At 40.2% G+C, this 72,089-nt stretch overlaps 2 protein-coding genes across 8 annotated transcripts; both read left to right on the forward strand.

Annotated features, from left to right (window-relative positions):
- Window positions 1–3,211: 3,211 nt before the first annotated feature.
- On the forward strand, window positions 3,212–4,463 carry LOC135208466 (papilin-like). Its single transcript, XM_064240671.1, has one exon. The coding sequence runs from the start codon at window positions 3,377–3,379 to the stop codon at window positions 4,040–4,042; it is 666 nt and encodes a 221-aa protein (XP_064096741.1). The 5' UTR covers window positions 3,212–3,376; the 3' UTR covers window positions 4,043–4,463.
- A 7,687-nt stretch (window positions 4,464–12,150) lies between these two features.
- LOC135208467 (uncharacterized) lies at window positions 12,151–51,784 on the forward strand. Of its 7 annotated transcripts, none has more exons than XM_064240675.1 (5): window positions 12,151–12,309; window positions 16,375–16,478; window positions 17,102–17,254; window positions 45,447–45,513; window positions 49,256–51,784. In XM_064240675.1, exon 5 carries the CDS (start codon window positions 49,270–49,272, stop codon window positions 51,097–51,099), a length of 1,830 nt encoding a protein of 609 aa, XP_064096745.1. In that variant the 5' UTR covers window positions 12,151–12,309; window positions 16,375–16,478; window positions 17,102–17,254; window positions 45,447–45,513; window positions 49,256–49,269; the 3' UTR covers window positions 51,100–51,784. The 7 variants fall into 7 exon arrangements, with proteins under 7 accessions (XP_064096745.1, XP_064096743.1, XP_064096742.1 ...); XM_064240676.1 differs by lacking the exon at window positions 12,151–12,309 and adding an exon at window positions 12,467–12,652; XM_064240673.1 differs by lacking the exon at window positions 17,102–17,254.
- The last annotated feature ends 20,305 nt before the right edge of the window (window positions 51,785–72,089 follow it).

Consider the following 72,089-nt stretch of genomic DNA (forward strand, 5'->3'; position numbering starts at 1 on the left):
TCCAGTGAGAGCGCCTGGAAGCCCTATACTGAAAGTGGAGTTGACCACAAACAGTTTTTCTAACTAATCAAAGGTCATGTTTCTAAACCCCTCCCACTGTTGTCACTGCCGACATTTATTTAACGAGTTTTAAGGGGTTTGGTGTTTTAAACAGTTACTTCCTGTTTCCTCTTTCCCTTTCATTTCTTCCCAATTTCTGCATTTTTTTCTGGTCATCTCTCTCTCTCTATCTATCTATCTATCTATATATATATCATATATATTATATATGATATATAATTATAATAATATAATACTTAATTAGAGATATTATATAGATATCATATAGATTTATATATATATTACAAACACACACACACACATACACACACACACATATATATATATATATATATATATATATATATTATACGTAATATACTATATATATACACACACACACACACGCACACACACACATATATATATATATATATTTATATAGAAATGTATATATAATATACCATATATGTATGTATATATATATATAATATATATATATCAATATATATATATATATATTTATATATATATATATATATATATATATATATTTATATATAGATAGATAGTATATATTCCATTCACTGTTACTAATTATCATCATTATCATTCGATCGTATCTGTGGTGACATTTTTCACCATCAGCAAGTGATTTTCCTTAAAAAGAAAAAAAATCATTACTGTCGGAGCTTCAAAATCTTTTTTGATCATGAAACAAAAATCACCTTAAAATTGTCCGTTGCAGAGAAATTTACAAGTCTGCTGAAATTATAGTTAAAACAACCGTAATTATTGTTCAAAATATTAGTAGCATCATTCGATCAACGCGATGTTCACTGTTAATATTAGTGTTTGTAAAGCCCTTGGAATAATCCTAACTGATTCTGGTTAATTCTTCTTCGATGTACGCAAACTGTTCTTCACACATCTTGAGATGTTGCCCTTTAGGTTTGCACAAAAGAACAAGGCGTAGTTAAGCGTTTGCCTTGAAGGAGATGAAGAGACAGCAAAAAGACAGACACATGTCTACTCAGCGATGCGAGAAGTCTTTTGTTAGCATGTTTGAGCGATTGCGCACTCGTCTCTTGTTGTTTCAGGACGTATTTCTACCCAGTCAGTGAATGATTCACTCTAGAGATTATCCACATCCTGTTCCTTTTCAAAATATGAAACTGATATATTTTATCAGCCCATAATATTTCGAGTATTGTTCTTGTGAACGTCTTGAAAAACTATCTATGCTCCTACCAATCCTATTTCCAGATCACTTCTTTCGCTCTCACGTCGTATTCTGTCGATTACTGCATTCTGTTTCCTGTGAAAAGACAGGAGTTTATCTGAAGACGCATCTCATAAAATGAACACCATTACAATGATCATGTTTTCTCTCTTCTCTTATGAAAAATGTTAGCTTCAGGTTTGCTTCTTGAAGTCTCGATCTCTTCATGCAAAATAGAAATTACAAAATAAACCTTGATGGTTCACGACGGAAATGCCAGAATTGAGTGGCATCACAGTCATGCCAAGGATCAGAACAAAAGTGCATCAACTTTCACCCATCTTAGCTTCAGAATTCACTCCCTAAAATTTCTTCGTGAGGGGGGGGTGTTCCCCCTCTGTCGAGAATTTGTTCCGCCAAAAATAAACGGCTTTGAATATCATAAAGAATGTAGTCACTGCCACTTCATCGTACCGTCTGACCCAAAGATGAAACTCATAAGCTCAAAGTTACCTCAGCATCATAACTAGCGCAACAAAGCAAAGAGCTAACGAGCTGGGAAAGACAAAAATGACCAGCAAATCCAATAAAACGTGCGTGATACTCAAATTTTGGATAATATGCTGATGAGAAGGTCGTTGGAAATTATAAGTTGCAAGCAAAATACTCAGGCACACGAAGAACGCTTCTCATATGTACATACAGGTGTGTATGTTGGCATTTATTTTAACTGGTCCGGTGGTATGGTTCTTAGCGTCGTGGTATGCCGCTCAGTTGTTGCGGGTTCGCGTCTCACCACCCCACCCCCTCCCAGGGCGATGAAAGATCACAGGCTCTGTATCATGATCAGTTGCTGCTGCTGTGTGGGGTCAACGATGGGAGGTTGAAACCAACATTCTTTTGAAGCTTGAATTTTATGTCAAAGGCCCCTGTGGTGTGCTTGTTCCATGTGAACAGGTTTCATCTGCTGAAATAATATAAATAATAATATTATGTATATGTATACACACACACACACACACACACACATATATATATATATATATATATATATATATATATATATATATATATATATTCAGTGTCGTTTATGTGTAATATTATCTAAAGACGGAATTACAGGTCTAGCCGCGTTCCGGTAAATAATCCATTTCTGTGTATATACCCATCTATCTATCAATATATATATATATATATATATATATATATATATATATATATATATATATATATATATATATGCGTGTATACGAGTGCGTATTGCCTGAGAGAGAGAGAGAGAGAGAGAGAGAGAGAGAGAGAGAGAGAGAGAGAGAGGAGAGAGAGAGAGAGAATGAAAAACTTGAATTTCAATCAATGCATAAGGGTAATAGTTTTGTTTAAATTATATTCATTCTCTTTGTGTCTGGTGAAAAATTAGACTCCTTCAGTACATGGTTCTGACCCTAAAAATGTTGATGCTTATTGAACTCAGCTTTAATATTTACGTCTGCATAAAACTTTATTTAAAAACCATCTTAAAATTACATGAGAGAGAGAGAGAGAGAGAGAGAGAGAGAGAGAGAGAGAGAGAGAGAGAGAGATTTTTAACTTCCTGAATCAAAGGCAGATCATAGGGGGAATTCAAGGCTATTGTAGTGCTATTTACATTATTCAGCATCAACGAATATCCGGGGGAAAAACCTAGTATTTCACCGTCATGAACTGGAGCAAACGTTTGCATGACGTAAAATGAAGTCATCTTATTCAAAACTCTCTCTCTCTCTCTCTCTCTCTTCAAGGGAGAGATATTTACAGTGAATGGAATGGCATGTCACTAAGAGCCGGTAGAACTATATAAAAAAAAATCGTATTCCATTATAAAAAGCTCAATTTCTGGACACGTCTTTCGCAAAAAGGCTCGTAAATCCCCGATAGGTGGCACCCAGACTCGGTGTCCTTAGCATTTACCTGCTGCATCGTGCCCAGCGCTGACCAGCTAGTCTGAGATAGACTATCGCAGAGTCTACACCGTCGCCATACGCGCGGCTTTCAGTCATCTGACGAACTCGGAGGAGTAAGCATCTTTTATTCAGTACTACCCGGAGAAGAAGCAGAAACTAAGACTGAATCAAGATGACGATTAACAGTGTTGTTCTTCTATTAGTTGTTGCAAGTGTAAGTGTTAATGGACAAGGAGTCGTTCCAGGCATCGACAACAGATGCTTTGAGCCTGTTCTGACAGGTGTTTGCAGAGCTTATATTCCAGCGTTTTATTTTGACCCTCTGTCAGGATCTTGCGATTGTTTCGTTTATGGCGGATGCCAAGGGAATAACAACAGATTTGGAACACTTGAGGAGTGTCACAAGACTTGTTCCGTACGACCTGAGCTTCAGTTCAACACACCGGCTTGCCAAAGGATTTTGGGTTCGAAAAATCCACTGGCCTCCTTAACATTTTCTCCACATGTTACTGGAGCGACAGGCTTACGTGCACCTGACACAGCACAACCTCAACCATCTCAGCCTGAACCAGCCCAGCCTCAGCCAGCCCAGCCTGAACCAACTCAGCCTGAACCAGCGCAGCCTCAGCCAACCCAGACTGAGGCACCACAGCCCAAGCCAGCCCAAACTGAGGCACCATCACAACCTAAGCCATCCCAACCAGCACCTTCAAGCTCATCCTTGGCTAGTAAAGGTGTTACTGGAGTCATCATTGGACCAAATGGAATACGTCCAGGTACTATCAGCATCGGCCAGCCTATCAAGATCCCGTCCAGGACAGATGATGATAACAAATAGTGAATAAGCTGATCAAGACCAAAACCAATCCCGATGTATTCCCACGACTGACGTTTAAAGTGTCAGAAGACGAACATCGGTTTGTACAAACATGTGTGACCAGAGAAAACGTTTTGTGCTCGAAAATGCCTCTGCAAACATCCTTAGAAAGTATTAACTTATATCTTCTCTCATAAGTCTTTCCAAGAGTAATGGGACATTCAGTTTTTAATTACTTAATAAAAAGGTGAATACTTACTACAATGTTTCCGTTTACAATATATACTTTACAACTTGCTTCCCGAAGTATGCTGAATGTACTTTATAAATTGTTAAAATCTTCACTGCTTCCCAGAATAACGAATATGTACTATAGATAATTGTAATTCCCGCAATGTATATTTATATAATGATAAATATATTAATTACACCTTTCTGATTATTTAGTATTTTTTATATTAACCAAAAGTTGATGGTTCCGGGGTAAGAATGTTCGTGAAAGCATTATCGTGAGTTTGAGGATATTCGGTGATATCAACATTAATGGTGTTGACAACGGCTGGATATTGACCAAGGTGGTGTTGTTTCCCTCGAGTTAATGACCAGAATGAATGAGTTGATTCTGAACGGAGTCTTTCACATACTGCTTGACACATTTCTGTTTGCATAGCTCTTTAATCATTCCCGACCGAACCAACAAATGATTGGCATATTATTAAAGGAATAAAGTTAAAGAAGCGTCGACTTGATGTCAAGTTCAAACTTCTTCAAGTACTTAACACCTCTATAAAAATCCTTTCTGTTTGTTCCGTTAGGCCTACACCTGGTGACACTGGTCGCTCTTGTAACCAGAATTGAAAGCGAGTCACTAAACATTGCAAAGAAAATCGCGGACGTTTGCCCTTGATCGCGTCTTTTCCAACAACAAACGTTTGTGCACAAACAACCTGTAATGAAAAGGCATTACTTGTAGTATAAAAAAACTCAGAATCGGTCAAGGAAAACTATATATATATATATTTTCCTTCTTTACAAGTGCTCATAAGTAACATTACGGCCGCCACATGTTTTTTTTCTTTAGATATATCATTTCGGAGTTTCCCGGTCATCCATGGCCAAATCTCGGGCAGGAGTAAGTGTTGTGTAAATAATTGGGTAGCTTGGAACTCAGCTTCCTCGTCTGAGTGCCTTCAAGCACATTTGCTTACTATTATTGTATCTTTTATGCGTCTGTTGCTCATTTAAAGTTTTCTATTTATCCGGATATGAATTACTTTTATATTAATTACTACTTCTTTTATTTTTTCCACCTCCTCTGTTCCCTACACTTTTATGCACTAGGGTTTTCCATGCTAAAAAGCTTTCTAGACTCATTCTAAAAGAATGTATATACATTATGGATATGATGGTAACAAACAACCCGTGAACCATTTTAGAATTATACGAAAATGACAATGGGAAAACTACACCATTATATTACATAGGTGTTAAGTCTTGAAAAATGTACCAGAGTTTCGTTTCCAGTAGGAAATGTAACGATTATTATTATTAACTTCACCATGAACTACTCACAAGTATTAAACTAGGCAGCAGCCAGAAATCTCTTGAACTGAAACAAAATTAGTAGAAGCAATCCATTCAGGTTTCTTCTGCGGAACGGAAGTACTTTTTGTTTCTTTTTTACATAGGCATGACCTTGAACTTTCATTCTCATATCACGGTCTCATTGTGTTTACGAACTTAAAGTTCTGTTTCTAGATTCTTCGAAGCTCTTCAAGGTAAAAACCGGAACACCATCTCAGAATTACTATTTCCGGCCCTAAACTGATTCATATGGATTGAATTCTCGGACGGGCGGAAAAGCTTGGTCAATAAAAATGAAAGCGAGGCATGTAAAGGATCTCGCTAATCCTCAGAGTTTACTTACACTTCCTAACAAATTGCTTTAGTACTAAGCCCCTTTGTTAAAGAGAACACCTCTAGTACCACAAGTCTACTGTTCAACTGGAAGTAAAAGGACTGGTTGCCGTATACGTATTAAAACGTGTCTGGAAATGTGCTTAATCTTTTCCTACGTAGAGAATTAATCAGACACTGAAAGACCGAACATCTTCCGTCCCAAACAGGCTCATTATCAGGCAAATGCTGATACATACGTAGGTAAGTATTATGATATACGTGAAAATTATATCTCTATAAAACATACTGATAAATCACTATATCATATTTCTCTCCCTCAAAAAAGAAAGAAAGAAAAAAACTACGATGACTGTCATTCAGTCCATTGGAATTAGCAACAAAAATGCGTCTTCAGTTAAAGGAAACTCTTCGATTATCGACTCGACAACGATCGTAAAAATGCGAGGACCGCTTTTTATGGCAGCGAGGTTGAAGTGATAAAAGATCCACAAAAATGAAAAGATAAAGAAATTATATTTATCTGGTTCTTTTACGTTAAGGTTTGTTACCTTCTGGTGATGCAGAGTTGCCATTTAGAGATTAAATAAAGTAATTAGGAAAAGTGGTGTTTACTGAGAAATGTCAACACATTTAAAATATAAATAAAATACTGCTAAGGAAAAGTGAGATAGAATTAGCACCCATTTCTTTGAGGAATAATTACTAGAATATAAGTAATGTAATTTACGAATTGATTCAGTTTTAAGGCCATTTATAACTCTGTCTTAAGAATTCACCGTTGTTACTACTTGTGAATCCTAGATAATTCAGCGTGACGTACGACGAGTCGAGTCTTCCCAACAGAAGTTTTCATCTTCCTAATGAAGTTCGTATTTACTCTATGAAAATTTTTGATCGTTATGTTTTTTCTTAAGACATTGTGTGATGTTTCTCTTTCAAATGTTTTGTTTGAACGCAGAAGACTATCGGAGTTCGAAACTACGAAAATGGACAGCATCCAGTGCTACTTGAGCTGTTTATCTGTAAATTAAAAGTACAACTAGTATAAGAGAGAGAGAGAGAGAGAGAGAGAGAGAGAGAGAGAGAGAGAGAGAGAGAGAGAGGCGAACAAGGAACATGAAAATCTGAAGCTTTATTATGGAGGTGAAGCAGTTCATTGTGAAAAAAACTCTTATCCGAAAACGTTAAAGGCACCATGATTAGAGAAGGTGACTGTTTTGTTGGCATCAACGAGAACACAATTAACCTTGCTAAGAGGCTAAGAGGTAAGTGGAGGTGGCTGCATTTGACCTTAAAATGCAGATTGGCAAGGTCTGACTGACACCAATTGACAGTGGATTAATATTCTAGAATTTGTGGGAGGAATTGACCGAGTCTTTCCATAGGTAAGCTTAAATACAAATCCCAGTTGCTTTTCTGTTACATAAGAGAAAATGGTACTAGTCAGTGTTATGTGTTGCGTGTGTGGGTGTTGCTGCAAGACAGGCAACACACATTCTCAGTAATTAGTCTAAAAACTGCATTTCCTGAACGATAGAACAGTTTTAACATTATGTATTATTTGAAATATTTGCTTTGACCCCGGCGAAAAAAACTGAGTATTGTCTATTGTCTGCAAAATGTGTTCGTTTGATTTACGTCAAAGTTTTTCCTAAATTTGGCTCTATTTGATCGGATCTGCGTAAATGGACTACAAAGACTACGAATACAACGATGATGAGGAAAAGCAATTATTATAACTGTCTCTGAATTAAACACACCAGCAAATATCTGGCATCAGATCCAGTCGTGATTTATCTTTTATTCTAGAAGTCATAAAAACAGCTATTTCTTTATGGCGTCATCCATGAACAGATGAATTTGATTTCCGCTTCCTTTACAACTTATTATGGAACGATTTTTACGAAAGATGAAAGTATATTATCAAACACTGACTAGTACAATTTTCTCTTAATTAGAAGAAAAGATACTAGGCTTTGCATTTAAGCTTAGTGATAGAAAGACTCGGTCAATTCCTCTCACAAATGTTCAAATATTAATCCACTGTCAATTGGTGTCAGTCAGACCTTGCCAATCTGCATTTTAAGGTCAAATGCAGCCACCTCCACTTACCTCTTATCATCTTAGCAAGGTTAATTGTGTTCTCGTTGATGCCAGCAAAACAGTCACCTTCTCTAATCATGGTGCCTTTAACGTTCTCTGACAGATTTTTTTTTCTTACAACGAACTGCTTCACCGTCATGATAAGGCTTCAGATTTTCATGTTCCTTGATCACCTCTCTCTCTCTCTCTCTCTCTCTCTCTCTCTCTCTCTCTCTCTCTCTCTCTCTCTCATATTAGTTGTTCTTTTTATTTACAGATAAACAGCTCAAAGGGCACTGGATGCTGTCCATTTTTGTAGTTTCGAACCCCGGTAATTTTCTGCGTTCAAACAAAACATTTGAAAGAGATACATCTCAGTTCCAAATTACAATAACTATTTTCAGTTAAGACCATTCAGTCGCTCTGATACTCTTCATAATAATATGGCAACTACCGACAAAACAGTCACATGAAGTTACTTGAGTTTGTAATTAACCTCTACCGGACGAAGCGAATGCATGGTAACCACAAGCAATCTTTATTCGTAGTGTAAGACGGTCTGTTCTCATTTTTAAACCTTGTCCTCGCCCCTATTTAGTTCAGTTTAGTTGTGCACCGGGCAAGTCGGGGGTTGCCTTGACATTTCAGTGATTTTCTCTCTATTTTCTTTCTGACTCCCTCACGAGGGACGGGTACACTGCTATAAAACTGAAGGTTAGTCAAAATTACGCTTGATGCATTCATTTGCACATTGCCATCACCAAACATGCGATCTTTTCTGCTTCATAGAAAAAGAAAAATTCTGGCCAATAGTCGTCTTTGTTTAGTACAAACCGCTTTTTTTTTTTTTTTTTTTTTATGTAACCCAGCTATAACTTCCTGAAACTTTCACAATGAGTGGCAGAATGAGAGGGAAGCCATACCACTACAAAAGAAGAAGAAGAAAAAAATTAATTTTTAAGATTTTAACAACGAAGTAAAAGACTAATATGTTAAGGTTATTCTGAGACGTAAAAACCTATTAAAAGAACACCAGTCAGCACGGGGATGGATGAAAATTAAAATTTAACCAGAAATAAATTATTAATCGACAGTGTTCTGGGGGCTAGTGAAAAGGAGTTACAAACGGTGTTATTGGAGATACTATCAATAAATAATTAATTGTTAATATCATCAAGGTTCTTAAACAAAAGGAGTAATTGACATGATTATAAAAGAGTACTTAAAATAAAGCCTTTATTGGCCAGGTTGTCAAGGAATATTAAGTGACAGGTATAAAATGAAGTGTTACTGAAAACAAAACATTACAGAGCAGTCATGAAGAACTCTCTGAAACGAATGATTAACAGCTATTACTCAGAAAAATATATGGACGCTATATGAGTGAGACTCGAGGGCCAAAAAGGCAAATCGGAAGCTCTTCTAGATCGCTAGCTGATGCTGGTCTGAGAACCCATGGCGCCTGGACGTTGAAAGAGAGAGAGAGAGAGAGAGAGAGAGAGAGAGAGAGAGAGAGAGAGAGAGAGAGAGAGAGAGAGAGCAGTTTGCTTTGGGGTCTGACATGAAGCCGCCATGATAGCCAGTCTGCGATTAAGAGGTAACAAACAATGAAAGTAATCACGGAAAAATTCTCCCCGACTGTCTCAATTATCTTATCAACGCATCGTTATTGCACATGTTATCTGAAACTGGAGTTAATTAGAAACTATACGTATTATCCACCATCACTTGGATCTCCCCAGGCAAGACATAATAGTAAGGCTTCCAACTAACCCTCCCTCCGGACCCCAACCCTTAAATCGCGGATCAAAATGAATATCAAAATCGCAATTATTGGAGGCTGAAAGAAAACTAATTTTGGCTCGCTAACGTTTACTCAAAAAGGAGATAAAAACGTTTTCGAAGCAATAAAACTGTGAAAAAATAAATGAAAAAAATCTGATGTATATTTAAGATCATACGAGCAAGATGAAGGAGATAGAATAATTTTAATGTTTCTCTAAAAATGGATTTATATATAATTTTGAACTCCTGATTGTCTGTTTGTCTGTCTCTCTTCCTTTCCTCTCCGTCCAGCATAACTACAAACTAGGTCTTCATCTTTCTAAGGTACGTATAGGTTATCAGGAGGCAAAACGAATAGATGAATTACTGATAATAAAACTGAGCTAACGCATTGCACAAGAAATGTACCAAACATAAATTTCATTCCTTTCAAGGAAGCACTGGAAAATAATTTTTTTTACCTGCATTCATGTAAATTGGAAGATGACGGTAGATATTCAAGTCAAGCATTTATTACACCCAATTTACTCAGTCTCAATACTCGAATAATGCGGTCAAACATCACAATGAAAATTTTTTCTAAATCTTTTAATACAAAAAATCTAAGCAAGATTCAAGCTGCTTTTCATATCACCACTGCAGTTGTAGTGCAATATATAATAACTAGTACAATATCAGCTGCAACTTCTTTCCAAAACTTGGGTCAACTTCTTCATAAAACATGTGACATTTAAACACTCATGGTCCACTTTTTCTTTTATTCTTCGCCTCATGAGGATAAACTAACGTAGCTAACACTCGCTTGATAGAATTCCCTCCTTCTCTAACACTCGCAAACTTCTATGCAGCCATGCCTCCCTGTTTGTTTTAAAGAAAGCAACACGTCACTTTCACTTCTCTCATAGAGCTCCTGATCTCAAAATGACTTTCTAATAAGGGTCTAACATTTCCCTCTGTAGCTTCAGATCCTCTGTCAATGACAAATATTAATCTGGTACGCTAATCTAGAATAAAATTTGTAAAAACCCATATAAGATAGGAACAGGATCCCCTGTATTAACAGACAATATCATGTTCACCAATTTTGAAAGATACAGTAAAACTTGCTTTGAACAACTACCATAGTCAAAAGAAGCTCAAGAAATTTACATTTAATATTAAATCGTCTGCAGTAAAGTGGCTCAATGAAGGAATCAAGTGTTCCATGAAGAATGGAAGAACGCTTTGCAAACATTGAAACTTAGAGTGATATCACTGATAAAGCTTTAAAGGATCAAGAGGAACTGGAATACAGAATGCTAAGAGGGATGTTTGAACAGTGATTGTGCAGCAATTATGGATTAATTTTAGAATCTGGTATACAACCCATGTCCAACAGGTTAGAAAACAAGGAAATAATGTTCCATAAGTAACACAACCTGATGATGAAAGACTAGTAAGGAAAATGCTGGATCTGAGGATAGATTAGAGTAGGTATGTCAATAAATTACAGAAAAGGGAGACAAAGAAGAAAATAAACAGAGACAACCTATTAGAAGGAAAGATAAAGGAAACGAAGAAGTAAGGAATTATGTAAGGTAAGTAGATCAATTATTACAAAAAAACACTTGGGATAATGCAGGTGTTTGTGGTCGGTTGGATTAGATTTAACTGGCTCATAACAGCACGGGCTCTTGTCTAAATACAGCTAGTAAGTATAATAAAATATTAAATGGTAGCATGGTGTGGATCTCTGGAATCGGTCCAGCTCCAGAGACCAGCACGTACTTACTATGAATAATTTATAAATATGACCAGTACTATATAATGAAGAGGACAGTCATGAGCGTATATCTACTCGCAAGGAACTAAATGCAAGAAAGGGGCCAGACAATTGTCCCAGAAACCTTTAAACCCTCCAACAAAAACTTTTAAATTACATTAGACATGCTTGCCTGGGTAGGGGCGGGATGAAAACTTCAGGATGCTATTAATAGAGTAAAAGTTATCTTGAGACCAAACCTTTCCTGTTGACTAAATTAGAATAAGTTGGGTTAAAGGGATTGATAGTAGATTAACAACAAAGCAAAATATCACATGGTAATGTTAGTTACTAGAGGACGCATATAAGGACAAGAGGCTAGGACAAAACACGATATCTGCTAATAACTATAGAATTATTGATTAGCAAGTGACAAGACAAGCTTTTTCGGCTTGTAGAAAATCACTAATATTTGGAAGTAGGACTAAGAATTAAAAAAATAAAAAAACTCCGATTATTTGAGAGATCTTAAGCCTTTAACCTAAATTTTAGTAGTGTGTTTTAGCTGGGTGAATGCAAAGGATCGAGAGAGTCAGGAAGAAGAAGATGAATATCATATCGAGAAAACGACAACAAACACCTACTCTGTTTATCGCCTAGCTGTCAAATTCCCGTTGCCAAAGAGACCTGGCAGAATATCTGCCGCTTGTCAATACACCGCTACCTCTGAATGATTACCATAGCAAAGCAAACAAACTATGTGAGTATATGCTAGTCTTCATTTATATGTTAAAAGACAGGGCAGAGCAAGAAATACTAGTAGTATATGGTAGGTAATTCTTTGTGCTACTCGCCAATCCTATCGTGGTAGCTATACCAGTCAAGATTAGGGCACCCTGGTCAGGTAACCGGTTAAATCAGCCCATTGACGTGGAAACCAGCGACAGGCCTAATTTACTTTTTACCTTACGCTCATAATAACTTGATCAATCGCGTCATTGGAACCTTTATGGGCTAGCTGGGCAGGAAGCTTAGGCGTACTACCTATCATCATCACTTTCAGTTTAATTTTGGAGGCACCATATACTATTCGTCAGTGTTAGGTTAGTTTTCATACACAAATTCTCATGGGGGATAGTACCTTCTGGGTGCACTGTATGCATTACTTAAGGTCCTTGAAGCATATCTTTGGCCCCTATCTGCAACCCCTTTCATTCTTTTTCCAGTACTACCTCCATTCATATTCTCTTTCGTCTGTCTTACTACCTACTCCTAACAGTTGTTTCATAGAGCAACTGCAAGAGTTTCCTCCTGTTACACGGGTAAACCCTTATAACTCTCAATTTCCCTTTCAGTGCTGAATGACCCCATTGGTTGCAGTGCTTGGTTTTTGGCCTAAATTTCATATTCCATTCCATGCTGTTCATACATAACCTCTTCTTTTGTGTCACAGGCTAACAGTTTTAGTTTATATAGCCCAGCTTTCATTTGAAGCCTATTCTTAAATGTCTTATTGGGTAAGCCTCTATTTTTTTCTTACTTCATCGTCTATCTTAATAGCCTTGGTGCTTGTATTAAAGGGTCCTTTTTCCTGTCTTTGTTGCAATGTAGGTCCTTTAATCCATGTTTGCCCTTGCCTCTGTTTACTTGCAAGGAGTTAATACTTTTGAGATATAGTTTGGTACTACGTATAGTCTTTCCAACGTTCTAAGATCGCTAGGGTCGGGGCAGGAAAAGAATATAGTGCTGCCATATCTATTTCCCCTTTTTAATCTCACCTTCAAGGTTAATCCCTTGTTTTTGGCCTTACCTGAGAATGATCATTTACTGTGCATACTTTGTTTTCTAGAGAAACAGCGTTGTGTAAATTTTGGTTGTTCTTAATGAAATTTTCTTTATTGTGTGCTTTATGAAATAATAATCATAGTTCTTATAATGATACCATCGTTTGTTTAATGCATTAACACTTAAATTTTGTGAGGGTGCTTCGGCAGGAATAGCAATTCAAGCCATCTGATTATTGTCCACATTCTATTTTTGCAGTTATTTATTGGTTACATGATTAGATTTTTTCAGTACCTCTGCAGGTTAAATAAACTATTCATCATTTAGGAGAAAAATAATTAACCTTCAATTACACGGCCCCTTGTTTCCGAGAGTGAAGATGCTGGAGGTGGAGATATTTGTTCTACTTTGGCTATCCCTCTGGCTATCCATACTCCAGTGACACTGGTTGCTTGAGGTGACCACCGTTTTTGTTTTTGACTGAGCTAGCCTTTTAAATGGTTGCTGACCATGTGTTAGCAAAATTGAGGTTTGGCAGTGGTGGCCAGAAATTATGCCATATCTCTGTTTTATGAAAATAAATGAGGTATGTATGGAAAATATGTGAAGTCAAATATGTATTGTTTTTACTTTTAAATGTATAATATTTTTTTAATTTCGTATAATTTTTTTTTATTTCATTTCAGCAGGCTCTCTAATAAGACAAAATTTTTAATCATAACAATAAGACGTTTGAGAAGGTAGGAATTCCTTACTTGCCCCACCCTAGCTGTCTTGGAGTGATAGAAAGACTATACTTATTAGCATAATCAAATTTTTTTCCCAATGGTTACATATTTCACTTTTGTTTAAAAAAGTTACCTCTTTTTGGTTTAGATTTGCTTCATCTTTGTATCTCAAGTATGATCTGTGTCCTTTTATGTATGGACCATGGCAAACTGACGTTAGCATGTGCTTACAGTTCTTTAAGTTTTTATCTCTCCGATGTTATGGGCATATAGGTTGTCTGTTATATTGGCCCTGCTCTTGTCCAAATTTCTGGATTTTGAATGATTATATTAAATGATATGTCATAAACATTGCAATACTTATTGGTTACATGTGACTTATCATGTATTTTGATAAAAGAACATTCGGTACAAATGGCCTATGACCATATATATTCCTGTATTGTGTCCAATGTGTGGTGAGCATTTACTTCATCCTTTTTGTTTTAGGTTTACGTGTCTGTATTATAGCAACCATTTTTTGAAGTCATTTTAAACTTTTACCAGTTCTGCCATTTCCTCTTCTGATGTTTGGGGCCTTTACTTTTATGTGTTTAAATGTCTATTTGTTACTTGTCTTCATTATCTTGTGTTTGCAGCTAGTAACTTTGTTGTGCTGGAAAACTCTTGTATGTTCATCTTTTGCTTCCTTAGTACAGCTTATTGGAATTTACACTTATTTCCTTAGAAATAAGTGTAAATTGCTTTCCTTCTGTTCATTAGCTTTTATTCTCCAGTCAGTTACTCTGCAACCTCATCAGCTTTTTCACCGGTTGTTGACGTGCATACTGATTGCATCTGAAAATGATGTAATCCTTTTCATTGTTATCACTTGACGACCATTTATGCTGCTTTATTTGGTTGCATTTGGTACCACTGGTTACAGACTTTGCTGTCTGTCCAGGTTTCTTCTTCTGTGTTAGAAACACAACTACAGTATAGTGACATTATCAACATTATTAGCCACTCACCATTGCTGATACATTTTCAGTATTCTTTTTACTAATATATCTTTGTTCTTTTTCTTTTGACTTTTATTATTATTCCTTGTTCATTATTCTTTCTGACCATAAGGACAGTCATTTTTTCTGTCTGCGAGGAACTTGCTTTCAGCTTGTCTGCTCAAGGCAACACAGAACACTTACATAAATTTCTTGTGAAGAACATGAAGCATATATTTTTTGAAATTCATGGCCTAGCTTGTGGTTTTGTATTTCATTTTACTATTACTGCATGTGTGAACAATTTTTGTTCCTACTGGGATACAAACCTCCGCTTTTCATGTGGAGTTATCCTACTGTGCATGTGCAGGCATCTGTTAACTGACAAAGAAAACAAAAGAATAGCATAGGTAGGCATGGAAATGATGTCCACCCTTTCTCAGCTTGCCTAATCCATTGTTTTTTGGATGTGCTCACATACAGATGGGTGAAATTAAAATTTATAAGCAGATACTGTATAAATAAGACTTTCTTCTAAACCAAGACACTGATGAACACCCACCCCCCAAACCCTTGGCTTGCCCTCCTAGCCTTTGAAATAATAATAATAATAACAACAATAAAATTCACTCCAAGGTGAATCTTTAAAATGCTCCAAATTGTGCACAAATTTCTAAAAATTTCTACCCCCAGCTGATAGGGCTTCCTTCATGCACCACCCCATCCATACCATAAGTTCTAAACCTTTGCTCCCCACAATAAAAATCTGAAATGAAGCCACTGGTTGGATGCACAAATTATAAATCTTTGCTGGGAAATGGTGTTTTTATTATTTTGGAGTTCTTCTAGATGCATTAATTCCAGTTTCTTATCTTTTCAAAATTAGTATATGTATCATTAACACATTAACACTATGGATTTGTCAAATTTTCTCATTACTTAGCCAGTTATGTGGAGCCTTTTATGTTTTTCTTCCACAAGATGTTTGTTTTTAGAATGATTTTATCAGTCTTTTCTTTTCATTTTAGGTAACTAATGACATTTCTAAAATAGTCCTTTAAGAATAATTGCTTAACTGCAGTCTTTCACAAAGTATGCTGTGTATGCAGTTAAAAGTGTCATTTATACAGAAGACTGTATATTTAAGAAAAAATATTTGAGGTGTACATATTCTCAAAACAGCAGTTTCTAAGGAAATAAGTGTCTTTATATGTTATATATATATGTACAGTGCTAAAGTTTTTCCTAGTTTTCTGTTTGATTTAGGTGAATTTGACATTACTTTCCTACAGACATGTTTTGCTAACCCATTATATCCTCTGTGTTTGACAGCAATGGGGATCTCAAAGGGAAACCATAATCTTATTGTTAGGTTTTGGGGAGACCTGAAGCTACCTATTCCTATGGGAGTGGCTACAAAGAGGATGACGAATAAGGTATTTAAGTAAATGGTGTTTTGTGTGATTTATGGTGCCCGAGGTCTTACATAGGTATTTCATGATAATTTAGAGTATCCTAGGATAGGTTAAGAAGATGGTGCAGGCCCCACTAAGCAGGCCATATTGCTTGAAGTTAAGTGAGGGTGCATCCATGTATTTTACTAATTTATGGTTTCTTAACTAAAAAACACTTGCCATAAACATTTTTTATGAAAATTAATGAGGTTTATAATATTCATATAAAAAAACTCACAAAAAGTGTTAGTATATTTATCTTTGATCCCATGCTTTTCTTTAGAACACTTTTTCTATACTCAATTAATGTTAATTGTGATTTGGATTGCTGCTTTAAGATATTTTGTATGGTTACTTTCCTTAAGCTCGAATTCAACAAGACTCTTTCATTATTGCCTTTAGAGCATGCACCTTGTTGAGCATCAGGTTCCATATTCTGTAAAGGTACAATGTCAAAACTTTAGGTATATAGGTGTGTTGTAGTATTGAGGCTGCAGTGATCTCTGTTGAGTGGAAAATAAGTCATTATAATGCCTCAGTTGGAACGAAGTCAATATCTGTTTGTGACATCAACTGTGAATGAAATTATTAATTACAACCACCAGATCAGGCCTGTGAAGTTGCCCTGATTCACCATCCTGCCAGTAACTGACATAAGAAATGTTGAAGCAGTACTGACAACTTTGCCATGGAATCATGGCTGTGTAGATGCCCTCCCAAAAAAATTAGCCGGTCTTTTCTACCCAGTCAGCACTCAGGTCAGTGATCACAGTCATCTTGGTTATTCTGGTTATGAATGTGTTCACTTGGGCTTCTTTGTTTTTGCAAGGGTTGAACTGCATTGGTGGAAAGGAAAAGAAGTCACTCACAGAAACATCACCATGTGGCTAGCAAGAGTCAGTCTTGGCAGAGGACTAGTTAGGACGTGAACAGGTAGGCCAGGCACTTAATGAGGCATGTGAAGAGTGCCCAAGTAGGGGAAGAAAGTGGGAATCAGGCCTAGCTGAAGAAGAATGGGAAGACTGTGCAATGTGGAAAGCAGATGAAGAGCTAATAGGCTGGAAATAGGCAAAACAGACAGAGAACAAGAAGTCTGAACAGCAGGCAAGGTAGAAATGGGCAGGTGGCACAAGTAGCTAGTAGGGTGGGTGCTGATGTTTAACAGGCAAAGAGTGGCAGAATGGTGGCAGTCCAGGCTATGCAGCAGACAAAGCTAAAAGGGTCAAAGTGCACAGGGAGCTGATAGGTTGGGCAGCAGGTAGAATGGCCATAGTGGGAGGGAGGGTTGGTTGAAAAGGTTTAAATATCAACTGGGCAAAGCTATGCTTGAACAGGCTGTAGTGTGACAAATATATGGGTAAATCTGCTCTACCAGACTGGCATTAGTGGATGAAAAATAGGCTCATGTCTTGTGTTGGGGCTGGACTGTTGCTCCGAACAACAAGAAAACATGATACTGGAACCAGGAGTATGTTACTGTTCACTCAGGTGCCCTGGGACTAAAGATTGAATTTTGTCATAGTACTCACTCATAGAGGATCCATAGTTGAAGATTAAGAATGGCGTCTGGCCAGATCCATTCACCAGAAAATAATTGCTGAATGAAGATATTAAGGATGAAGAGACCAACTGCTCACTGACTTTGGGTATGTCACTAACAGGAACAGGACAGCCATTGAACTCTAGGAATAAAAATGTCACAGATTATTGCATCTTGAATAACTGCTTAACTAAGACTTATCTAACTGTAATGTTATAAAACACATCAATCACTCTTCCACAAGTGGTTTAAGCTATCTCTGAAATCATTTATACAATTATGTGAATTGAATCCACCAATGAATGACTTCACTAGTAAACAACATGGAAGAAGATGAGGGTAGGGAGTGAATAGTACAGTGGGCCCCCATATTCGCGTTCTCTGGATTCATGGACTCACATATTCGCTGATTTCTCTGTGGAACATATCCCCCCATTATTCGTGGGAAATTTGCCTATTCGTGATATTTTTCTATTAAAAATATCCACAAATTCCTGGGTTTTTTATCAGTTTCATCACAAAATGCACTTTTATTGTAGTGTCTTACCGAACAATTATAGAGCCGTGATTTCCACGAGCGGCAGGATACTAAATTCAAATTTAGCGCGTCGGCGTCGCCAACACTGGTGGTGATGACGTCATCTCCCTCCACTCGCGGGAGAACCAGTACAACTGCCCAGGTGAAGCCAATTCTTTTCCTGCCGGCGTCCGGTGAACATCGGTGGTCGGTGCGGTTGGATAACTTTGCTTCGCTTTTTTCTTGTGGATTTGATCTTCGGAATTGGTGAAGTACTCTTTTTTGGCGTTGTTGTTATTTTGCTTTTTATTTAGGCGTTGCCATGTCGTATTCTAGTCCGTCGGGAGTTAGGTTTTGCATCTCAGGATGTAAAACTAGATTATCCAAGCTAGAGTATGATTCTCACACTAAATGTGTTAAGTGTAGGGGACAGGTTTGTTCAGCAGATCGAACATGTAACGAGTGTAGTGATTGGACTGATTCTCAATGGAAGTTTTTAGTTCATACTCGGAGAAATTAGCTAAAGACAGAATTAGAAAAAGCAGCGCTTAGGGAAAGTAGACTTAGCTCTGCTTCGTCTTGCGATGCATCTGTTCCTTCTGTTTCTCCTCAAATTGTTATGTCTCCTTTAACTACACCTCCTATTCCTCCTACTAATCCCACTTCTCCGGCTTCCCGTGTAGTTTCTTCCGACACCATTGCCAGTCTGGAATCGAGGTTAGATCAGAAATTTTCGGTTACTAGCGAATACGGTTTTGCAACTTGGTAATTCAGTTAAGACGTTTTTGGAGAAAGCGGCCTCAGGTAAGAGTGTAGTTGAGGGTGCGTCTGTCTGTCCTGACACGTCTCCTAGACAAAGGTCACTGTCCAGCTCCCCCGCACCGGGGAGAAGACATACCGGAAGTCCAAGGGAGTCGATCGGGATTTGCCCACAGACAGGCGCCTCTCTTGTTGAGCCTGTTGCGCCTCAACAGGGCTCGGTTAAGCGTTGGAAAGGTGTTGCGGTCAGACGCCTTTCAAATGATTCAAGCGATTCGTCTCCGGTCGCACGGCGCTCTTGGCGAGATTCGCCCGTTTCGCGTCCCTTAAAGAGGCGTTCAGGCGCCGATTCTTCGCCTCCTCCAGTCAAGCGGTATAAGGAGCCTGAGAGTAGGGTTGCGCCTCGACCGTTAGCGGCTCGTTCGTCGCCTCAATCTGTGCCTTTTTCGGCTCCATCTACTAGTAGAGATTGTGGTTTTAGCGCTGTAGCTAGCAGTTCTAAGGGTGTTTCTTTAGGCGCTTTTTCGTCTGTTACGCCTGATGCGCCTGTTTCGCCTCGAATTTCGGCGGCTCCGAGCGAGGCGCAAGTAGTTTTTCCGCCTCTGCTGAACATTTAGGCTCTTCCAAGCCTACGTTAACTGTTTTTGATTCGTCTCTGGCGCCTTTGCGCAAGCAGTTAGAGATGTTAACCAACTGGATGAATGAGTCCAAGGGTGGTTCGAAACCTTCAGATCCGGTTGTAGTTCCGTCTACTTCTTCGGCAGGTATCGGAGAATGAAGAAGAAGTAGAGGAGGAGGATTCACATCACCTCTCGTGTTATTCACGTCTCCTTAGATTTCTTCTGGTATCTTATCCAGATTATTTTGAGAAAGCGGCTCCGCGCTCCCCAACTTCGACTTTTTTGATGAGGAGGAAAACTTCAGACCCTCTCCTCCCAAAACTTGTTCTATCTAAAGCGGTTAGACATTCGTTGAAAGAGACGGAGAAATGGATGTCTATGAAAAGAGACTTAGGGAAGGCGGTCTTTTTGCTTACCCTCCCTCTAAGTTGCTTCGTAAGAGGTATAGGTTTTATGTAACTGGGGAAGCTCCTTCTCTGGGAGTTTCTGCCTCCTCCCAGGGAGACTTCTCCAGTTTAATCGACTCCTCTAGAAGATCTGCTTTCGCCGCAGCGAAAGTTTTCTTTACAGCGCCTGAGTTGGACCACGTTGTAAAGAATCAATTTAAACTTTTGGAAGTCTTTAGCTTCCTTGATTGGACTATTGGCGCTTTAGCGGCCAAGATCGAAGACTGTCCTTCTCTTTCCCAGGAGTTAGCGGAGGATTGGATTGGTGTTCTGTCCTGTGCGGACAAATCCATTAGGGATGGATGTGATGAGTTAGCTTCGCTCATCGCCTTTGGTACCCTTAAGAAAAGGCAACTTTGGTGCTCCTTTGCTTCTAAAAGGGTTACGTCCCAACAGAAGTCTGCTCTCTTGTTTGCTCCTTTTGTGAAAGATAACCTTTTTCCAGACGATGTAGTGTTGTCAATTTCGTCTGCGCTAGATAAGAAATCTACTTCACAGGATTTTACTGGCACAGTCTACCTAAGAGACCTAAAGCTCCTGTGGAGACTGTTCCTTCGGTTTCTCCTCTGGCCCAAGCGCCTTTTCGAGGGAGAAAACCCAAGCGCTTCTTTCGGCCGAAATCGAATTTGCGACCTCAGTCTAAGGCCTCGGCCAAGGTTAACAAACCTTCCAAATGAAAGCTCGGTTCTTCATGCACCAGTGGGAGCCAGGCTGGCTCTGTTTTGGGAGGAATGGGAAAACAGAGGAGCAGAAGCCTGGGTAGTGCAAGTACTCAAGTTCGGCTATCGTATTCCTCTCGTTTCACCTCCCTCGCTCTCACCTGTGCCAATTCCATTCCAGGCATACTCTCCGGGCTCAGACAAATTTCTGGCGCTAGCCGCAGAAGTGGAAGCGCTTGTTCTCAAAGAAGCGATAGAACAGATAGAAAGGGGATTTTCCTCCAGGCTTTTACAATCGCCTTTTTGTAGTTCCCAAGTCATCAGGGGGCTGGAGGCCGGTTTTGGATGTGAGCGCCCTGAACTTGCATGTCCAGAAAACAAAATTTCATATGGAGACCACTCGGTCGGTTCTGGAGTCCATCAGACAGGGGGATTGGATGGTCTCTCTGGACATGCAAGACGCTTATTTTCACATTCCGATACATCGCGAATCTCGGAAGTACCTGAGGTTCATGTTCGAAGGCAAAGGTGTTTCAGTTTCGGGCGCTTTGCTTCGGACTAGCGACCGCTCCTCAAGTTTTCACCAGGGTTCTATCCCCGATAGGAAGCTGGCTACACATATTAGGAGTAAGAATCTCCCTCTATCTGGACGATTGGCTTCTCCGGTCGGAATCAGAGAGTCGGTGCATGAAGGACCTTGGAACAACTCTGGATCTTGCCAGAAAGTTAGGAATTCTGGTCAACAAACAGAAGTCCCAGTTGGTTCCATCTCAGAGCATCCTTTATTTGGGGATGATTCTGAATGCTCAAGTTTTTCGGGCTTTTCTGTCCCCGAAGAGGGTTCAAGGCTGTCTGGAGACAGTTCAGGAGTTCTTGGAAAAAAAAGGTAAGTTCTGCCAATCAGTGGATGAGGCTCCTGGGCAAATTGACGTCAGTGGAGAAATTTGTGACGTTGGGAAGACTGCACATGAGACCTCTGCAGTTTTTCCTGAGAGCCTCTTGGTGCAGGAAGACACAACCAGACTCGATTACCTTTCCTGTCACAGATCAAATAAAAGAGGACCTAAGGTGGTGGCTCTCTCGAGCAAGGTTGGAAGAAGGGTTAGATTTACGACCCATCCTCCCGAACCTACAGTTCTTTTCCGACGCATCGGACACAGGTTGGGGAGCCCTACTGGGAAATCAACGGACTTCAGGAGCTTGGTCGGAGAAGGAGAAGAAGTTCCACATAAATGTAAAGGAAACTGTTAGCAATTTTTCTTAGGGCTCAGACAGTTTCGGAGCTTAGTAGAAGGCCGAGTAGTGGCAGTGCATTCCGACAACTCCACGGCTCTCTCGTACGTGCGGAAACAGGGGGGGGACTCAGTCTTTCTCTCTGTACGAAGTAGCCAAGGATCTCCTCCTGTGGTCAAACGAAGCGAAGGTTCAGCTAGTCCCGAGATTTGTTCCGGGAAAGATGAATGTCCTGGCGGACGAGTTAAGTCGTCAACAGCAAGTGTTACCTCTGGAGTGGACTTTGGACAACAAGATTTGTCAGAAACTTTGGCGCCTTTGGGGACGACCGTCAATAGACCTGTTCGCGACATCGAGGAACAAAAAACCGTCTTCCTCTCTTTGTTCTCCAGTCCAGATCCTCTAGCTTGGTCGGTGGACGCAATGCTGTTGGATTGGTCGGGTCTGGAAGCTTATGCATTCCCTCCGTTCGGTCTAATAAGAGAGGTGCTGAACAAGTTCATGTCGCACAGCAATGTAACGCTAACGTTAATCGCTCCCTTTTGGCCCAGGAAAGAGTGGTTCCCGGACCTTCTCCAGTTGTTAGTAGACTTCCCCAGACTTCTTCCTCCAGAGAAGTGGCTTCTCAAACAACCTCACTTCAAGAGGTTCCACCAAAACTTGTCCGCTCTAGCTCTGACAGGGTTCAGACTGTCCGGAATCTTGTCAGAGCGAAAGGATTTTCAAGAAGAGCTGCAGAAGCTATCGCTCGTTGTAGGAGAGAGTCTTCTAACAAACTCTATCAAGGGAAGTGGAGAATCTTCAGAGAGTGGTGTAGAAGTGCTAAAGTCTCTACTTCTGCGACCTCTTTACAGAAATAGCAGATTTTCTTCTATTTCTTAGGAACTCTAAGAAACTGGCTCCTTCGACGATCAGAGGATATAGAGCCATGCTCTCTTCGGTTTTTCGACATCGAGGTTTGGATATTTCCTCCAATTCAGAATCTGTCGGACCTCATTAGGTCTTTCGAAACCACTAAGCTCCCGCAAGATACAGTGGCTTGGAACTTAGATGTGGTGCTTAAGTTCCTCATGGGGCCACCGTTTGAGCCTTTGAAGTCGGCTTCACTCAGGAACTTGACTAAGAAGGCACTCTTTCTTATTGCACTAGCTTCTGCTAAGCGTGTCAGCGAATTGCACGCTATAGACAAAAGAGTCGGTTTCTCTCAAGGCAATGCTGTATTTTCGGTATCTTTGACCTTTCTAGCCAAAAAATGAGAATCCTTCTAATCCTTGGCCGAGGAGTTTTGTGGTAAGGAACTTATCTGATTTGGTTGGACATGAGGAGGAAGAAAGGCTCTTATGTCCAGTCAGGCTATTAAGCAGTATCTGTTTGCCACTAAGGGTATCAGAGGACAATCTTCTAAGCTCTGGACCTCGGTTCAAAATCCCTCTCGTCCTCTTTCTAAGAATGCTATATCGTTCTTTATTAGAGAGCTTATCAGGGAAGCTCACTCGCAGTCCGAGAACGACAATCTTCCGTTTCTGGAGAGTTAAAGCTCACGAGGTTAGAGCAGTGGCAACTTCTTTAGCATTCAGAAAGAATTTATCGTTAGCTTCGATTCTTCAGAGCACGTTCTGGCGAGATCGAATTCGGTTTTTGCGAGTCAGTCATTATCTCAAAGAGATAGAAACGGTTTTCGAGAATTGTAAAACGTTAGGTCCGGTGGCGGTTTCTGGCATGGTGTTGGGAGAAACGGCACAGGGGTCGTCACCTCTATGCTAACTTTTCACCTTGAATAGGTTGTCGAGTTCAAGGGAAGCTGGGGGTACTGAGTACCTGGGATACTCACCAGTCTGTTAGGTCAGATTTTACAATGGTTGGGTATATATGTTTTTAAATCTGGTGTTGTGACAAATGTTTTGTATGATTGAATTTCTGGTCTTAGCCCAGGGCAAGGGCAATCTTTGTTGTTACTATCCTCCGTCAGTCAGCCTTGACTCGCTTGAACTACGGAAGGATTCCACTCCTGTAGAGGCTAACTTTGGTCAAATTCCAATTCCTCTACAATAGTAAGAAGAGCACCGACCAGAGGCAGTAACAGTCTGCTGTAGCTCTCTTACAAGGTAAGGTACAACAGACACCTTGAGTGTTTACTGGTATTGCAATAAATGTAACCATTTAAAAACTTTAAAAATACTAGTGGTCCACTGAATCCCACCTCCCCCCATAAATGTGTAATCAGCTCTATAATTGTTCGGTAAGACACTACAATAAAATGAAATTTTCATTATTAAAATGAAGTTTATTGTATACTTACCGAACAATTATGATTATACCCACCCTCCTCCCCTTAGGTGGACGGACGGGCAGAAAGAATTGGATTCACCTGGGCAGTTGTACCTGGTTCTCCCGCGAGTGGAGGGAGATGACGTCATCACCACCAGTGTTGGCGACGCCGACGCGCTAAATTTGAATTAGTATCCTGCCGCTCGTGGAAATCACGGCTCTATAATTGTTCGGTAAGTATACATAAAACTTCATTTTAATAATGAAAATTTCATTTTTGTGATAAAACTATTAAAAAAAAAAAACAGGTATACTGATTTTTAGTTGGTTTTCCTTTAGTTTTAACCAACAAAATAGGCCATTTCATGTATGACACTTACCTGGCAGGTATGATATATAGCTATATTCTCTGTTCGCACTGGCAGAATTTTCAAAACTCGCGGCAACCGCTAGATCACTGGTAGTTCAGGTGATCGCCACCCGCTCCCGTGGCGCTGGTGCTCGGAATCATTCCCATTTTCGTCAGATTTTTTTCTGCCACTGAACCGGCAACATCGTTGTTGGTTCCCTGCTAGAATTCGAAACTCGTTAGCTGACTTTCGCTGTACTTGGATGGTTTATTGGGTATCGTATTGGAAAGTTGGATTGGCAATCGCGATTGGAAGTTATTAGAATGTCTGATTCTGGTATAGTATTTTTTCGAGTGTGTATGAAAGAAGGGTGTAAGGTGAGACTACCGAAAGCTTCGGTAGACCCTCACACACTATGTAAGAAGTGTAGAGAGGTTTTGTGTACTTGGGACAATAGATGTAATGAGTGTGAAAGTTTAAATGAGAAAGAATGGAAGACTTTCACCAAATATGTTGAGAGACTTGAAAAGGATAGAGTAAGAAGATCGGTGTCTCGGAGTGAGAGGTCAGGTTCTTCTAGTAAGGCCTTGAATAATTCTGTTATTTCTCCCCCTTCTTCCCAAGTAGAAGTTGTTAATCCTTCTCCTCAGGTCTCTCCTGCGCCTGCTGCTGTTTCTGAGGATACTAATATTGTGAAAGTGTTTGCCGCCCTTGCGTCAATGGGCGATCAGATTCAGCGTCTTACAGGACAAAGTGGGTACGATTGAAAGTGTCAGTGTAGTGGAGGGGGCGGCTGATCGTCTCACTCGTGCTCCTAGACCTAGACCTCTGCCAAGCTCCCAGACCCAAGGGAGAAGGCATGTCGACAGTCGAAGGGAGGCGAGAGGGGTTCCCTTACGATCAGTCGTCCCTTCAGGCAGTCCTGTTGCGTCCCAGGCTGCAGCAGTGCGCCATAGAAAAGGCGACACTGGGAAGTGTCTTTCCTCGACAGATAGTGCTGCGTCAGGCAGGTATGGACGTTATGCGGAAGTTTCGCGTCCTCTGAAGAGGACGCATAGACCTACGTCTTCTCAAGATGAGCGTTACCCGCAAGAACGGTGGAGTAGTCCCGAGATTTTCTCTTCTAGTGATGAGGAAGAGGTGGTTCCGATTAAAAGGAGGAGATCCTTTAAGTCAAGACAAGACGCAAGACCTCATGTGTACGACGGTTCTCGGGATAGGAGCTCTCCTTCTGAATACGGAGCAGTCTCTCCGATATCTTCCCCTTATCGTAGAACTCAAGATCGAGTTTCTCGTGTTGATGATCCGTCTCGTCTTTGTTCTCCGCTTGCTCAGACTTCACGCCAGGAAGCAGAGACTAGGAACTTCCTTGAAGAGATGCAAGGAAGGTTAGCCGATTTGGTTAAATCGTGGGGAACATCGGAACTTCCTCCTACAAGGCGTAAGGACGCATCTCTCCCAGTCAAGTCGTCTAAGAGGACGCATGATGGTTGGCCGCCTTCTCGTCAGGCTTCGGAGTCTCGGGTAGGACGCAAGTTACGGGAGCAGGACGCAGGACGCAAGTTACGAGAACAGGAAGCAGGACGCAGGACGCAAGCTTCCGGAACAGGACGCAGGACGCAACCTCGGAGCTCAGAAGGACGCAGGACGCAGGCGGCAGGAGCAGGTTTCTTCACGCGAGGTTGGAGAAGATTTTCTGCAGCAAGACCTGGGTTTACAGGATGTGTCTTCGGCAGAAGAAGAGGAAATAGAAGACTTAGAATCTGAGGAAGAAAAAGAAGGTGAAGCACCTTCTTCAGATTATAAGAAATTGACGAATTGCCTTCTTTCACTTTTTGGAGGGGATTTTCAGCCTGCAGCTCCGACATCACCCCTTTCTCAATTCTCCAAGAATAAAACTCCGAAGAAGTCCTCGTTTTGAAGATGAAGTTTTCGATTACGGCTAAGAAGGCCTTCAAAGAATTGATACGTGGTTGAAGGAAAAGAGGGAAGCGGGCAAGACTGTGTTCTCTTTCCCTCCTGCCAATTGGCATCGAAGTCCGGAATTTGGTATGCGACAGGGGAAAATCTCGGCCTGGGAGTGCCTGCCTCCTCCCAGGGGGATTTTTCCAACATCGTGGACAGTTCCCGCAGACATGCCTTGAATTCGGCCAAAGTGTGGTGGTCTCCATCAGAATTAGATCATCTCTTGAAAGGGATTTTCCGGACCTTCGAGGTTTTTAATTTTCTGGATTGGTCCTTGGGAGCTCTGGGACGAACAGTGGAAGATAATGAAGCAACGGCTTCTCAACTCCCAAGCAGTATTATGTCCTGCATGGACAAAGCAGTTAAGGGATGGAGCGAATGAATTGGCATCTCTTTTCACCGCAGGAGTTTTAAAGAAAAGGTCACTCCTATGCTCTTTTGCTGCTAAGGGCGTTTCTAACGCCCAGAAATCCGAATTGCTTTTTTCCCCACTTTCGGAGCAATTGTTTCCTGCGGATATTATCAACAAGGATATTTCGATTTCCCTAACTCAGAAGGCGACGCAGGATCTGTTAACTTCCTCGGTAAGGAAATTTTTACCCAACAAGGTAGTTAAGAAGACTCCTAAGGAATCAAGGCAAGCTAGTCAGCCCTTTCGAGGCAAGTCCTTTTCTCGTCCGGCCTTCAGAGCAAGAAGAACTCCGTCCAAGAGGGGTTCGAAACCCAGTACTAAACAATGAACAGCAAGTCCTTCAGACATCAGTAGGTGCCAGACTCCAGAAGTTTTGGGAGATTTGGCAAGAAAAGGGAGCAGATCCTTGGTAGTCAAGGTGGCCAAAGAAGGTTACAAGATCCCTTTTCTAAAGAGACCGCCTCTTGCGACATCACCAAGAGAGCTGGGAGCTCACTACAGCGATCCAGGGAAACAAGAAGCACTACAAGAACAAGTTCTTTCTATGCTCAAGAAAGGAGCAATAGAACCTGTTCTGGATCACTTATCTCCGGGATTTTACAACCGGCTGTTTTTAGTAGCAAAATCCTCGGGGGGATGGAGACCAGTACTGGACGTAAGTCAACTCAATTTATTTGTGGAGAAAACAAAATTTACGATGGAGACGACCGATTCAGTACTGGCAGCGGTACGTCCAGGGGACTGGATGGGTCACCCTGGACCTTCAAGACGCATATTTTCATATCCCAATTCATGCAAGATACCGAAGTACCTGAGATTTGTGATCCAGAACAGGGTTTTGTTTTTTGTCAGTTCAAAGCCCTCTTTTTGGTTTTGGACTGTGCACAGCCCCACAAGTTTTTTACAAGAGTGATGGCGAGCGTGGCGAAGTGGCTACACATTCTAGGAATAAGAGTGTCTCTATACCTGGACGATTGGCTCATAAGAGCCCAATCAAGAAAGCAATGTCTGGAGGACTTAGAAATGACGTTAACATTAACGAAAGAGTTAGGGTTGATGGTGAACTTAGAAAAGTCGAATATGAACCCCAGTCAGGAGCTAGTTTATTTGGGGATTCTGATCTCCTCAGTGACTTTTCGGGCTTTTCCGTCTCCCAACAGACAAGATCTGTGCATCCGGAAAGTGCAAGCCTTTCTAGAGAAAGAACAATGTTCAGCACGAGAGTGGATGAGCTTACTGGGGACACTCTCGTCCCTGGAACGGTTCGTTTCTCTAGGAAGGCTTCACATGAGACCCCTACAAATATTTTTGAACCAAGTCTGGCCAAGAAGTTAGCAAAGGGAGCGTCTCTCCAGCAAAAGAACCCAGACCATGTATTGTTCTCAGACGCCTCGGACGCAGGCTGGGGAGCGGGGGACTCTCGGACTTCAAGAAGTCTCAGGTCGTTGGAGCAAGGAGGAAACGGCTTGGCATATAAACAGGAAGGAACTGATGGCGATTTTCTTGGCCTTGAAGGAGTTCAACGCGGTGATTCGCAACAAGGTGGTACAAGTCAACGCGGACAATACCACAGCTCTGGCGTACATCCGCAAACAAGGAGGGACACATTCAATCTCTCTTTGCAAGTTGGCGGAGGAGATCCTTCTTTGGGCAGAGAAGGAAAACGTAACCCTTCTCACCAGATTCATTCAAGGGGAGAAGAATGTGAGAGCGGACCTGTTGAGCAGGGAAGGTCAACTTCTATCAACAGAATGACGCTTCATTTAGAAGTATGCCAGAGTCTGTGGAAATTATGGGGTCGCCCAGTGGTAGACTTGTTTGCGACAGCAATGACGAAGAGATTGACGACGTATTGCTCTCCAGTCCCAGACCGTCAAGCAGTCGCAGTAGACGCCTTTCTTCTAGATTGGACGGGGCTAGACGTCTACGCCTTTCCCCCGTTCAAGATATTAGGGAAGGTTTTGAAGAAATTCAGGGAGAGTCAAGGGACAAGAATGACTCTCATAGCTCCATACTGGCCGGCCCGAGATTGGTTCACAGAGGTACTGGAATGGACAATAGATGTACCAAGGACACTTCCAGCAAGAGTAGATCTACTCAAACAGCCTCACTTCAACAGGTACCACAAGAACACCCTCGCTCTGGGTCTGACTGCGTTCAGACTATCGAAAGACTTGTCAGAGCGAGGGGGTTTTCTAGAGAGGCGGCCAGAGCGGTGGCCGGAGCTAGAAGAGCCTCTACTATTAAGTTGTACCAGGCGAAGTGGGGAATCTTTCGCAAGTGGTGCAAGAGTCGGAAGATTTCTTCATCCAGTACCTCTGTGACCCAAATTGCGACTTCCTTTTATACTTAAAGAAGGAAATAAAATTGTCAACTCAGACGATTAAAGGGTATCGGAGTATGTTTGGCTTCTGTATTTAGACATAGAGGTCTAGATATTACAAATAATCTAGATCTGAGAGACCTCATAAGGTCCTTTGCAACAAGGAAGGAGCCCCAATACAGAGCGCCTTCCTGGAATCTCGATGTGGTCCTGAAATTTTTAGGAACTAGTAAGTTTGAACCGATGGATCAAGCTTCGTTGAGAGATATCACAAAAAAGACCATCTTTTTGGTGGCATTGGCCACAGCTAAAAGGGTGAGTGAGCTGCAAGCAATTAGCAAACATATTGGTTGGAAACATGACAAAGCGGTTTGCTCTTTTCAGGAGGGTTCTTAGCCAAGAACGAGAATCCAGCTCATCCATGGCCAAGGTCATTTGAAATTATGGGTCTTTCAGATCTAGTAGGACAGGAACAAGAGATAGTTTTTCTTTGTCCAGTAAGGGCATTGCACTATTATTTGGATAAAACCAGTAAGATTAGAGGAACTTCAGAATCACTGTGGTGCTCTGTGAAGGACCCTAGCAGAGCAATGACCAAAAATGCTATTGCCTTTTTCCTTAGGGAACTAATTAAAGAATCTCATGCTTATGCAAGAAGAAAATTTCGGCATCCTTAAGGTTAAGGCACACGAAGTGAGAGCAGTAGCTACTTCGTTGGCTTTTAAAAAGAATATGGCCCTCAAAGATATCATTGAAACGACGTTTTTTCTTTTGGAGGACTAATTCAGTGTTTGCAAGTCATTACCTTAGAAACGTCAAAACAACGTTTGACAATTGTCAAACGTTGGGTCCATATGTATCCTCAGGAGCAGTATTGGGCAAAGGATTTTCCACCCCATAACTTACTAACATGCTAGGTATTTTAATGAAGTGGTGTTGTTTTTACGGTTGTCTGAGAGGGTGATTTCCTCTTCAGTCTGTGAAGTGTAGTGTGTTAGGTTAGTGTTGTGTGTGGTTCAGGTGGTCTAACTTATCCTAGCATGAATGCCCGTGGTAAGAGAGGGCTAGGGTTTCCTGTCAACAAATTGGTCCCGTCCAGTTGTCAGACCCTTGTATTTAGCTTCATCAACTTATAGGTCACGTCCTAGTTGGAAGCTACTAAGGCTTAGCAGGCTAAGAGGCAGGAATGCTGAAGTCAGCTACCTTAGCAGGTAAGGAATCTAAGAGTATTTTAAATTTTTAAATTTTTAAAACTCTTACAATGTTGCTGTCTTTGACCCACCTCCAAATGTGTCAATCAGCTATATATATACCTGCCAGGTAAGTGTCATACATGAAAATGATGTTATTATGATATAACAAAGTTTCATGTATACTTACCTGGCAGGTATATATAATTAAATTCCCACCCACCTCCCCTCAGGAGACAGGGTTCAGAGAGAAAAATCTGACGAAAATGGGAATGATTCCGAGCACCAGCGCCACGGGAGCGGGGTGGCGATCACCTGAACTACCAGTGATCTAGCGGTTGCCGCGAGTTTTGAAAATTCTGCCAGTGCGAACAGAGAATATAGCTATATATATACCTGCCAGGTAAGTATACATGAAACTTTGTTATATCATAATAACATCATTTTTAAGCATTTTTATAGGGGTTTCAACTATTCGCGGGGAGGAGTCTGGTACGTATCCCCCGCGAATATGGGGGGACCAATGTATTGCTATTCATTGTGCAACTGTAATGAAAGTGCAGTAACCTCTTCATTAATTGTCTTGTATGTTCAAATGGTAGCCTTAGGAATAGTGACTAGGCTAGCCAAGGCTATTTTACCTGTAGGCTACTCTATAATTGGAAGGGAACCCCTGCCAATAACCGGGGACTGCCTGTATTGTGTAATGAATGTATGTATGCAAAATGATGCTGTGTGCGCAAGTGTAAGAAGAAAGTAAAAAAAAAAACCAGATTGTAATAGTGAATGGGAGTTTGGCATTACAAGTATAGTACTACCACACAACATGCTTGCCAGACTCTCCCATTACTATTTACATTCAAGTACCCTTTTCCATGTAAGTAGTACTGTACAGTACTGCAGTAAGATGGTGTACAGTTGTTATTAATTAACTGTACTATACATACTGTATAATTCACTCTAGACTATTCATTTAAAAATTTACAATCACCCCATTCTTCTCCTCTCCTTTTCCACCAATAAGCCCATCAGCATACAACTTTCTCATTGTGTTAATCAGAGTACATACTTTGATGAGATAATTTGTATGGCTTGGCAGAGGTATTTTATGTGCTCCCATTTAGATGGTTCGATCTTTGTTCTTCATATCCACCCTCCCACTGGGGTTTTATTTATGCTTTTGAAAGTTATTGCAGCTTAGTGCATATTCATACCTGTTCCCACTTAAGTTGTGGTTATGGGCACATTGCATATGATTGAGGGATAACTGTATGTTCTATCAGAGGAATGTAATAAATTCCAACTGTAACAGAAAAAAAATAAGGATACGTATTGAGACAATTCTTATAAAAGGATTTACATATTGCCATAGGTAAATCAATGTTAATAAAGTACAGTTTTACCTATGTAACTTACCAAGCAATTGCATATAGCTGAAAGCTTCCTGTGTGGAAAACTATAGCTATGTAGGGGGTTCCATTCCTGGCTGAGTCCTGCTAACCGAAAATAGGTTATAACAGCACTATGACCAGCTTAATGGTGACGTTAATTGGAATCGGTGCCGTTTACCAGAGATTGGCACCGTTAACCTGACAGTGGTGCCGTTAACCAGAGATTGGCGCCGAAAATCCAGTTAACAGTGTCGCTAGATTCACCATAAACCGGATCGCTGTTAACCAATCCTGCCGGTAAGTGGGGACTGCTTGTACTGGGTAAGTACAGGCAGTCTCGGGCTTACAACGGGTTCGGCTTACAACATTCGAAGGTTACAACGCTTTTTAATTATATTTATCAGAAATTATTTCCAGGTTTACGACACATGTTCCAGGGTTACAACGCTTGCGATGCCCATCTGACGGGAGAAATATGACTCCAAAAATGCAAAATAATCAATATTTGAAGGTTTTTGGATGAAAAATGTAATAAAGATGCAGTTAACATAGCTTTTAATACAGCCAAAGCATGAAAAGTAAGGTTTTCTTAAGATTTTTGACGATTTTCCAGCTTACGACAATTTTCGGCTTACGATGCGTCTCAAGAACGGAACCCCTGTCATAAGCCAGGGACTGCCTGTATATACAAAACTTTATCTTCATAAAAGAATTTTCTTTTTATATTATGGAGGAGTGATATGGTAGTTACATTTGACAATGTCTGAGAGAGAGAGAGAGAGAGAGAGAGAGAGAGAGAGAGAGAGAGAGAGAGAGAGAGAGAGCGTCGTTGGGTTGTTTGTAGTCGTCGGGAATAATTGAGAGGTTAAGTGTTTTCGTATGTTGATATGTTGTGTTCGTGTTTGGTGTTGCTGTATGGTAGTGGGTAAGTGCGTATGTGTTTTTCTGAAGAGTGTGAGTGAGCGAGCTGTCGAGAGAGGAGAGAGAGAAAGAAGGAGCGAGAGAGAGAGAGAGAGAGAGAGAGAGAGAGAACATAAGTGGTGGATGGATAGTTTGCTTGTTGGGTGATCGTCTAGGTTGTCTGCTGGCGCGGTTGCTGGATCAGTCAGTCAGTGAGTATGATCAGAGTCTGTGATGGACAGTTGGTTTTCCCAGATAGTGGTCTTGGCATTGGATGGTCAGTTGTATTGTGTGTGTTCTGAAGTTGTTTGACTTACTGCTGATATTGTGTGTTAGCAGTTTGTTGTGCCTGTATTGCTGCAGTTTATTGTGCTTGTGCATTGGAAGATTGTTGAGCTTGTGAATTCTTTTGGTGTGGTTGGTGAGTTGTTGTGGTTTCTTGGTGTTATTTGTAAATAGTTGTGTATGAACTTGTGGTGTTGTCGTTTTGATGTTGGTATTTGTCTGTGCACTGATTTGTTGTGTTGTTGAGTTGTGTGGTTGCAGTACTTGTTGGGTTGTTTTGTGTTGTGATTTCCGGCAGTTGTTGCGTCTTGGTGACCATACCCAGTGAGCAGCACAGATTCTTGCTTTGAAGACAGTCATATCTGGTGAGTACATGAATGTGAGAGTTTTGTTTGTGTCTGTCGGTGAAACAATTGTCCCGTCGATAAATAGTATCATAAAGGTGAAAGTGTAGCTGGGGGAACATTGATAGTCAGTACGACTAAAGTAACTGTGGGGAGATTTGCTTGCTTTCTTTGCTTGCTTGTTATTCTGCCACATTATTTTTGGCGCCTGAACTGGGACTGTTAGAGTGGCAGATACGGGATGGCATGGTTGGTGCATTGTGTGTATGAGTGGTAGGAAAAGTCAGGATGGACGGATTGAGTGAGGTAGAGAGGTTGAAGGAGGAGCTGAGGTTGGCGAGGGAAGTTGGGAAAGTAATGGAAGTGGAGAATGAGAGGCTGAGGCTTGAGTGTGAGAAGTACAAGAGGGAATTAGGAGTTTAGAGGAATGATGAGAAGTGAGGAAGAGGGAATGAACGAGGCCAAACAGCAGATGGATGAGAAGTTGGGATTGATGATGAATGCTGTGCAAGAGATGATGAAGGGACTTATTGGAGAGAGAGCTGTCGGAGGTAGGCTTCCTGGGTCTTGTGACAGGCCAGGAGCAATTAAGAAAGTGAAAGAACATGTGGATGAAAGTGTGAGTGAGGAAAATGATATGGTTGTGGAAATGAGGAGAAGAAAGGGAAGGTACAGAATAGGGATAGGTCAGAGCAGAAGGGTAAGAAGGCAGTTGAGAGTAAAGAAAGGGCTAAAAGGAAGAAGATTAGTAGGTTAAGAGTAAGGTACAGGATGAGAGTGATTTAGATAGTGGTAAGTAGGAATTGGTAGGTAGGAAGAAGGGTAAGAAAGGTATGACTAAAATTATGGATGTGAGTATGGAAGTAGATTCGTATTCAGAAGAGGGTAAGAAAGGTCAGAATAGAAGTAGCGAAAGTGAGAGTGAGCAGGAAGTGCAAAAGGTGGTATATATGAGAGAGGTACCCCGATGTGAGAGTATGAGAAGTATTATGTGGCTAAGTATGGGGATAACATGAGAGTTTGTACAAGAGAGTTAGGTAGCTTTTTGATGGGATTTTTGTTGAGTATGTATGGGGTAGTGATGAGTGCAGGGAATGTGCTGTATGAGAGTGTGAAAGCCAGGATTGTGGAACAGACAAAGAGGATAAAGAGTAGCGTTAGATATAGGTGAAAGCATGATTTTGAAGAGGCAAGAATGAATGTTGGGGAGTCATTGTCTTTGTATGTATGCCAGTTGGAGACACTAGCTAGGAAAAAGTTTAGAGACAAGGGAATAAATGAGTGTAAGGAGTTAGTGAGGAAGTTGTTAACGACTGTGCCTAGGAGTGTACGTATGAGTTTATAAATATAAAACGTAAGGAGAAAATGAGATGGACGAATGAGAGACTAACGTGGAATGATATTTTAGAGATAGTTGGGGATTACAAGCTAGATATGTGTATGAAAGAGAGCAGAAGTGTCAGCATCAGGACCGAAGTAAATGAGGGTATACTTGAATTCAGGAGCTGTAGGTAAGCAGTTTTAGAAGGGCTGAGGCGAATGGCAGAGCGAGTGGTTGATAGGAGCGTTAGAGCAAGTAATGTAAGTGTGGTGAAACCTAAGAGAGATAGAAGTGCAAGTGTCGGAAGGTTAGGGTCAGTTAGCTGTGAGTGAGAGCAGCAGCATTAAAAATGTGGTAAGCCAGGACACTAGAAGAATGAGTGTCAGTGGGCGTTAGGAGCACGCTTCGGGTGTGGGCAAACGGGCCATTTAGTGAGTGAGTGTAAGAAGATAGGGATAGTAGATGTTACAAGTGACGGCAGGTAAGGCACATAGCTAGTGGATGTTGGGGTACTCGTATATAAACGTGGTTTTTGGCAACTGTGGAAAGAATGGGTATTATGCTAGGATGTGTAAAGAACAGCATGCGAAGTGTAGAATGGAAGGTCTTGTAGCGAGTGTGTGTAGGTGAAAGAGGATGAGTCAAGCTGGGAATCTGGGAAACTAGGTGTTAAGGGGATTCAGTTGGGTGGGTCCTCTAGTGTGTGGATGAGTGAGTGGTTGAAAGTGAATAAGTATGAGCCGAGCATCAGTGAGTAAATGGATTTGAGGGATCAGCAGTTAGTTTTGGTTGAGTATGGAAGATAGCAGAAGAAGGTAAAGAAAGCGAATGGAAGAAAGAAGAGTGAACTGCATGATAAGGGTGTTAGTGTCAGAGTACAAACGGTTGATAAGGCGTGTAATACAGATGACTTTGAGGGAATGAATGATACTTATAGTGTGTGTGGGTTTGAATTGACTGGGATAAGTGAGATTTCAGTAGGAAGGGGAACTGAGTAGTAAGGAAGTAGTTGATAGTATGGATGAATCTTTGCAAGAGGATTTAAGTATGGATGAACTGAGGGGTTTGGTAGCAGAAATAAGGGAGACATTGGGACCAGAGCTAGAAGGTGTAGATGAGGTAGTGAATGAGATTTGGGAGGATAGTAGTGAGGGAGATAATGGGAATCTGAATGAAAGTGGTTTGGAAGAAGTGAATGGCGATGTAACTGAGAGAGTGTATGAGGGTCCTCAAACAAGATCCATGGGGCCTGCATCCTTGGGTGTTTTGAAAGGCAAGTTAGTATGGGTGTTGTGAGTGTAAGGAGACGTTGCAAATGTAACGGGGGAGGTAATATGGAGGAGTGATATGGTAGTTACATTTGATAACGTCTTCCAGGGTTGCATGAGAGAGAGAGAGAGAGAGAGAGAGAGAGAGAGAGAGAGAGAGAGAGAGAGAGAGAGAGAGAGAGAGAGAGAGAGAGAGAGAGATAGTCGTTGGGTTGTTTGTAGTTGTCGGGAATAATTGAGAGTTTAAGTGTTTTCGTGAGTTGATATGTCTTGTTTGTGTTTGGTGTTGCTGTATGGTAGTGTGTAAGTGTGTATGTGTTTTTCTGAAGACTCTGAGTGAGTGAGCTGTTGAGAGAGAGAGAGAGAGAGAGAGGAGAGGAGAGAGAGAGAGAGAGAGAGAGGAGAGAGAGAGCACATAAGTGGTGGATGGATAGTTAACGAGTGGTTTGCTTGGGTGATCATCTAGGTTGTCTGCTGGCACAGTTGCCGGGTCAGTGAGTCTATGATCAGAGTCTGTGATGGACAGTCGGTTTCCCAGATAGTGGTCTTGGCATTGGATGGTCAGTTGTATTGTGTGTTTCCTGAAGTTGTTTGATTTGTTGGTGATATTGTGTGTTAGCAGTTTGTTGTGCCTGTATTGCTGAAGTTTATTGTGCTTGTGCATTGGAAGATTGTTGAGCTTGTGAATTCCTTTGGTGTGGTTGGTGAGTTATGGTTTCTTGGTGTTGTTTGTAAGTAGTTGTGTATGGACTTGTGGTGTTGTTGTTTTGATGTGTTGAGTGTTGTTGTTGTTGCTGAGCTGTTGTGGTTTCTTGGTGTTATTTGTAAGTAGTTGTGTATGGGCTTGTGGTGGTGTTGCTTTGATGTTGTTGGTATTTGTCTGTGCAGTGTTTTGTTGTGTTGTTGATTTGTTGTATGGTTGTAGTACTTGCTGGGTTGTTTTTTGTTGTGATTTCTGGCAGTTGTTGCGTCTTGGCAGCTGAACCCAGCGGGCAGCATAGATTCTTGCTTTGAAGACAGTCATATCTGATGAGTATATGAATGTGAGAGTTTTGTTTGTGTCTGTCGGTGAACCAATTGTCCTGTCAGTAAATAGTATTGTAAAGGGGAAAGTGTGGCTGGGGGAACATTGATAGTTGGTACGACTAAAGTAACTGTGGGGAGATTTGCTTGCTTTCTTTGCTTGCTTGTAATTCTGCCACAGTATAAGTGTCTTACCAAGTAATTACATAGCTGTAGTTTTCCTCGTAAAGAAGCTTTCATCTATATGTTATTGCTTAGTAAGTAATATGTAAAATCTTATTTTATTTATTATAATGTCATATTTACATATACATACAGGCAGTCCCTGGCTTACGACGGGTTCGGCTTATGATGTTCCGAGATTATGACGCTTTTCAATTATATTCATCAGAAATTATTTTTTACGTTTACGACACGTTCCAGGGTTATGCTACTGACGACATCGATCTGAAGGAAGAAATATGACTCCAAAAATGCAAAATAATCAATATTTGAAGGTTTTTTTTATGAAAAATGCAATAGAAATGCAGTTCACATAGTTTTTAATACATCCAAAGCATTAAAAGTAAGGTTTTCTTAGGATTTTTGACAATTTTCCGGCTTACGACGATTTTCGGCTTACGACACATCTCAAGAACGGAACCCCCTTACTAAGCGGGGGACTACCTGTCCTGTGAAAGATACACAGTATCTTTTCCAGCAGATTATATGTACAGTCGACCCCTGCCTATTTGCGGATTTTTCTGTGGAACGTATGTCCATGTTATTTGCAGAAAATTTGCCTATTTGTGGAATTTTTCATATAGATATATTCACCAATTATGTACTGTATTTTCATATTTTCATAACTAAATACATTTTTCTCGATAAAAGTATTAAAATAGGCAGATACGTATAAGCATTTCTAGAGGGGGTTTTTGGTGTTTGAACTATCAAAATAGGCAGTTATGTAGGATACCAGTGGTAAGTGTTTTTAGAAGAGTCATATATTCACAGATTTTAGCTATTTTCTAGGGGTTGTGGTCCCTATTCCCCAGAATCTCAGGGGTCGACTGCAAGTGCATGGAAAGTATGCTCTGACAGTGACTATAGGCTGGTGACCAATTATGACCCTCCATGATTTATGAGCACTCAGCATTTTGAATTGTTATCCAATTGGGGAAAGTAAATTTCATATGTGGATAAAATAATGAAGGGGAGATGGAGATTGCTTGTTGATGTTTTTTGCACCATTCTGGGAAAAAAAAAAAGTACATTACATTGACAACTGGGCTTCCCTTGGCACTAGAGGAGATGGAAGGTCCAGACCTACTTGGATGAGAATTATGAGATAGGAGACTGCGGTGATTGGGGATTGGTGGAATTGACAGCACAGGGACACAAGAGGAATTTCACATAGGCTTTTGTGTTACATGATAGAGGTGATGATGATGATATATTAACTTATACCATATGTATAGCAAAATAATACTTTATATATAATGATAATGATTGTGATATGCATGCAGAATGTGATGAATATATATTTGTGTAGCCACAGTGCTTTTGGGGGTTTGGTTTATAAATGCAAGTTGAGAGTAAAAAAAAAAAAGCATGAACTGACTGAGACATGGAGACAAACAAATGACTAAATAAGGAACATGCAGCAGAGATTTAAAAAAAATGAGGTAATAGCAGAGTACCCAATAGCACAAGTTATTCATCGATGAAAAACATTATTCCATGAAAGCCTACCATCCAGAACAGTGAAGATAATTTAGTAATAAATCCTCCTAGATGCTGACCCCTTGACGTGGGTAGGGGGCTTAGGGACCAGCAGCTGGGCCCTGATGCCTGTTGGGTATGCTTTCTCACTGGTCCTTGGAGTCCAGCTGTTGGTCAAACAAAATTAGTCAGCCTTTTCCTCTTGCTGTAAATTTGTTCTATTTTTCTACCTCCTCCTCATATTTAGGTGTGGATTTTATGTTGATAACTTTTGGCTTGTTTCTGGATATGATTTGACTTGTGCTTTGGCTTTGATGGAAGGTGAGGATGGATGGCTGCCACCTCACCTGTAGAACTTGAGTACCTGACGTGGTCGAGCAAGGGAAAAGTTTCATGTCAAAACCTGCCCTTGGTGTCGGGTCCTGATCCCTACAGACATCACGACGCCTTAGCACTGAGGGTGAGGTGCATATCCGGGTAATACCCCTAGGGTGGCCCTTGTCAAAGGGATGACCCCGTCCTCTGATTGTGGCTCCATGGTGGGTATGGGGGTTACCGAGACGAATTAAATCTTTAAGTTTTTATGGCCACCCCCCTTCTTTTATCATCTGACCCTGGCATGGAAATGGACTTGGCAATGGATAATTCGTTACGATGGACCCCTTTTCTTCTCCTGTTTTGGAAAGAAAGAAAAATTCAAAATTGAGTTCAAGGAACTTAAATATTCAGAGGAATAATAAAGGAAAAATGGAGATTCTTAATTAGTTTCATACAATAAGTTTATAGTTCTTAGGCTTGAAGATGATGTATTGCAGAATATTAGTGTATTTAAAGCAAGTAGAGAAATTAATGTAATGTATGTAACTATGAGCCAAAAATTTGTCCACAGGATGATGGGACCCTATTAGTCGAAGTCTCCTCACCCAAACAAAGTAAAAAATTGCTCAAGATGAATACCTTAGTAGGGCGAAAAGTTACATGTTTCCCTCATCCTATTCATAACCAAAGTCGAGGAGTTAGTATATATGCTCCTTAATTGCTTTTATTGGATACCGAAGAAATTCAGCAGGAATTAGAGGAACAGAATGTGGCAAAGGTGGTCAGAATGAGAAAATAGGTGAGGCGATCAGACTGTTCCCCTGGTAACGCTAATCTTCACTTTTAACACCCATAAATTACCTAATGCTATCAAGGCAGGATGGCTGAACTTCAAAGTCAAGCCATACATACCATCACCTTTGAGATGTTACCACTGCCAGATGTTTGGTCATTTGATCCAGAAATGTAGAAAGAAAATAAATGAAGAACCTGCTTTATGTTGTAATTGTGGCAAAGAAGCACATGGACCATGCAATGAACCACCGTCTTTGTATTAACTGGGGAGAAAATCATCCTGGATCCTCAAAAAGTTTGGGAAATTTATTTTAGAGGAGGTGCAAACAATTAAAGTTATGGAAAAGATTTCCTTGAAAGAAGCCTGAAGCTACAGTTCAGTGTACAAGTACCAGCTACTCATGCTGTGCAACAGCAACCATCCACTAAAGCCACAAAGTCAAACCAGGCTGAGACAATGCCACATGGAGAGGCGCATGGTGATGAAAAACCTAAACCATTAGATCTAAAAGCGGGATGTTCTTTAAATAATAAAAATAGCACATCACTCCAGCAACCAAAAATACAGGTTCCTAAATCATGTATAGCAGAGATACCATAAGGAATACAGTTGACTACGCCAGTGGAACTCTGCCCAGATCAGATCATAGGAAAAGAGTGAGAACACCAGAAAAAAGAAAAGATAAAAGTGAAAATGAAAGTACTGAACTTTCTCTCAGAAATCCATTGTTATCCAGAGTAATATCCACAGATTAAAATGTGTAAAAAATAATAAATAATTATCAACAGTAATGGATTGCAGGCTTTCAATATTGCAGTGGAACTATCAGGTGATGCAAGCCAAATATGAATCTCTAAAAATTTAATCAAAGAAAACTTACCAATATGCATTGCCCTGCAAGAGACTATGCTTGGACAAAAAATCATATGTCCTAAAGAAAACATTTTTCATCATTCTGATTATGATGAGCAAGTAGGGATTTATGGTGGAAGTACGTACTATGTTAATTAGATGAGTTACAGCTCACAAAAAATATCCACTGAAAACAGACTTACAAGTGGTTGCTGTTCAGATTTTTCTCAAATTGAAATATACCATATGTTCACTGTATTTACCTCCAAATAGAACCTATCATAATCTGACTCGAGAATTAGAGGGATTAATAAATCAGTTTTCAAGACCTTTTCTTATTGTTGGTGATTTTAATGGAAGATACCCCTTGTAGGGTATAAAATTTCCAATCTTAGAGGAAACAATATTTATAATTTTATTGTAGACCAAGAGCTTGCAATCCTTAATTCTGGAGAACCAATACATTTTCATATTCAAACCGGGACCTTTTCTGTAATAGATTTATCAGTATGCAGTCCGGATTGTTATTTTGACTTTTCTTGGAGTGCAATGAGTGAAGGATTAGGAATGATAATTTTCCAATCTTTATTAATGTAGTATAGTTGAAATTGCTACACCAAGATCACCTCGTTGAATTCTGGATAAAGCCAACTGGGCATTATTCAAAACCCTAACTTTTTAGAAATGGATATTGAAGATTTCCAGTCCCTGGATGATGCCCTGGATTTCCTTTGTAAACTAATTATTGATGCTGCCCAGAAGACAATTCCTCGTACAACTGGAAAATTTAAAAGAAAGCCAGTTCCTTGGTGGAACCTTCAATGTCAAATAGCTCGTAAAGCAACGCGGGCAGCTTTTACGCGCTATTGCAGAAATAAATGTTCCTATTATTTAATCTTATTTAAGAAGGCACAAGCTAGATTTTGATACCAAGTAAAACAAGCCAAACATCAGTCATGGGTAGATTTTATCTAAAAAATTAATTGGAATACCCCTTTACCTGAAGTCTGGAATACTAAAATAAGAAAAGTGAGTGGCAAATATATATGTACCAACACCACCTGTGTTATTAGTAAATGGAAACATGGTTGCCAATCCAGTGGATGTTAGCGAGGTTTTTGCTGACCATTCTGCTAATGTTTCATCTGAAAACCCAAGTTCACTCTACTATGAAAAACGTATTTAAAAGGAAAATAAAATTCTCGACTTTACGTCCATGCAAATGAATCGTATAACCAGCCGTTTACCTTTCAGGAATTTATATCTGCCTTGTCATCATGTAATGAATCTGCTCCTGGTGAAGATGACATAACCTATTCAATGATAAAAAATTTGCTAGTGGGAACAAAAGTTTTTGCTCAGTATCATCAGTAAAATATGGAAAGAAAATGCATTTTCAGCTTTGTGGGACATAGCTATACGTATTACTAGCTTTTTTGAAGCTACAGAAGGATGGTACTATTCCGTCTAGTTATTGTCCTATTGCTCTAACATCATGCATGTGTAAGTTGATGGAAAAAATGGTCAATGTGTGACTTACATGGATCTTGGAAAAGAAAGGCCTTATAACTCCAGCCCAATGTGGCTTTCGTCAAATGCTGACATCTTAGTGCGTCTAGAAAATTCAATATGCGAGGCTTTCATCTTCAGGAAACATCATGTATTAGTTTTCTTTGACCTGGAGAAAGCTTATGATACAACCTGGAGTTATGGAATTTTGAAGACACTTCATGATTATGAATTCTGAGGAGAATTGCCATTTACTATTCATCCAAGCTTTCCTAAAAAATCGAAGGTTCAGGGTCAAGTTGGAAACTCATTTTCATCTCTTTACAGCCAAGAAGAAGGAGTTCCACTGGGAAGTGTCCTTTGTGTGACATTGTTTGCTTTGTCCATTAATGGCATTGCCTCTGTGATTCCTAAAGATATAATGTTTTCCTTATTTGTTGATGACCTCTATTGTTTGCAGCCTCACAAATGGCAGTCGCTGAGTGAAAAATGCAGTTGGCCATTAACAAAATTGGCAAATGGGCAGAAAAAAGGGGTTTTAAATTGGCTACATCGAAAATTGTTGCTGTACATTTCTGCTGCATTAAAGGTATACATCCTGATCCTGACCTCTACATACATGATCAGAGGATATCATGCAAGGAAGAGACATGTTTTTGGGGATTACTGTTTGACAAAAGAATGGACTTGGGTACCTCACCTAAAAGATTTGAAAGTTAGGTGTATGCAAGCTCTGAATGTTTTAAGAGTGCTTTCTCATACATCTTGGGGAGCAGATAGGAATCACCTAATGATCCTCTACAAAGCCATAGTGGTATTGAAATTAGCATATGGTTGTGAGGTATATAGTCTTCAGCCTTGAAATCAAAACTAAATATTTTAGAGTTGGTACATATGCTGGATTAGGGATTGCGAGTGGTACCTTGAATTCGTCTCTAATCTCAAGCCTTTTGGTAGATTCAGGGGAAATTCCTTTGGATTCATGTTGTCAGATATCACTTGTTTGATACTGGCATAGAATCCAGAGGATTCCTGACACATGAACTTGCCAAGCAGGCTTTAATGATAGATATTTTAGCCTTTATGAATATAATCCATGTTATCCAAAACCATTTGGATACAAAGTTTTAAAATTTTAGAAGATTATTCTATTCTAAAGGTCAAAGTCTGGCCATTTAAGTATTCTGTTGTGGCCCCTTGGAAGCTTCCTTCTGTGGAGAAGTGAGTGCTGATGCTGTGCATCTCCTTTTTAGAACATTTGGCGGACCATGATGGTTCAGTCTTAGTTTTTACAAATGGATCCAAGTCTGATACAGGCATTGGCTATGGAGTTGTATTTACCAATTTTAATAAGAGTGGAAGGCTGCCAGATCAGTCATCCATTTTTACAGCAGTGTTATGCAATCCTAATTGCCCTTAAAGAGATTGCCTGTCTTTCTAGAGAACACTTTGTTATATGTTGCAATTCACTGAGTGTCTTGCAAGCTATTGGTCATTGTAATTCACTCCATCCTATCAAAATTGAAATTTTAGTGGCCTCAGTTGCTCAAGATTAGTGGTAGTAAAGTATCTTTCTGCTGGTCCCCTGGACGTTGGTGTGGCAGGAAACGAAGTAGCAGACTGACTTGCTAAAATAGCTGTGAACCAAAGTAATATAGCTAGGTGTGCACTCCCTGCAAATGATATGTATCCAGTCATTAAATCAGCATTCCTTGATTCCTGGAAATTTGCATGGGAACTAGAGAACCAAAAAATGAAAGGAAGAGCTACCTCCATTTTTCTTGGAGGTATTCATCAATGACTAGGCAAAGGGAAGTACTAATACTCACCTGGCTTGGAATAGGTCATACATAAATGACACAGGGCTTTCTGATGAGTGGGGATCATCAGCCTTAGTGTAATGACTGTAGGTGGTTTTTCCCTTGCCAAGAATTTAGGGGCAGATTTTAATAAAAGCAGCCTCTTTAATTTTATTAATGCCATTGCTTGCTTGCTTGTATGATGTTTTTACGTTGCATGGAACCAGTGGTTATTCAGCAACGTTACTAACGGCTTTACGTGACTTCTGAACCACGTCGAGAGTGAACTTCTATCACCAGAAATACACATCTCTCACTCCTCAATGGAATGGCAGAGAATCGAACTCGCGACCACCGAGGTTGGACGCCAACACCATACCAGCCATGCCACTGAGCCGCTATTATTATTAATGCCATTGGTATTTTAAATAAGATTTAATATTTACTATTAATCTTTTAAGTTTAATAGGTTTTATGATTATTGATTTTTTAAATTTGTTACATTTTTTATAGGAATTTCCCTTTATAAATTTAATTTTATTAGATTTAAATTAAGTTATTAGTGCTTTCATTGTAAGTTCCTAATTTTGTCTTTTGTGTATGTATATGTGTGTGAATGTTTTTGTTTGTTTGGAGATGCATATACTATATCCTTATATATTCTATTATAGTGGCGTCAACAACCATTAGCTGTTGTGATGCCAGATAATCTTTAATAAATCAATCAATCAAAGTAATAAATGTTGTTACATGTAAAGTTGTTTAGGCATGTAAATGAAAATTATCACAATAATAGCAAAAGAAATTTTTTACAACAAAGGGAAGCCATTTGGCTAAGTGCAGTTAATGACAGGACACTAATAAGCATCATTGATAAAGTACTACACTGAAATATGTGAAATATCTGAAATGTGTTAATAAAATTATTTCCATAAATGTTGATCTTTAAGCACAAGTGCAGAAAAGGAGAAAAGTTTGAAATATGGGAAAAGGAACACTTAAATCCATATGTATTCAGGAGATTAAGAGGCCTTGATGGCTGAAAGGAGTGACAAGTGAGACTGTCCATTCTTCCATGTGAATACCCATGTTAAGGATATTTACAATTAAGGGGTATGTAAAGAAACAAATTACTGATAGTGTTATTTTCCCTTTCAGGTACAATAATCAAACTTTAGAATGAGTCAAGTAAGGATGTAAATAAGCTTCCAGTCTTTATCAACAGGTAAGGTTCATCTTTTATTCAGTAATTTATTTGGTATGGTAGCCTTTCTTATATTGATTTGGGCACACAAATAAGGCTTAGGTTGATAGTTTGCAACATGTTCAACATCATCTTTTAAACTTGTCACTGCCCTTTAATATTTGTTCCCACTAGAATACAAACCATCACCTTTGACATGGGAGTATTCCCAGCATGAGCTGGAAACAGTTGTTGGAGCTTCATAATAAGGTAGGTAACTGGTAGCGGGGAGGTAAGTGGTGGGGCACTGCCTACTCACTTGCTGGTAATAATCCATCACTTCTCTCTTCAACTTTTGTTGAATCAAAACATCTTTGATTTCCATGCTGTTAAGAGTTCTTGACTGGGCTGTGAAGCAAGATAGTATAATACTAATATCCTGTATTGTTTTTTTGTGTTCGTTGTTTGTTCAGCTTGTCAGGGATACAAGAACAATGATCTTAGTTTTGATTTGCTTCTCTAGCATTACCAGTATCTTAGTAAGGCAGTCCCTGGTTGTTGGTGGGGGTTCCGTTTCGATGGTTTGATGTTAAAAAATCGTCAATAACCAAAAATCGGGGATTCTCTGCGCTTATCGGCGCCGATAACCGGATTTTGACGCCTCTGTTAGGTATGTATCAGCACAAATACCCGATTATTGGTGCATTTTGATGCCGAAAATCGTCAATTTTCGGTGCTAGACAAGCACCATAAAACTGGATTGTTAATAATTGGGGACTGCAATCATATACTACAACACTTTCAGGGTTGCCATATTCTGACACTTACAAGTGTTTATACAGTGTATGAAAATATGTCTTTACTGTACACGATTTCCAGTTGAGTGTATAGAGAAACAAATTGATCCTAAAATTTTAAGAAGTTCATAAATTGCATGTTTGCAGATTTGTTCATTTGAAAATATATGTGTGGACTTTAGAGTTATTGTCTGAAGAATCAACAGACTTTAAGAAAGGATCTTGATGGATGGCTTAGCATGTGCACAAATTTCTGTACCCATTCCATCTTCGGTTCGTGAGGTTGTATGCCTATTGGCTGAAGTTGTTTTGAGTGGTAATTGCCATGTGAAGTTTGCTCATAGCTACACTGAGTGAGCAATGGATGTTTTGAGTATTAACCTTCACCTTGGAAGTTTACAAACAAATGAAGGAGTCGTCTCCAATGTAGTTTAAAGCAATTATTCACAGTGTTGTCATGGTATTTTATTTACATGTAAGTATAACCTAGCTAGGAATTTTTTTTATCATAAATTGGCCAAGACAAAGTACCATATAATGGATGTAGTATCTATAGATAGGACAAAGCCACACAAGTTGTAGAATCCAGAGGATTATCTGAGAGCTACTGCACATAATATAAACCTATAGCCTTTTCATAATCAGTTGGTATTTTGTAAACCAAATAATTTATGTACTCAAGCAGTCAATAAATAAACTATATATTTTTTTACTTATTACATGCTTTATTGTAAATTTATAATAAACATTTAAAATAAATTCTTGTTTCATGAACGATTTTTTTTTGTTATTGTTTTGCTCATCAATGATTTTATATTGTGTAATGCCTTTCACACTTAATGTTTAGCTTAAACAGCTTATGTTTAGACTTCTAGCCATAAGGTTGGAAGCAACCTTGTACTTGGGTATGTTTCATTGGCTTATGGAATTAACACCCTTACTTCTGAATCTCTCAGGCACTGGTCCGAGTTGGAGTTATTTGGATGTACTACTATGTATTTATGTATGTTCTGTCTTGGTTGTTTTTGTTCTAGCAACAGCCATTTATTCTGTTTTACAGATGCTGTTGGTTGCTTCAGCTGTTGTCCTGCTGGTCTTTACCATTGTAGGAGGGGGTTGAATGGAATGGAATATATATAGTATAAGATTTAGGCAATAGACCAAGCACTTGGAACATTGAGGTCATTCAATGCTGAAAGGAAAATTGAGTCAAGGTTTGAAAGATGTAACAGGAGGGAAACCTTACAGTTGCACCATGAAACAATTGCTAGGGAGGGTGAAAGTAAGATGTACGATAGAGAATATGGAGAATATGAATGGAGGTACAGTAAAAGGAATGAAAGGGGTTGCAGCTAGTGGGTGAAGGGATGCTGCAAAGAACCTCAAGTAATGCTTACAATGCATCACACTTCTTCATATGCTTGGGATAGGTCAGGATCTGATGATCTTTTGTCTTTAGAACCATGTGGACACAGTTGGGAGGCTGACAATCGTTGTCCTCACAATGCTTCATCACAGAAACAGCCTACATGCTCAGCTCTGATCTGTTGCAGTTCAGTGACTAAAATACAGGCAGCAGGTATGGCTTCATAGGATGTGCTTGAATGCTGTGTTGTGTTATCTTGGAAGCATGGAGGCCTTTAGGCAAATACCTCCATGAGTGTTAGTTTCGTCGAATGTTTATTGCCCAAAATTATTCCTAGACTATGGGAATTGTGGCTTAAAGACTGATAACTATGCAAATCTTGCCCATGTCAGTCATGCTGTATTGATTTAAGTGGGTCAGTAGCTGTGTTTATCACTGTACTGATACTGTAATATCTTTGATAAGGATTTACTGGAACAGAACCAAACAGTTTACAGCTCTGCTCCTCTTGCTAGTGGAAAGTCTCAACTGTGGTCAGGAGTTCATAGTTGACATTGTCTAATGGACAATTCTTTCATGATGTCTCCCTTACTCCACCCATGCTTACTAGGAACTATGCACAGTGCAGCTGTCCTTTCCTGATGTAGCATAAGTGCACTATTTGCCAAGCTTGTTATATATACTATTTATGGTGTACTATTCCACATTTGACTGCCTGCAATGCTAGTGCAAGGTACCAAGTAAGCTTTTCACAGGTCTCTGACACAACTGATGCCTTTTATTTGATCTGGGCGTGTTGTTTTGGAGGCATATGGTGCTTGTGCCTGGTGTCACTATGTTGTTTTTGTATCAGGCAGCTCATCTCCCTTCTATTTAAAAGTTATGGTTGTTTTATAATAGTACAGGTAGTCCCCGGGTTACATTCGGGGTACATTCTTATGCCATGATGTAAGCCGAAAACCCGTGTAATGTACGAAAACCTTCTGTTAATCCTTTGAGTTTCTTGAAAATGACGCAGCTCTTCATAAAGAAAAATCTCAAAATTTTGACCATTCTGCCATTTTGAAGTCATATTCAAGTTCCAGTCTTCCGTTGGACTGGCGACATAAACCCGGAACATGCTCTGTAACCTGGGAAATACAAATGTCATTAAAAAACATTCCAATTCAAACCCATTGCTTTTAATCTGTGCCCCCTCCCAACCCTAATGTTCTGTTGCAGCTCTTCAGGCAACACAAGAAGTCTGGCAGTTAAACACTAGGGACACGAGCAGTGATATGTACATTCACCAGCCTACTGTGAGCTATGGATCTTACTTTTGCTCCTCCCATGGATTAGGATATCTGGAATTCATGAAAATGCATTAATAGGCTGTTAAAATGGTTGTAAAATAATTTCAGGAGTATCTATTGTAAAACTTTTTATTGCAAAATAAGTTTGTATTTAAAATACTTTTTCTGGAGTGCTATGAAATTTAATCGGGAGTTTTAACTAGTATGGAAGGGTGATTTCATCAATAGCAAGCAAATTAAATTTTATGTTAAGTATCATCTGTTTATGATTTTGTCATGTTGAATAGATCATATCATGTAGCATGACTTACAGGGTATTCTCTTTACAGGCCTATAAAGAACTATGGATAATGAAGAGTTGAAGACACAAATAATCAATGAGTATTGCTCTCTGTCGAAGGAAGAAGAAGGATTGAGTATTTATGAATTAAAGACAATACAGAAACAGAAAGATGAAGAAAATAAAATTCAAATCCTTAGTATTGGTCCAGAAAATAGTGAACCAATTAAGTCTGTTTTGTTAATGGGAGAGACTGGCGCTGGCAAGACCCGCATAATAAATGCTATGGTGAACCATCTTTATGGTGTCACATTTGAGGATACTTACAGATTCTTCTTCAAAGATCAGTTAGAATACAATGATAAAAATCCAACAGAAAGTCAGACAGACTACATAACTGCCTATATAATATATCATCAAAATGGGATGCTTGGTAAGTCCAATTACATGCTTATTGATACCCCAGGATTTGGTGACACAAGAAGTGAATACCACCAGAAGCTTGCCATGGATCACCTGAGAACTTTCTTAACTGAAGATTATGGAATTGATGATTTAAATTGCATTGGGTTAGTGGCTAAAGCCAATCAAAACAGGATTTCAGGATTCCAGAGGGTGATTTTAAGTGAGTTCACTTCACTATTAGGCAGTAATGTCAGTTTGATAACATATCTTTTGGCAACTTTTGCCTCAGATGATACTCAGGTGGATGAAGTTGTAAGACAGGAAGAAGTTGAATTTGTTAGTATGTATGAATTTGATAATTGGCCTCTTTATGTTCCACACAATCCGTCATCATCCAATTCCAAGCGAGATCACAAAAATTATAGGAAATTTAGGTGGGAGAATATGCAAATTGAGTATGTAAGGTTTTTTGAAACTTTGGAAAATTCATCACCTGTCAGCCTTAGGAGAACACGAGAAGTTATTCAAGAAATTAAACTTCTTGAGGAAATTAAGATGACTCTGAAATATGATGTAATGAATGTTTCTCATCTTATCACCTCCCTAAATGAACAGAAAAGAGTTAGACACCAATATGCTGAACAGGCAAGTAAGATGAAATGGAAGACAAAAGAAAGAAAAAAGCACCTTGAACGATATGAAGTTGACAAAGGGTTTCATGCTCATAACTGTGATATCTGCCGCAAGACTTGCATAAGTCTTTGTGCTGACCCATCAAATGTCACTGCTGCCTTAGCAGGAACTGGGACAGGTGTTGGGGCTGCTGCTGTAGCTGGTGTTGGCTCAGCTGTTACCACTGGTGCTGTTATAGGAGCTGAGGTTGGCACCTTTGGAGGACCCCTCGGTGTATTGATTGGAGGCGGTATTGGTACAGCTGTTGGTCTTACTGCTGGTCTCATTGTAGGTATCACAACAAGGAAGACAAGCAGTGAGTGTTACATTGCTAGCAATGGAAGCATTTGCAATACTGATGGATGCAACCATAAGATCTCTGATCACACAATCGAAAAAGAAAAGATTGTTATTGATCATTCATATGATGAAAAAATAGACCTCCTTGTTAAATCTAGGTATGATGATGCCATAAAAGAAATAGGAAAAATTGAGAAGAGTATTGAGGAGGAAGAGAAAATCATGAATGAATTTAAAGATAAACTGACGCTCATTGCAAAAGCTTTAGTAGAACATACCAGTAAGATAAGTGAATTAAGTTATGGATACAAAAATTTAAATCCACAGGCAATAATTGACGAAATGATTATGGAGGAAAGAGAAAACTGTCAACATGTAGAACTTTTGAAAGTGCTTAGAAGTGCAGTGAGAATATTATCTGAGAGGCGAGAGCAAAATGGACACCGAAACAGCACTCGGTTAAATATTCCAGCAAATGTTTGTTATAGTGTTAAGGAAACAGATGAATTACTTTAGTTGTCACTACCTAGTGCTAGACTACTGGTTTTAGTATAGCGCTCAGAGTTTCTAAACCTCTCTAGTCATTAGAGTACAGTACAGTCTTACGTGATTACAGTTAATTGACAAGATACCTATGCACAAAAATAAGATACTACACTAGTTTAATGATTTTTTTATTGATTTTATTGTAAATAAGATTATTTTATCGTTATACCTCAGTAGTATACTGATTAGATTGTAAATTATAGTTAACAATAGTTTGAGAACATTCCATTATGCTGTAAAATATATTTAGTTGCATTTGTTACTCAGAGATATGAATTTATCAGGATTTTATCAGGCTTGTTATTTTTAATATGAATTGGAAAATCAGTTGTTAAACATTTGGTTGTATGTATATGCATAAAGATCTATGTTTCATGTGGATTTCTGGAAATGTTTCTATTTTGAAAGTTTTATATAATAACCTATAGTACTTAGTAGTGGTTCACTTGTGTGAAGTGAATTTCTCTAGTTTGCACAAAAGTATGACAGATTTTAGTCTGCGAGTCATTAGATATAGAAAATGACATAAGTTATTGATGAATACTCTGGTGGATATGATATTTCTCCAATACAAGTTTTATTTGCTCAAAGCCACATTTTTTTTTATTAGGTAAGGAAATTTTGTAGTCATTTGTCCTATAAACATTTAAGTTTTGCTCAGTTTTATTTTATCATTCCTGTATATAGAAATATACTTAACAGAATTTGAGACCTTATGTTTTCTTGCAACTGTGATGTATGCTATTTTCTAAATACTATAGGAAAAAAGAATATTCGGGATATGGTTGTGTTAGAGGTTTACCCGAGGATGTAATTTAGAAATTTGTATTAATCTGAAAGCAATGTGTGGTGCATGTACCTCATAAGATTTATTAGTCATGGATCTTTTCTGACGAGTATCCTTCATTAGGATACACAAGTATTAGTGTTGGCGCCAACATTTTGTGTAGAGTAGTAGTTATTTTGTATTTGCCTTTTTCAGGAAATGCAAACAGTATGTTTGATGTTTCCAGAGCACTTAGTGATATCTTAGGGGAAAAGATATGAGGCGTTTGATATCTTAGGGGTTAAAGATAAGAGACGTTTGATTTTTGTAGCTTGGAGACTTGCCGTCCAAATTTTAAAGTAGTTTATTTTGCCAATTGGACAATTCATATGGTTCTAGGCTTAATTTTTTGTCATGCATGACACTTACCTGGCAGGTATATATATAGCTGTATTTCTGAAGTCCGACAGAATTTAAAAAACTTCCGACACACGCAGTGGTCGGCCAGGTGGTTAGTACCCATTCCCGCCGCTGGGAGGCGGGTATCAGGAACCATTCCCATTTTCTATTCATAAATTTTCTGTCGCCGGTACTGAAAACACCTGTTTTCAGTACCTCCGGCTTAGGATTTTGGAAACTTCATTTGCCGCTAAGTATCCTAATTGTCTTTTAATTTATTTACTTGGATTTGTGGCTAGGCATACGCTATCTTAAATTGATTTGAATTTGATTCATTTTTGCATAAGATATCTGAATCTAGTTAGGCTAGTTTCAGAGGGTGTTGTCTGCAAGATAGGGTGTGGCTACCGAAAGCTTCGGTAGTTCCGCACTTGGGGGGCGCAATTAATCAGTAAACATGTCTATTTCCGTAAGGAAAAAGTATGATTCGTATGTACGCAATTAATCAGTAAACGTGTCTAATTCCGTAAGGAAAAAGTTTGTTTAGTATGTACGCAATTAATCAATTACGAAAGTCAGGGTAGTGATACTGCTAACCTTCCGGTAGACTTTATTTTGCCTAACGCTGTAGTATGGCCTACGGGTTATGACTATGTCTGCGAGAGGTGATCGCTCTCCTTCATTGTTGTAAAGAGTTCTACTTCTGTTTTTGTTACGCCTAACCCTGTAATGTTGCCTTCGGGCCCTAAAACAGTGTCTGTAGAGGTTATTGCCCTTTCACTTATACTATTTCGATTCGTAACTTAGAATCGAAGTGTTTGCTTTAGAGACAATAGTGAAGTGGCTAAGTGCAGTGACAGTGCCCCTTGTGTAGTGGAGGGTGCGTCAGATCGGCCTTAAATAACGCCTCTAGGTCTAGACCTCTGTCGAACTCCCAGAACCAAGGGAGAGGGCATGTCGAAAGCCGAAGGAGGGTTACAGGGAACCCCACCGATCTGGCGTGCCTTCGGCAGTTTCTGATGAAAATCCCCAGACTGCCAAAGTGCGTGCACATGCACGAATCCTGAAGGATTGCTTCTCGTCCTCCGAGGCGTCCTCCCCGCACAAGGGTTGGAGCTCTCGGAAGGACTCGCGCCCTCTAAGAAGCTTTATAGAAGAGGACGCTTCACGTCCCTTCTCCCTCGTTATGTGTTTCAGTGAGAAGTAAGAAGGCGAAAGTTGCCTGATCACGTGTACTTCTTTCCACCAAGAAATAGGAAAAAGAAGGCAGTTTCTCTCGCTTGTTTTAACGCCTGTCAGGAACGTGACGCTTTTCTGCACGCTTATTTGGACGATCGGCTTGAACAGGACGCTCTGGGGGGATGGCGCACTCACCAGTGGACGCCGAGCGGTCCTCGCCAGTGGACCGCCGAGCGCGCACCAGGACGCCGAGTCCTCGCCCAGTGGAACCTCGAGCGTCCTCGTCAGTGGACGCCGAGCGCGCACCAGGACGCCGAGCGTCCTCGCCAGTGGACGCCGAGCGCGCACCAGAACGTTTTCTGTTGAACTCTTCAAGCTCTTGTTTTATGCATGACACTTACCTGGCAGGTATATATATAGCTGTATTTTCTGAAGTCGACAGAATTTAAAAAACTTCCGACACACGCAGTGGTCGGCCAGGTGGTTAGTACCCATTCCCGCGCTGGGAGGCGGGTATCAGGAACCATTCCATTTTCTATTCATAAATTTTCTGTCGCCGGTACTGAAAACATCTGTTTTCAGTACCTCCGGCTTAGGATTTTGGAAACTTCATTTGCCGCTAAGTATCCTAATTGTCTTTTAATTTATTTACTTGGATTTGTGGCTAGGCATACGCTATCTTGAATTGATTTGAATTTGATTCATTTTTGCATAAGATATCTGAATCTAGTTAGGCTAGTTTCAGAGGGTGTGTCTGCAAAAGATAGGGTGTGTGGCTACCGAAAGCTTCGGTAGTTCCGCACTTGGGGGGCGCAATTAATCAGTAAACATGTCTATTTCCGTAAGGAAAAAGTATGATTCGTATGTACGCAATTAATCAGTAAACGTGTCTAATTCCGTAAGGAAAAAGTTTGTTTAGTATGTACGCAATTAATCAATTACGAAAGTCAGGGTAGTGATACTGCTAACCTTCCGGTAGACTTTATTTTGCCTAACGCTGGTTATGACTATGTCTGCGAGAGGTGATCGCTCTCCTTCATTGTTGTGAAGAGTTCTACTTCTGTTTTTGTTACGCCTAACCCTGTATGTTGCCTTCAGGCCCTAAAACAGTGCTGTAGAGGTTATTGCCCTTTCTCTTATACTATTTCCGATTCGTAACTTAGAATCGAAAGTGCTTGCTTTAGAGAGCAATAGTGAAGTGGCTAAGTGCAGTGACAGTGCCCCTTGTGTAGTGGAGGGTGCGTCAGATCGGCCTTATAACGCCTCTAGGTCTAGACCTCTGTCGAACTCCCAGAACCAAGGGAGAGGGCATGTCGAAAGCCGAAGGAGGGTTACAGGGAACCCCACCGATCTGGCGTGCCTTCGGCAGTTTCTGATGAAAATCCCCAGACTGCCAAAGTGCGTGCACATGCACGAATCCTGAAGGATTGCTTCTCGTCCTCCGAGGCGTCCTCCCCCCCGCACAAGGGTTGGAGCTCTCGGAAGGACTCGCGCCCTCTAAGAAGCTTTTATAGAAGAGGACGCTCACGTCCCCTCTCCCCTCGTTATGTGTTTCAGTGAGAAGTAAGAAGGCGAAAGTTGCCTGATCACGTGTACTTCGTTTCCAACCAAGAAATATGAAAAAGAAGGCAGTTTCTCTCGCTTGTTTTGACGCCTGTCAGGAGCGTGACGCTTTTCTGCACGCTTATTGGGACGATCGGCTTGAACAGGACGCTCGGATGGACGCACTCACCAGTGGACGCCGAGCGTCCTCGCCAGTGGCCGCCGAGCGCGACAGGACGCCCGAGCGTCCTCGCCAGTGGACGTCGAGCTCCTCGCCAGTGGACGCCGATCGTCCTCGCCAGTGGGACGCCGAGCGCGCACCAGGACCCGAGCGTCCCTCGCCAGTGGACGCCGAGCACGCACCATAAACGTTTCTGTTGAACTCTTCAAGCTCTTGTTTAAGATTTGAGCCATAAGAAAGTGAACAGAACTTCGTCTTCGAAACCCAGCAAGACCTCGGGTTTCGTGAATTCAAGAGGTCTCTGTCAATATTATATTGCTTTTCGCAAAGGTGGATGGAGTTAAGGAAAGCTCAAGGGAAGATCTCGTTTTCTCTACCTCAGTCAAGACTTTGAGATAAGACAGTTACGGGTTATGTAAAGGCTCGACGTCCTGAACGTCAGGATTTTCGGCAACGTTCAGTAGGATTCTTGCAAAGGCACTCATCAAAAGGACGCTCTTCAGGAAAGCGCAAGACAGGACTTCCTTTGCCATACTGCCAATAAATTTAAAGCTTTTTAGACCATCTGAAAGGGTTTTTCAGATGATAGATTTTGTTAGTTTCTAGTCGAGACTTCCATGCCGATTGGGCATCGTCGTTCTACCTACCGTAAGCCCAGTCTCTTAACAGGATTCTTGTCCCTTCCTTGTTTGAGACGGGAATCGGAAAATAAAAGGCTCGACTTCCTGGATTACGTTTTGTCAATTCAGTGACTTTCCCCCATTGACATATACTATCGTTTTGTCAATTGTAAGTGGGTCTCCCCTCATTGACAAAAATCTCTCTGTACCGTTAATGGGTTAGTTCTCATTGACAAACATCTCATTAACTTGATATTGCGTAAGCGAATAAGGACAAGGTTCGGAAGAGCTCTCCTTCCTCATTCGCAGACTCGTACAAGAAATAGACTTGTAGACTACGTCAATGAACGCTTATGTCCAGTATCTTAAGAAGCTTGAGCTGTCTGCTTCGATTCTCTAAGTTTTGTTCATGAAACTTGCCTGTCAGATATGTATGTAGCTGTATTTCCGAATTCAGCTATATATATGTCTGCCAGGTAAGTATGAACAAACTTTATTGCGATATAAAAATTTTTTTTTGCCTTGCGTTATTTTACTACTGGTTGGTTCAAGTCATACACGCTTGCTGTAGTTACCTCTTCGGATGGCAACCGAGAGGTCTATTGTCTACTATTTTAAGGACATTTAATCGTCACTCCCTGCAGCCTTCCAGGAGTTTCCGATTTATCTTTTACCGTTGTATGGTAGTGTTCTGACGACACAAACGCATCTATATGTTTAGCGTTTTCTGTTTCTCTTAAATATACCAGCTTGAGAGTCTCTTTTTGTTCAAAAAATAACGGACCTATTTCTTCGTAGAATAGGGTAGCTGGCAACCCAGACATAAAGTTAAGAGACGACGTTCGTAAGCTGCTGGCTGCTGCTGTGTCTGACTGTCCAAGTTCCAACCGAGCCAGTAACAGATCGTGCGCTGTCATGCGCTGTAGGTACGTCTCTCTCTCCTGCGGGATTGACTGACTAACCGTATCTCTGTGCTGGCGTTACGTCTCTCCGCGGGATTGACTGACTAACTGTATCTCTGTCCTACAATCACGGACTTTAGCCTAAGATTGAGGGGATTTCTTACGTGAATGAATAAACGTTGCATTAGTTTTGCCTTACTATGTTCAACAGAGTTATCTCTTAATCCTTTCGGTGCTCGTTACCGCACGGTATAGAACTACGAGTCTACCGCAACATTGCACTTTTATATGCTCTCCTGCTTAGGCAAAGCGCAGCCTTATAGGGAAGTAAGCATACTCGGGGAGGGAATGGATGAGCTTGCTGGGGACCATTTCCTTCCTGAAGAAGTTTGTTTTCCCCGAATAGACTGCAATTCAGACCACAGTTTTTTCCTACCGGGAAACTGAAATATTATTCAAGATCTAGAATTATTCTGAACATCTCTCAGTGCGTCATGATAGAAGAAGGTGCCGGACATCTGGATAGTGTTTCAGATGTCCTGGATCTTAATCTGAAAGAAGTAAATGCAATTCGGTCGTCCCTCCAGTCCTCGAAACGAGTTTTTGGAACCAGTGGTCCACATCAACTCTGATATTCCACAGCTCTCTCATATCTTAAGAAGTATCTTCTCTCGGTCCCTGCTCGAGTTTACGAGAAAGAGCCTATTATAACAACAGGCGTAGAATGTAACGATCATCTAGAGGTTCGTTACAGGATTGCAAAAGTCCGTACGAATCGTCTCGATCGACGGCAGCAACGATAGATTACTAACATGCTAGGTATTTTAATTAAGTGGTGTTCTTTTTATGGTTGTCTGAGAGGGTTATTTCCTCTTCAGTATGTGAAGTGTAATGTGTTACGTTAGCTTTGTGTGTGGTTCAGGTGGTCTAACTTATCCTAGCATGAATGCCCCTGGTAAGAGAGGGCTAGGGTTTCCTGTCACAAATTGGTCCCGTCCAGTTTGTCAGACCCTTGTTGTTAGCTTTCTCAACAAACAGGTCACATCCTAGTTGAGAGCTACTAAGGTTTAGCAGGCTAAGAGGCAGGACCTACGAAGTCAGCTACCTTAGCAGGTAAGGAACTTAACTAAAATAATTTTAAAAATTAGTTAATTTTTCTTGAATTATGACGATGTTGCTGTCTGTGACCCACCTCCAAATGTGTCAATCAGCTATATATATACCTGCCAGGTAAGTGTCATGCATGAAAATGATATTGTTATGATACAATAAAGTTTTATGCATACTTACCTGGCAGGTATATATAATTAAATTCCCACCCTCCTCCCCTCAGGAGACAGGGGTCAGAGAAAATCTGAGGAAAACGGGAATAGTTCCAAGTACCAGCGCCACGGGAACGTGGGGTAGATCACCTGAACTACCAGTGGTCTAGCGGTTGCCGAGAGTTTTGAAAACTTTCTGCCAGTGCGAACAGACAACAGAGAATGTTGTTTGACAGATTTGCATCTGTCAAACAACAAAGACCTTCACGATCATTGAGGTCTGTGGAATCTCGATTCTAGCTCACCATCTGCTTTTTGTCTCGCCTGTTTTCTCGGAGTCAGACACTCGTGCGAGATCAGGCGACATATAGTAGCCCAGAGTTTCTTATTGACGAAGTCGATTGCGGACGACGTTGGGTTGCGTTGATACACCCCCAAGGTTTGCTTAGATTGAATCGCCCAGGCAGTCCAGACACTCATCCTTCAGCTAAGAATAGTGCCTTTTGGTCTTCAGGGTACAGCCTTGCTGTCCTTGATTCGTCTGACTGGTCAACTGGTCGTTCACCTGACTTTAGTACAGACTGTGCATTTCCGGATCGAAGCTTTCAATATGGAACTTAGACGTAGTCTGAAGTTCTTGATGTCAAAGCATTCGAACCTCTCCTGCCTGTTAACTTCTTGTATGTGATCAGGAAGGCCCTCTTCTAACCACCCTAGATACGACAAAGAGGGTTAGTGAGATTTTAAGCCATCGTCACAAGTTTTGGCTTTAGAGAACACAAGGAGGTGTGCTCTCTAAGCCTTTCGTTATGGCCTAAGAATGGAAACCCTTTTTGTCCTTGGGCCAGGATCTTGGAAGCAAGGATGGCACAAGTTAGTGGGCAGGAGCCAGAGAGAGTCCTGTGCCCTGTCAGGTCTCTCAAGTTTTATCTACTTAAAATCAAGAAAGTCGAAGTCAGTCGGGCAATCTGCAGTGTTCCGAAAAAAGACCAGACTTGCCCATATCGAAGTACACCCTGGTTTTAGGGTTAAGGAGTTCTTTCAAAAATGCTCCTTCATTGTGTTTGCACAAAGATTTGAAAGCTTTTTATCTGAATGCTCACGAGGTGAGGGCGCGGCCTCGGAAGCATTTCAACAGAGCATGGCACTCAGCAACATCCTGGGTACCATGTTTTAGCGAAGCAACTCTGGGTTCACTTCACACTCCCTGCGAGATGTGAAGATGGCATACGAGATCTGCTGCTCGCTAGGGCCATACGTGTCTGCAGACACAATCTTGGGGGCAAGAAGTACTACTCATCCTATCCTGTAGAAAATGGTTAGGAAGAGCTCTTAATTTAGTTGTGGAGTCGCTGACAACGGCGACTTCTTAACTCTGAAGCCTTAGTTAACACACATTAACTTTGGCTAGGTTGGTCAGGTGGTGATATATATAATTATATATATATATATATATTTATTTTCTTCTTAGCCCTCATGGTATGGTCAATATGGTCTAGTCACATTGTGGTCACGCCCCCGTTGACAGATCATCTGGAGTGCACCAGCTTTATAGGTCTCTACCTCGCTGGCAACTCTAGTAAAGCAGAAGCAGACTTGGGTGACAGTAATCACGAAGTCGGCTATGCTAACAGGTGGAACCAAGATGTAAATCATCTGCATGCATTTGTGTCCCAAAATCCTTCTATTCTGTCCCTTCCCACCTCCAACGGTGGGGTTCAACTATATATATATATCTGACAGGTAAGTTCATGAGCAAAATGATATTGTTATGATACAATAAAGTTTGTTCATACTTAACTGGCAGATATATATATATTCAAGTACCCACCCACCTCCCCTCAGGGGACAGTGGGAATAAAAATTATGAATAGAAAATGGGAATGGTTCCTGATACCCGCCTCCCAGCGGCGGGAATGGGTACTAACCACCTGGCCGACCACTGCGTGTGTCGGAAGTTTTTTAAATTCTGTCGGACTTCAGAAAATACAGCTATATATATACCTGCCAGGTAAGTATGCATAAAACTTTATTGTATCATAACAATATCATTGTATTTTATTTTTATTTACGAATCTCAAATGACTAAAAAATTAGTTTTGCATCCTTGCTTAGCTTGTTTTGATATCATAGCTTTCTTATTCTTGGTGTTTTGTTCTAATAAATTTATTCACTACCTCTGCTGCACTATAATCTCTTATCAGCTATTAATAGTTATTCCTGCTTGCATTTCTATCTTTAGTATTTACAGTAATTGCTAATTTTTTTCTAGAGAATATTAAACATTATTCATTGGTACAATAAACCTTGCCAACTCCTTTTTCTCCACTTAACACTAAGACAAAATCTGTATAAGTGGCTTTTGGAGCCCTTCAATAATACGAACTATGGTGTGGAATGTGCAGTTTTTAGAATTTTTTTTTTTCTTTCTGTTTACAAACCATTCACTTCACAATGGGCTGTGTGTGCATCATGTCCTTTTCCAGGAAAGCTCCAGAAGGACAGTCCACTGTGCAGTCAGGCCCTAATGCTCCATACTGGCAGATAACTGTCAATTTTATGTCACATCTGACCTTAACAGCAATAGATGAGGGGTTGACAGGGGCACTTTTTATTTTGCAAAATGATGGGTTTGTGGTAAAAGAATCAGTTTTGTTTTTAGAGAATTTGCTGGCTTCATGACAAAAACCTAATCACTTTATGAAAGCCTGATTGGCTTTGTAAGTTGGAGGCCCCTGGCTGCTCTTCAGAAGTTCTTTCTAGGACTTTGGGGAAATTGACGTGCTAATAGTCCAAAAATTATATATGGTGTAACATCAGTTATTATTATTTTGATTATTATCAGTGTACACAACTCTCCTCTGGTTAGCTGAACAAGTGTTATGAAAGACGCTCTATCTTGTTATAAAGATTGTGGGTTATACTGGTTAGGCCTGTTTCAATAAAGCAGAAAACATTTACTCTCTCCATATTGTAGAAACTAGTAATACCCCAACTGTTCACTTTGTGAGTAGATGACCAAGGTTAGAAAACAGAGGAATCATAGTCATGCAAGTCCCCTACCCCTCTGAGAATTTGTAAAAACTTGGTCAGCATCCACAGGAGGACCAATAAACCAAAGGATGCTTGTGTTAAGCCTTACAGGTAGAAATGTAGAAAGGAAGTGTGAGACCTCCTTGGGGCAAATGGAGGTAACCTCTATATTTTTGTTAAAAATGAGGGAAGTGTATGTAGCACTTAACTTAATGACCCTGGTACCATTAAGTTAGATGCCTAAGTTTCACAGTTAGGTACATATAAGCAATTGGAATGGCTACTCTAAACATATGGCATGATGTTCTAGTTATTTCTTTTATGCATACTGGTGAATAAAAACAATTGTCACTGTCCCCCCAAAAAGTCTTGATTTTGTGAAGGTAAATTACCGTGGTCCTTACTTTACATAGGAGCAAGTCGTCTTCATTCCCAAGCTGAACAGGTAAAGAGAGAATGACAAACAACAGAGCAGGATTAGGTTTGGATGAAGTTGTCTGTGCCTTGGCTACAAAGGTTGGTCAATATTCTTTCGATTCTGTGCAAGAGGTTTGGCTATATAAGGTAGGCATGACACTCAACTATACATCTTTATGAAAGTATGCCCACTATAGGTGCAGTCCTCTCAGTAGAATTTTTCAGGTAAGTCTTCTTAATGGCTCATATATGTACTGAGCTGGACTGATGGTTCAGAAGCAGTGTGTTAAGACCTAGGATAAGGCTAGCGGGAAGAGTCTCAAGCGTGAGATCTCAGGCTGGGGGCTCTCAAGAACTCATACCACACTTGAGTTAGGATGTGAAGGATGAAGTTAAGTCCCACTCTGGAGGACAAAGTCCCCCATATTACTTTGTTTTTAATATTTTTTATTTTTGTTGGTCTAGTACGGTGAACACTGTGCTTGGCACTAGTTAAGATTACATGAGCAGCCCTGTGGGTAGGGGTAGCCCCCAGTAATCTTACCTGTCTCATTACTCAATGCTGCTAGTGAACCTGATATTGTGTTAATTTCACACAACCTTTTTTTATACTTCATATTACACTACAAATAACCTTATACGTATATCTAGTTTACCTTGAGAATGTACAGACCTGAAATACCAATGATTACATATGTGAAAATGCTAAAAAATAATATAACGTAACTGTTGCACGAGACATTACGTATTTAAATTTTAGGACTAAATTTTCATCTGTTCTATATATAACACTAATCTTCCTTACTGATTCAAAGACTACTAAAACTTAAAGTTTGTCCTATGTGGACTTACCTAAGAGTTGCAGTAATCATAAGTTTATTTATATAGCATGCTCTTCACTTTACAAATTATGGGCTGCTCAACCAACCAGGGCCCATGCCAGCTCCTTTTTTTTTTAGTTTTGCATATGTCACTTTCTGTTTTATAGATACTTTATGTTGGTAATGTATTTAGGATCCTTTATGCAGTCCCCTTTGTTCATAGGAATCCATGGGTAGGCTATTATTGGTAATATCATTAGAAAGGTGTTATGTAGGCTATGTGACATTTTAAAATTATTTTCAGAAGTTATACAGCCCTAAGAAGAACACTTTTCTCAAAAAACTGGAGTTGATTTGATGAGCCTAGATAGTGCCCCTACTCCCAACTCTAGTGAGATGGCAGAATGGTTGCTGCAGACAACTTCCTCAGTGTTCTGAGGAAAAGCAAGTAATTTATTACTGTACATGTGGGATACAGTGGTACCGCAACTTAGCAGATTTCATTACATAATGGACTCATCCTAGTCTGAAAAAAATGTTAAAAACATTTTGTTTGTATCAAAGAAATCTTGGAAGAACTCTCATCCTTCGTAGATAATTGAAGTTCACAAGAAATATCAGAATGCATTTAACGAAGGCTTCTCTGTTTGGATGGATGGTGAACAAACAAATGACCACGTTGAATGATGCATTCCTGTGCGTATGCACACATATGATCTGCACTTTCCTCTTTGTGCATTACATTATAAAATGATATGGCACTTACTGTTTTCTGCTCCCCTACTCACTCTTTCTTTTGCTGTCAATTTACTGGTGTCAAGCCAACTTCACTTGTTGACATTTGAGTTACACCGGTGGGTGATCAGCAACTCGGTGGAGCTCATGGCACATTCTGGGTGAGAGGAATGTGGTGCCTGACAAGCTTAGTCGTCGGAGTCAAGTTCTAGGTACAGAGTAGTCTCTGCATCAGGACATTAGCAGAAAGACTATTCCATATTTGGGGAAGACCCATGTTAGACCTCTTCACTACATGTTTCAACAAGAAGCTAGAGGTCTATTGTTCAGCAATCCCAGATCCATTCGCTGTGGCAGAGGACGCCCTTCAGCATCCTTGGGACAATCTAGAAGTGTATGCCTTCCCTCTGTTCTGCCTGATCTGTCATGTCCTGAACAGTGATGGGTTCCAGGAGTCTCAGGATGACCCTGGTAGCTTCTTCGCAGCCCAAAGCAGAGTGGTTCCCAGACCTTCTGTCTCTTCTATCAGAGGTACTGAGAGAGATTCCACCTTGGCACAACCTTTTCTGCCAACCTCAAGTGGAGAGGTACCACCAGTCAGTAGGGTCCCTATCTCTTCATGGCTGGAGATTGTCCAGTATCTCTTGCGAGAGAGGTTTTTCTGGCAGAGAAGCGAAAGATGTCTGGCTACCTCAGGTGATCTTTGTCAGCCGTGTACCAGGGCAACTGGGCATTCTATTGTGATTGATGTCGTTAATGGGGTTTCTTTCTACTCGGAACTTCTGTTCAGTGGATAATGGACTTTCCCTTCTTCCTCAGGCTACAGGGCTACCTTGGGATCAGTTTAGCCTTTTTGACCCCACAGCAAACAAAAGAGCCTGTGGCCGATTGCTACACACTCCCATGCATGCCCTTGCCCAAGGCCTATTCAATGCCACAATCAAATTCTGGATTAGACCCTTCCCAATGAGGTATCTGTGAAGGCAAAACTTCATCCTGCGAGATCTCTATGTTGTTTAGGAGCTTTGAGCAGTCTTGTTCACCTAGAGAACTCAAACCTCTTATGTGGGACCTTACTCTGGTTCGAGTGGTCTCACTCAAACTCCATTCGAACCACTACGTATGTCCATTATCAGAGAGGGAACTGACTTTTAAAAAAAAGTTTTCTTTCTGGCTTTGGCTGCCTCGAAGAGAGTTGGAGAACTCCATAACCTAGATTATGACGTAAAACACACCAGGGATTGGGTGTCTGTAGCTTTTGAATTTGTCCCAGAATTTGTGGCTAAGACTTGAAATCTCTCAGTTCATGATGACAGCTTTGCCTCTTTTTCCATTTCTTTCCTGAAGGAATTTGTTGACAACGATCCTCGAGAGTTACTGCTTTGTCTTGTCAGAGCACTGCCATGTTATCTAAAAAGGACTCACCACTTAAGACCTAAGTGTTGTAAGCTTTTTGTTAGCACAGGCCGAGCCAAGAAGGAAGTGTCCAAGAATGCCACTTCATTTTGGCAACGTGAGGTGTTTAGGCAAGTTTATTACTCACCTTCAAGTTCTGTCACCAATACTGTACTTGCAAGAGCACATGATATCAGAGGAATAAGTTGGCTTTTCAGAACGTGTCTGTAAATAGGATTTTGACTGCTGGTTCCTGTCTTTGGCACACTTTCACTTCTTGTTTACCTAAAGGATATTTCCCACAGGTCCTTGGACACTTTTTCCTTGTGTCTAGTGATGGCTGTTCAACAATTAGTGTAGCTCATACAGTACCCCTGGGAGGACAGTTTGTATCATGCCTTAAGTGATTGTGTGGGAGAGAGAATGAGTGAGATGACTGGTCTCTTTTCTTTTCCTCTTTTCCCTTCTTCATTCATACTGGCAGGTTGAAGATTAGGCATATGCTGGAACTGGCTTAATGCAGGCAAGTTCAGCAGCCTTACTGTTACAGCACTTTTTTTGTGTTCCATACAACATACAAATCTGCCTTTCAGTAGCGTATGGTACTCATCTCCCCAGCAAGGACTGAGGAGTGGTAATAAACCCTTTGTTTGTGGCTAACATGGTTTGTTGCTTGAGCAGATATAGTTCTCATAGTCTTCCATGTATGCAATGAATCTGGACATGTTACATTGTATTTACTTTCAGTGGACTATGTTTTAGATAGTATATATCTAACTTCTCACATGCTTAGACCAGCTTCTTTAGAATTCTCATTTCTAGGAAGTGTGGTCAGGTGTGCCGAACCTCCAGTCGGTTCAGGATTCTTGTACATCCCTCCAAGTATGAGTCTATCTTCTTGTTAAGACCGAAGGGTTGTTTCGCATATGAAAAAATGACAAATTTTTCATTACTTTGTATTTTTCATACCAAACAAACTTGAGGTCCTAACACTGATTGCCCACCTCGTAATTGTGGGCAGGAGGAAAGACTAAATGCATCACAGCTTCCACCTCATGTACACTTTAGATGCTAGATGCCACAGATTCCTTGCATTTACATTTTTGATTGTTTTTAACTGGTTTCCAGTTGGCACCAGAAGATTTAACCTACTGTTAAGACCTCCAGTTTATTGGCTAAGAAAAATTAATTAAAACTTATGTCGTCATGTTTCAAATGAAAGTACGTACATAGGTATTTATGTTTTTTTTTTTTATATTGTATGGGTTTTGTGTACAGTATTTTAAGAACAAGGAAATGTATTTGTAGAAGCCATTAATTTTGCAGATATAGTGCATTCAGTAGAGTACTTTATATGCAACTGCGCTACACTATAAGCTATGCAAATTGTCCTTGGGATACCCTAATGTGTAAGTTATATGCCAGTCTTCCTTAGTGGTGTTGTTAATGGAAGAAGCAGACCCCAAGCTGTCCATTGAGGCGACACTGTAGTGGTTGTAAATGGATTAAGGCCCTGATTACACCAGCTACTGATGAGCGACACCTAAGACTGGTATATCTTTACTGCAGAATATTTGCTTGGGTTAGAGATAATGTTGGCAGCCATTTGCAAATGATGAGGCCTCGCTTGGTAACTAACATGCAGGAATATTGAGCAGATTGAGGTTCTTATGGTACTCTTAAAAGTGGGGTTGACAGGGCACCTTCCTTTAGCCTTGGAGAGTTCTTGGGAGGTCCATCAGAAAAGCAAGGTCCAGGAATACAAGTTACTGCAGCTAATTTGTGGCTTCAGTGTCATCTCTTAATTGTTGATCAGGCAGTATTTAGGGAGGATGGTGGAAAAGCCAGATTTTCCCAAGATACCATGAAGGCATTACTGGTCAATGCTGTCTGGTCTTGCATGACTGTGCTGTAGTTTAGTAGCTTGTAGTTGAGACTGATAGCAAAAAGGTATATTCAAGGTGTTTCCCACAGCATGCTGCAGACCTCAGATGACAGGGACCACTTAGCATGAAGAATCTCGTCTTGCCTGCTCCTCAATGTGTTTGCCAACACATTTGTTAAAATATCTGGAGACTAATATAATTTCTACTTAAAGTAATACTGAATGTTAATTTTTCAGGCTTGAATGTGTTGTAAAATTTTCTTGCCAAGCTTTCTGGGTGTAACTGATTACACCTCTTGGGATGCAGATAATTAAACCTTAAGTAATTTAGCATTCACTTTGAGAACTCTTTGTATTATTTTTATTGTCTAAAAGAATGACAAGATGTTCATTGTCCATTTTCAATTATGAAACTGCTATGTAAAATGTTAAGTCTCATTAAAGGCATAAGATATTTTTAACGGCAGTTTAAGAAATCCACAGACTATGTACAGGTTGTGAATCTGGGGAGGCTGATAGTGCTTCTTTACTTTCCTTAGCTGTGATTAATAACTGATAGTATGTACACAAGGTTACTCTTTGACACTACAGTCCTGTGGTAAACCCAACCACATTTATCATTACATATATATTGTTCAACTGAGTATGTATTAATCAGCTACGGTAAACAAATAGTGTCTTTAATTTTTTAAAAATGATTTCCAAAGCTAATCTGGTAGCATATGCAGACGATGTGGAGCTTGAGAAATTTTGAATGAAAAAATCTGATCCAGATTTAGATAGGTCAATGAATGAGTGGCCTTACACAATAATTATTATTATTGTTATTATTATATTTAGAATATTAATCCAATAATTCATATGGATTGCACCCACATGAGCCATTGACTTGAAATTAAAGATTCCAAAGAATATGGTGTTCATTAGGAAGAAGTAAGATGAGGTAAAGGGATATACAGAAAGAAGAGACCCCACTTATTAAAAAAGAAAAAATATTAACAAACAGATGAGAATGTATTAAAATGCAAGAAGAATAGTATTAAGGAAGTAATGTATTGCACCTTCAATTGAATTTTCAAAGTTAAAATTGCACAACTTCTTCTAGGAGGCTGTTCCACAGTCCAACGGTGAGAGGAATAAAGGACCTCTGGAACTGAAAAGTTTGACAGCAAGGCACATTTACTGCATAGTGGCGCTGCTGTTCAGTGAATATGGTTGCTCTAGGCAGATAACAGGATCAAGGATCAATTGTGAATGTGAAAGATCTCTGTTGAAATACAACTAATGAAAAAGTGACAAACAAGAGACCATCCATTGATGGTAAAAGTCATAACCACTACACTTATGAAACAGAAACCTACCACCACAAAAAACTCTATCTAAAAGTGATAAATCTCTGGCAGAAGCAGAAAACACACAGGAGCAGTATTCTAGTAAAAGGAGTACAAATGACATAAAACAGGTTGAATTGATATTATAACTGTTATAAATATGTCTTTCAAATAATACCTAACTTGAGTGTGGTATCCACTGAAACTCATCATGCTTCTCAAAAGTTAGATGTGAGTCAAAGGTTACACCTAGAATAGTTAAAGCTTCTGATTCATTCGGCTAAGTTCCATCCATCTGAAGGGGAGGATGGGGGTGGGAAATCTATACAAGATCTGCTAACCAAAGTGTTTTCATTTTACTGGAGTTCAGCCTCATACCCCACAGACTACTTCATCATTCCCTGATCCGGTCCATGTCCTGATTAAGGCTGAGGACAGCTTCATTTCTCAAAAGCAGAGACTACTATACCCATAAGTGTTGTATCACCGTAATACTTTTTTTTACAGGCCAACAACCTTGTCACTTCTAAACACTAAAAATAACAGTGGACAAAGAACACTGCCCTGTCGAACTCCAGACCCACTTAAGTCTTGGTTCATTAAAGATCCCATTCACAGCAACCAGTTGCTGCCTACATGTAAGGAAATCTTGAAGTAATCCTAAAATATATCCACCTACTCCAAGATTCAGAAGATTATAAATAAGTGCCTTGTGACCTACTCAATTGAAAGGAGCTCTAAAATCTAACTGAATTAAGTTTTTGTGCTGAAAAAGAGCTTGCATTTAAGCAATCTTGGATGAATGCTGAATGGGGAGGAAAATTACAATACAAACTGACTTTAGCACAGAAAATTAGTGATGTTTTTAATTTTATAAAACATGAAAATTATCTGACACCATGAGGCAACAATTATTTAACTAAAAAACTAAAGAATAGTAGGTTCTTGGTTTGCGTTGTACTCGTCCTACATCATTTCATGGTTACGTCTCACAACTGCTGATAATTTATTAGAAAAATTAAATTTTTATAATAAAATAGTTTTATATATATATAGGCAGTCGCCAGTTATCGGTGGGGGTTCCATTCCGATGGCTTGATGAGCAAATATGACAAATTTGACCGGGGCTAGTCGATGGACTTGCTAGCGGAGTTGACTCACAAGATGGCTGCCCACGCAACTCAGAATAGAAAAGGCCATGGGGAGATGGGAGGACAACGGGAGCTTGGGGAGGAGGGGGAGCAGGACTCCCTGAAATGCATCAGCAAGGAAGGAGTGCCCCAGAGCCCAAGCGATGCCCAAACCGCCACCATTTTGGAAGACTCCAAATCTGAAAGGCAAGATTGTGATGAGGAAGCCTCCCCACCTTCGGGACAAGCATTGGATCCCGAAGGAGAAGAGGCAACATTACACAAAACATCAGCCTGTGGCACTCCCGATACTTCCATCGACAAATCAATGGAAGAAAAGGAAGGAGACACAGGAACAAGAGAACTGGCTATAAACAAAGGAGGAGTTGACGACTCGTTACACGTAGGAGAAGCAAAGCCTTCCCCAGGAGGAGGAGTAAAAACTCTCCGATGCTCCCTCTTCCTGTAAAACAGCTTCCACTGAGCCTAGGGCCAGGCAAAACACTCTGGACAAGGATTCATTATAGTACAAAAGTTAGCTCTGCACCTACTGCAAGTGTTGTGCGGGTCCGTTACCACAGATGCTAAAAACCTTGAGCAAGGAAATCCTCGGACGACTGGACACATACGCTGGCTAGGACGAGTAGTTTCAGAGGAAGCCATAATCCTAAACACAAACACTCAATCACACTGGAAAGAAAGAACACGGGCAAAACACAACTGGCTTAGAAGGAGAGCAAAGCATAAGCATCTACTCTCCAAGGCAGTTAGGAAAGGACTGGGTATCATGGGGTGAGACGCAGTCTTCGACCAGATCTCACCTCATATATGCAGGCGTTGCCAAATGTCACAGATTCCTTGCTTACCATCTCCGATTGTATTAACCTGTTTACCAGCTGCGCTTGGAAATATCCTATTGTTAAAACCGAAGGTTTGTTCTGCATATGAACAAATCACTGATAACCGAAAGTTGGTGGTTTTCGGTGCCGACGACCGGATTTTGGTAACGATAATTGGTTCTTGGCACCTCTGTTAGGTATGTATCAGTTCTGTTAGGTATGTATCAGTGCCAAAACTCTATCATTGGCACCAATAACTGCAAATCGGTACATATTGTCACCGAAAATTGCTAGTATTCAGCAACTTTTGGATCGTCAATAACCGAGGACTGCCTGAACTTACCAAGTAATTACATAGCTATACGTGCAGTGTTCCCCCCCTATTCACAGGGGATAGGTACCAGACGGCCCCATGAATAGCTAGAATCCGCGAATAGTTGAAACCCCCATAAAAATGCTTAAAACTGCCTATTTTGTTAGGCAAAACTGAAGAAAAACCCATTAAAAATGTTTATACAGACAATTCCTGGTTATTGGCAGACTTGGTTAATGGCAATCCGGTTTTATGATGCTTGTCTAGCGGCATAAAATCGGTGATTTATGCCGCCATAATGGGCTGAGTTTTAGTTATCGGTGCCATAAGGTGCCGATAATAGTTATGGTGCCATAACATACCTAAGAGAGGTGCCATTTACTGGTTATTGGCGCCATTAACTGAAACTCGGCACCATAAGCGAGATAAATTGCTAAGTTTCGGTTAATGGCAGTTTTCGCTTATCAGCACCCTGCTGAGAGCAGAACCCCCGCCGATAACCAGGGACTGCCTGTACCTGGTTTATTAATAGTTTTATCACAAAAAGTGCATTTTATGATGAAATTGATGTAAAACACAGGAATTTGTGGTTATTTCTCATAGAAAAATCCCGCAAATAGGAGAATTTTCCATGAATAATGGGGGTACGTATATGTTACAGAGAGAAATCAGGGAATATGTAAGTTTGTGAATCTGGAGTCCAAGAATATGGGGGTTCACTGTAGTAGCAAATACGTTTACATTTAATCAGTAAAATACGCTAATGGTAGTTACGAACACAGTTTGATTGAAAATTCACTACTATAGCAAAAAATGATGAATTTGAATCAGATCTTAAAACAATAAAATACTGATCCTGAAAGCTGTAGGCTTGAAGGCTACCTGAGATCAGTGATAATGTATCACCAAAATCCGGTCTCCGACCGGCAAATTTAAGAACATAGCTAACATTGGCACTGAATGTTTACTCGAAAGGTGGCAGAAGCAGAATGAGGTTGACTGCTAAGTAGTTCCTGGTATATTCCTTTTAGTAGGTGGGACCAGTCACCTCCACTAAATTCTGAGCATTACTCACAAATTTTTTAATTTAAGCTGCTGTGCAAAGGAAACTATGTACTATACTTATGTAATTACTTGGCAAGTTACTTATGTGTAATTCTTGTTCTGTCATTCGGACCTAAATTCAAACTTTGTGCGGAAACTAATTTGAGCGCGGAATGGATGAATAATGTCATCTCACAGCAGAATATCGGGAAAATGGTGTCAGTCACTTGCTATATGCCATCTTGAATTGTGTTTTATTGCTATTTCTCATTTATGTTACTTTTTAGGGAACTTTTTAAATTCCATTATGATTCCTGAGCATAAGGCAGACTCTATTGATGACAGTGCTATGAAGAAAAGAAAAGCCATCCATGACAGTGAAAGTTGATATGTATAATAAAACTCTCTGCAAAGGGTGAAACACCGTTGAATATTGGCCATGTGCTTGGGTGTAGTCATATGACTGTGTCGACTATTATCAAAGATAAAAAGCGCATACGTGAACATGTGAAAAGTCTGCTCCTATAAATCTACTGTGATTACAAAGCAGCAAAGTGGTCTCATTACTGAAATGGAATGATTATTAGTGCTTTGGCTGGAAGACCAGCATCAATGGCATATCCCAGTTAGCCTTATTCAGGAGAAGGCTCAATGACTATTTGAAACCTTGAAAAGAGAAAAGGGGGAAGGGAGTGAAAGTGAAGAGTTTGGGGCTAGCAAAGGTTGGTTCATGCATTTATGGCCCATGCAAATTTGCATAACCTTAAGGTGCAAGGTGATGCTGCTAGTGGTGATAAGAGTGCAGCAAGTGAATTTTCCACTAATGCATTGGCTGAGGTAGTGAGGGAGGGGGGTTACTGTGCTGAACAGGTGTTTAATGTCGATGAGACAGGCTTGTTCTGGAAATGGATGCCTACCCGAACATACAATGCCAAGGAGAAGACAGCACCAGGCTATAAAGTCAGCAAGGAGAGACTGAATTTGCTTCTTGGGGCTAATGCTGCTGTTGATCTCGAGTAGAAGCCTATGTTGGTGTATCTGGTAGAAAATCCAAGGGCATTGAAGGGCATTTATAAGGGTCAACTACCTGTCATCTGGAAATCAAATAAGGCAGCATAGGTGATACTTCAGATATTTGAGTACTGTGCTAAAAAGGGGATGCACTT

The sequence above is a fragment of the Macrobrachium nipponense genome, chromosome 35, assembly GCF_015104395.2.
Source record: "Macrobrachium nipponense isolate FS-2020 chromosome 35, ASM1510439v2, whole genome shotgun sequence".
Classification (NCBI taxonomy): Eukaryota; Metazoa; Arthropoda; class Malacostraca; order Decapoda; family Palaemonidae; genus Macrobrachium; species Macrobrachium nipponense.

Bases quoted from the DNA above. Each gene is read 5' to 3' on its own strand.
- LOC135208466 (XM_064240671.1), top strand. From the start codon at position 3,377: ATGACGATTAACAGTGTTGTTCTTCTATTAGTTGTTGCAAGTGTAAGT.
- LOC135208467 (XM_064240675.1), top strand. From the start codon at position 49,270: ATGGATAATGAAGAGTTGAAGACACAAATAATCAATGAGTATTGCTCT.